The sequence below is a fragment of the Styela clava genome, chromosome 10 (genome assembly GCF_964204865.1).
Source record: "Styela clava chromosome 10, kaStyClav1.hap1.2, whole genome shotgun sequence".
In the NCBI taxonomy this organism is placed as follows: Eukaryota; Metazoa; Chordata; class Ascidiacea; order Stolidobranchia; family Styelidae; genus Styela; species Styela clava.
In genome coordinates, this window is record NC_135259.1 from 14,951,714 (window position 1) to 15,023,802 (window position 72,089).

Consider the following 72,089-nt stretch of genomic DNA (forward strand, 5'->3'; position numbering starts at 1 on the left):
TAGCACCCGCAGGTTGTATTTCGTTTGGGCAGAGTTGAGATTCAAATCATCAAAAAGAAATTTTGTTTAGCTTTTGAGTCCATGAGAGTACCTTGAACGTTTGTATCATTGCTTCAAAATTGTGGCCAAATTCAGTCGCCTAAACTAGGTATTAGGCATTTTTTGAAAATATAATTTGTTTGAATTGTTTCTGTTTGGCCCGCTGCATCACGTTACCTCAAAATTCACTTAGCATTTTCTACATATTTATTTAAAAAAAATAGAAACTACATTATTTTAGACATATTCAGACGAGGTAGTGAATTTCTGAATCGATATTTATTATCAGTATCGTCGGTAAACAAGATAAAATCGCGAGATTTTTAATTTTGGAAAATCAATATTTATAATCTAAAATATTATCATTTCACGTAATTCATATTTTGGGTCATTCTGTTCACAAATTGGCCAAATTGTCTTACAGCTTAAGTCTACTTTGAGTGAACCTTCCGTTAATACCACAGAGGTGCGTTTCACGGTGCAAAAGCCAATATAAAACCAAGGTTAAACACCTAGCAAATTTCAAATCATTTTATTTCGAGATATCGTTTTCTTGTTTTTACGACATTTTAAATCTAATTGCGGAACAATACCTGTTTTCACTAGTTTGCTGACAGTATAATAATATTGATTTTAATGTTTTTGTTTATTTTTTAACCTCCAAACGCAGTTATATTGTAAAAGCTCAATGACATTTGTAATAATAGATATTTAGATCACGCAATGGAATATTATAGCCGAATTAAGCATTCACATACGCATGTATAGAAGTAAACATACATGATGAAGTGTACTGTTAAAGTCAACGTTTCATATTCTAGATGTGTTAATACGCTTCGCTGTCGCTGTGGTAAAAAAATGGAAAGATTTTAACCCAGAACTCTAGAATATATATATAACGTTCGCATTTAACATCAGTAGAAGTAATATGACTTGACCAAAAACTAGTTCATCAAAATAAAAATTAAAAAATGGATTGTCTTGGATACAGCATAAATATTTAATAGTGCCTGGTGAATTGTAAACCATTATACAAAGAAATTGTGTACATCGTCGCACGGATATCCACTCGAAGCATACGAATCCGAAGTAGTGATAACGACTCGTGTTTGGAAACGTCCTGTATTACACAAATGTGTATAAATAGAAATATATCGTATAATTCACCGCTTGACAAAAAGAAGCGAAGAAAACGAGTAATTAATTGGTTTGCACTTGCACATCGTACAGTTCTAATTTTTTCACTATTTGAAGGACTAAAATAAATATTGTGCGCATTTTCTATTGAAACATATATTTAAATTATCAAGTTTTTTCAAATATTTTAACAATATTTCTCAACAATAAGTAGAAAAAAATAATTGACCTGTTTTTTTTTGCGAAAATGCAATATTTTACACAATCAGTATTGACTGGTGGTAAAATAGGAACTAACGGTTCTGAAGCTACTGATTGGCCATGACTGTTTTATATGGTACAGCTGAAGTTATACTATTAGATAACTGAAGTGTTGATACACTAGTATAAAGTATTTATATATGAAATATGGAAAAAAGTATCTTGGCGCGTTTGAACAACAACACAAGAGCTTGTACAAAGTTCTACGATGAATCTCAAGACAGATTAGAAAAGCAGCTTGACGTTGATGTCATTCCACAATTGAAGGAAATCGACTTTTATGGAAAACATATCGCTCCACAGGATGATTATACACCTGAAGCAGTGACAGATAAAGACGACGATGATGACGGTGTCAGTGTTGGATCTCTGGTAGAGTTGATTGATTTGTTAGAACAATTTGAAAAAGGGCATATCACTTTTGTAGGAGGCGCTGGCTATGGTAAAACTACCTTACTCAAAGCTATTTCAAGAGGAGTACTTGATGGAATATATATGAAAAAAGTTAATGTAGTTCACTACATACAATGTGCACATTATCTACCAAACAAGATGATATCCGCACGAGAATTATTATTTGGAAGTACTTTGTCCGATGAAGAATTCACACAAATTATGGAAATTATAAAATTGAATCCAGATCGCTTTCTCTTTGTACTTGATTCATTAGATTCTCTTCAGTATGAGGTTGATGGGGTTTATAAGTATATTGATGACGTCAATGAGGAAGCAAATCCGGAAGCAATTCTTTCGAATTTTCTTGCTGGCAATCTCTTTTCTGGTTCTCGCATTATCACGTCTAGTCGTGAACATTCGATCCGTAATTACAAAGGAGAAGTTCGACCACAAAAAGTGATTGCGCTCACAGGTCTTACAAATGAATCCATTGAAGAAGTTATTAATGGGTATCTGGGAGAGGAGAAGGGGAGACAAACGATGCAATATTTAAAAAATGAGTGCCCGGCTCAGTTAGCACTTTGTAGCACCCCTGTGTTACTAATATACACTCTTATTGCATTAGAAGGAGGCAAATTTCGACCAACTACGACAGCGGGTATTACAGTCGCCGTGTTTCAAATAATTTTAAGGTCCGAGCACACAAGAGAACAAGACATCCTAGAAATTTTGAACAAGCTAAAATCCTTAGCTTATAATGGAACAATGAGAAGCCAAGTTCATTTTTCAGCCGAAGATTTTTACCGCGTGGGATTGGAAAATATTGATGCAGCAACGAGTATCACAATCCTTTCTCTAAAAGACCGAACCAAACAGAGAATATTCCAAGGAAACGATCTATTATTTTTCAGTCATCAAAGTCTTCAAGAAATGCTTTCCGCGTTTTATATTTCCGAGATGAGTCTTGAGAAATTCAAGGAATTTGTGTCTCAGCATCTTCATGATTTAAGATTCCGCGTCGTGAGAAGATTTCTCTGTGGTGTGCTGATGGACAATGAGCTGTTCGAACAAGCCGAGCTATTGCTTATACATGGTATGTGCAGTTTATCACTATATTAAATAAGTAATATTTATAATTTTGGCTGGATGGCAGATTAAAATCTTTAGTTTAACGTTGGGATATTGTGGACGTGGAATATATACATATTCTTCTAATTTTATATGCATAGAAAAAAATTACTAACGGATATATTATTATTTTTATGTTTTTTTGATGCCACATATAAAATCATCGATTGCAATCCAAATCTGGCGTATCATTATTTGCAACTGAATATTTCTTCTTAAACAGGTGTAGCTTCAGTAGAAGACAAAAAACAAATCCTTCGAGAATCTTTCAAAAATGAGTTGATGCGTTCTAACTTAGAAGGAGCCGATTTACTTGAAATAGTCCGGTCGCTGTATGAAACCAAGGACGGTATGGACAGCGTCATCATGGAAAATCTATATCAAGTCAACCTGGAAAATCTACCGCTGTCACCAAGCGATTGCCACGCTTTGGGTTCCGTCATTTCACGATGCAAAGATTTTTATGACTTGGATATACAGAATTGCAACATGAATTCAACATCCATTGAACTTTTAGCTTCGTTGTTGGAAAAATCTGGACTCAAGGTATAACCTGATTAATTTGAAATTATGTTGCAAACTTTGAATACATTTTAAACTAGAAGCCTTCGAGTTGTGAACAAACGATATGAGTGCATACATACTTGCCATCATAAAAATATTAAATGAAATATATTGAGTACAATCCAGTAAAGATGTACACGAACTACGGTTATGACGCTCTTTGTGCAAAGCCATGCAATTAATATATCGTTACTTATATTTCTGTTGTGCCATCGGAATTACATTTAAGTTCTATAGTGGGTCTCAATTTAAAAAAGAATCATCAATTACAGGGCTTCGAATTATGGATTGGTCGCAACACAAGACTCGGTGTAGAAGGATACTCAACACTGGGACGTTGGTGTAAGAATTGTGTCATCGATAAACTTCATCTTTATAAATCCGAATTGAAACCAGATCAATTAGATGCCTTGCTTGACACAATGGATGATAACAAAGTAAGTTGAAACAAATGGGAAACTTGTAATCAGAGTTGAACGTTTAAAACAGTGGTTCACAATATTTTTAAACCGCGCCTTCTTTTTCTAATTTGTCAAGTCTCGCGCCCCACCTCAAAAGTAACTAGATAGAGATAAGCTACAAATAACAGATAGTAATGCGAAAGTATGTTTTATTTAAAAAAAATCACGTTGAAAATACGGGGACGGAACGTAAATATATATCCAAAATAAGGTGGGAAAGATCAAATTTATCAAATATTTGTAATTTTTATTAGTTTCACGCCCCCTAAAAAAATTAAATATATATTAAATAAATTCATATAGAGAAATCTACTTTCTAGTAGAAATCAATATTTTCTCCTAGAAATTCATTATTAATCAGGTGATGTATAACGTGATTCCACTCAAAAAAAATCGATATTTCGTATTTTTGTAACACGCAAATATCAGCACAGTCCGATTAATCAAATATATTTAAATAGCGTACAGCAGTTGGATACAATAAATTATTAAGAGCAAATACATAAAATTCGATGGTGATTATAACACGTGGGCTATCCCTAGATTATACAATTAATAAGGCGTTAGGGTGTGTAGCAAATTGATTATTATACATCAAAGCGATACTAAGAGGTTTGAATAGACATATATTGTTCGATTAAAGCGAAAGTACTTTGTAGAATATTAGTGAATTTTATTAGTCACGGCATTCAATCTCTCACGTTTGTTTCATTTCCGCCCCGAACAGAGCTTCCAACTTGTGCATACGTTCAGAAGGAAAATTCCATGTGACGAATCAAAAAACGTAGTTTGCGTAATGCGTATATTCAAATAAAAAAAATTGATTTTAAATATATGTATTTGTCCAGTCATACAGAAGTCTTAGAAATTTATTAGAAATAAACCTCTCTCTCATACTATATGGTTGATAAAAATTCACGTTTATTCAAATTATGTTGTTGATATATTTCAATATATTGGAAGCAATTAGTATGGGTAGTGACATTACAGTCGCTGTTGGCGACCCGAAAACCACCGTGAGACGAATCAGTTCCCGAGATCAAGATTCGATAGGAAAATTTATATAACGAAGCATTGTACCCCATGACACACCAATGTTAAGCTTACTCATAGTTCAGTTCAATAACTCGTGTCCCATGCATTGAAGCTTAGCAAACGTTACTGATGACCCGAATTCACATTGACCCGAACTAGCAACTTCGACTTGTTCCTGAACCCATGAATCGCGGGTCATTATGTATACACATTTTACACAACAATTCAAAAATCTCAACTAGCTTAATTTGCACACGGTGAGCTTGTCGAAAGTTTATTTTCTTGCCTTGAAACTCAAATGTATAATGAACACATAAATACATTTATGTATTCTCATAGCATGGAGTAATTGATATATACTTTAGATTTCTCTGCTTGTGCTTCATGCAAACACGAACATGGGTCTTCATGGAATGAAAACTATTAGAAAGATGGCAATACAGTGTGGATTAGAAAACCTCGACCTTCAGAAATGTAGACTCTCTACTGCTCAGTTGCAAGAACTATCAAATTTACCCCCGGAGACAAAGGTGAAAATGAAGAAAAGAGATTATAGAGTCTATAGAACAGGGTCGGCCAACCTTTTTGGCTGAAGGGCCACATATAGTCTACTAATAAAGGCGTGGGCCACTTAACAGACTATGGCCCGCGGGCCACGGGTTGGACGACCCTGTTATAGACCAACCATCTCATTTATATTGCATTCTAGATAGATATATATAGATGTATATACGCATATCCAGAGTCGTATTTAGACGATGAGAGGCTCTCGACTATGTAAATTATGAGGTCCCTCTACAGTCTACAACAATGGCGCCAAAAAGATCTCTTATGATCATTTTTTTTTTGAGTAAACTTGTCCCCGATAAATAAAGATTTCAAATAGTGAAACTAGTAAAAGTTATATTAATTATTACATTAGTCCGTGCCTAGATAAACAAATATAGCTATACTTTTTTTTTAAATTACAGCATTATTAGGGCAAAGAAGATATAGTTTTACAGTCATATTCGACCGTATTTCATTATTTTTTCAATCTTTTAAACGTGAATATTCGGGACGAGAATTGTTAATCCTAAACTAATCAATAATCAGTTTTATAATATTTTAAACCGGGTTTATTCTACTAGAACAATTTAAAAAGTACTTGATAATAAATAATACTTTAAAACTGAATGTCGAGGCCTTTAGGCTTCAGCCATCTTGCCTAATGGCGGATACGGGACTGTTTATACTTAAATCATTTCGTTCTACATTAAATATCATACAATACATTTACCACTGGCATTTGAATGATTTCATCATAATTTACATACTATATAACAGTTCCGGGTTCTTCGATTGAATGAGAGACGAACAGTTTCAAATGAAGACGTTGATGCTTTGGTGAAAATACTTCCGCACGTGACCGACATATTATCATTATACGGTTGGAAAATATCCGACGAAGATTTAAAAATGTTGGACACAATTAAACCAGAGGTTTGAAATAAGAATATTTATGATCATGTATACTTCTATAATTTCCAAAATTTTGAGTGCAAATTTTGTTGAAATTTGAAAAAATAGTAAATATTTGAAGTTTAACAATATCGCACACAAATAATTACATATTCAAGTGCAAAAAAGTAAGCACAAAAATTGCAATAACAGAGTGATTTAACAGATTTTATCATATTTGAAAGCGCTTGTGGTATTTTCTACAAAATTGTTGTTAGAATAGAATTATTTATGAAATACATCTAATTTATGCTAATAATATTTATGTATCATTTACTTTTGTAGGGTTTGAAGATCGATATGACTGGACCTCACGCTGATGGAGTTGAAGAAAGCGAAGGTGCCTTTTTTTATTGTTTTGACACGTTGGGATCCATGTTAATTCAGTGACATATTCAGGTGTTTTGTTGTATTCTAATTGTTGGTACCAAGTTACTGATCTAGTGGGTAATTCCTAAATAGTACGCATTCTATGTTTTTCAAAAACAAATGGAAATGAAGCATTGTCTATATACTGTATGAGCAAGATACACTCTCACATAAAAATAGACAAATGTCGTATAGCAATGGCACCGACGCATGTGCTATCAAACTGTGCTATAGTTTTCTTTCGCAAAACAAACAAACGGTTGTTACTTTATCGTTGAGATGGTACTGCAGGGATTACTTTGATATTTGAGATAGAAGGCATTAAAAAATCTCTTTTTCTGCATTTCGACCGCTGCTAACTTGTTCAAAAAAAAAACATCAACCTTTTACAGGCTACATCGACCCAAAAGGCTTCCAAATGAAAATCGGCACATGCAGAGCAAGATTTCCCAGACACATTGTCCACGAACCAACCTATTTTCAAGTCCTCGCCACAAACAATCCTGAAAACCAACCAGAAGGATATTTTGCTATCACACCCCGTATTACCTGCAATCCTCCAATAAATTTCAACGTCCCGATGACGGTCAAGCTACCAACGTGGTGCAGAACTGAATCTGATGATGTCATAGCTTATGTTATGTACAAAGACAAAAGACAGGACGCTACCTGCCAGATTCTGGAACAAAAAAATTTGAAAGAGTGTGGACGGCAAATAACATTTGAATCTGCTTACCACATGTATTTTTGGGTTTCCATCGATAAGAATTCACTCAACAAAGTTACTTACAGTGCGCATATTTCCCTTTACCATGCTCAAAGTGGAAAGTTTAAAGCTGTCTTATATACTGGAGGAAAACCAGATTTAGACGCAGAAATGAGAAGAAAGGGGTTTAACAGATTCGACGCTAATTTTGAAACTAAGAAAATAGCCATAACGAACAAACTCAGCCTCACTTTTGCATGCAATATTCCTGGTCAAGAGATTATGACATTGGGACCCGAATCCAAAGAATATTTTCCGCTCGGAGAAAACTTTGCTCTCACTCGACGAAGCACTGTTGACTTCAAATTACAATCACTTCCTAATCCTGGGCAGCACTTGAAAATAACATCAACTCTCAGTGACGGCGAATCATTGATTACCAATCTGTTGTGGTCGGGAGAAGGTAAGTATGTTTTAGATATCAGTTTCATCAAACTATTGTACCCGCATACACGCGCAATGCAATGATTTTTCGCGCTGGGATGCCGCACGGCATTAGCTATTCACTTTTATCGCGTGCAGGCATATCGTCCAACATGTGTTGAAGCCAATGTTCCCTCTAATTTTTTGTAGTATGTGTGCGCAGAAATTTTGGTGTGTGCGCACTTTTTTGTAAATGACCAATATTTATGCAAAAATCAATGAAGAAATTTTGGCGTTCTAACCGGGTAATAAGTGGGCCAACAACAAACTTTCTCAACCTGCAAACCGAGAACATTGTTACATTACATCTGTGCGCAGTAAATCTATACGTGTGCGCAGCCTGTGAAAGCTTTATTTAACCGACAATGATTCAGCACAATGATTCAAATCTCCATGTGCAAAACAAAACGTCTTTTTTTCCAGAATCTCCAGCTACGAGTCAGTCATCAATGGAAACAGAAGAAGAAGTCCACTTCACGAAATCAACAGGTTTGTTGATATGTACATTGTATAACAATATGATAGACAGCATTAAGTCTAGTCTCATATTTGCAATATAAAACAAGAGAGCAATGCTTAAATATATAGACACGAAAACCAAAACAAAATAGTATTTTTTGCAGTACTAGTAGTCCGATCACCAGATCACTGAGATGTGATCACAGCACGTAAATTTATAATTTTGATGACGTCACCACACAAAACTACAACGTGAAAAACGAATCTCATAGCGCCCATAGATAATTTCCAAATAAATATAAAAGTAATAGCCTTCAAGCGACAACAACATGCATTGAACCCCTGAAAATTTCAAAGAAGTTGGTCCAGTAGTCGGGGAGAAAAGTTTTTTTTTCACAAAAAGAACATAATAACAAAGCGATTAACAGGTCCACTTTGTCTGCAATTATGATTATTGCCTTTTTAAACAAATAGTCATTGTACTAGAAATTGAAAGCCTAATTTAATCCATGCGTTGTAAGAAATGCAGAGATAAATATATCGAGGTAATGAATCTACACCGTCCACATTTTTCATGCAATTTCCATGCATAATATAATCCATATACATGTTTTTTATTTACAGAAAAAGATATTGATAAAGCAGGAGGACTAATATCGCTAAATGGAAACAGAATTGTCGTTCCCAATGGTGCCTTGGATCATAAAACAAACATAAAGTTATCTGTGGATAGCGATCCCTCGCATTGGCCTTCACAGTTTGTGTTCATCTCGACGATTCTTAACTGCGATTTGTCTGGATCAAAATTAAACAAACCTGTTAGAGTAGAAATGGAAACATGGTGTACAACCTATCACGGCGAAGCAGAAATATTGGTTTTAAAGAAAAAGAATAATGATACTACATGGAAAGTCGAGAAAACTGCAAAATTGGGGACTTCCGGAACTGTAGCGTTTGAGACTCAAGGGTTCTCGCTATGTGCACTGGGATATTATGTTGAAACTGCATACATGTTTCTGAGAGAATTATTTGGAATTCCTATTAAATATCATATGGCCAATTTGCTATATTATAACAACGACGCAACTTTTACTTCGATTGTATGCAAACGCGATACTACAATTCTAAATGAAATTCGGGAAAATATGTCACGCGGGAATATTGGTATTGAATTCATGACACCCGCATTGAATTTCATTTCGCCACCAGGAAGTCAAATCCGTATTGCAATAAGCTGTAGCCAGCCACTCCAATGTGAATTTGTAGAGGGCGACTCAGGAGACGAAGTTCGAATAGACATTGAACCTCCTAAGCGCCGAAAGGAATCTTTCACCGAAATATTTGTGGATCAAGTAATGTCAAACATGTGGAAACAAAAGTATTTCAACCTCCAACCAAAACCTGATGATTCTTGCAATAGTTTGGAAATAGGATACTCCGTTATTGTTAACTCTGAGACTCCAGAACTACACAGTATTAGAAATCGGTGGCCAGCAGTTTTACCGACACCACCACCTGCTCCAGGTATCTTATGTTGTTAGTTTATAATATCATTTTAGAAACGCTATGGCGTCTTTTTGCTTCGTTTACTTAACTTATGTTTTTAATCAATGAAATATCAAAAAGCATACTGCTATAGAATTTTAATTGCATGTACTTCTGACAAATTTGTTGATCTTTATAATCACAAACACAAAATTAATTAAATTACACAAATCGGTTATATCTCAGGTAGTAAAACCGACAGAAAGTTACGAGTAAAACCGAGTTACGAAAACTCAGTTTAGGCGTATGTGAGGAAAATAACAATTTGTACCAAATTTCATACTTGACCAGATAATGAACCCAAATTCATGTTTCAGTGATTCAAGGAAATTATGTCAACTACGGATCCGGACAGATGAATATAAATAAGAATGAAGGCCAAAATATTCTGTTTGTTTCTCCACAAGCAAATGTGCAATAACAAATGCAGCGATGGTCGCTATTCAAGCTTACAAGCTAAGCTATCAATGGAGTGTGCCAACTCTAAAGAATTCTCCTCAGTGGAAGACTTTCTAAAACAGACGAATATCGAGTATTGCACAAGGCAATCAAAGGGTCCCGTATTTGAATTCTCAAAACATACATCGATTTCTCTTATACTCCAATGCTAGTAGAGCATGACCCAAAAAACAGAATTCTCACATATTTCTTAATTACTCACTACGAAAATAAAATAAAATTATTTGATACGCCAACCTTTGTTTGTATATTATCATATACAAAAATTTATGTAATCTACTACGCTTTGCACAAAATTTTTGTTCCGTCTAGAATATTTTCCAAATGACCCGTTTTGTTTTTGATTCAACTTCTAATTAATTTTAATTTCTAATTGTATACAAGATATATTATGCATTCTTCCTTAAAAGTATTAGAGAAATTTTCATCACTCAAGACTTTTTTGTAGTGTCTTCGTGATATTTTCTTATGTAATCCAGCTTTGTCAAAATATTAGCAAGTTAATACGCACACTTTATATACCTTGTTAAACTTCTTTTTTTAAGTTCAATTTTTATTACAATATTTTGCAACATATATTATTTATATCTCATGCAAGTAATACCTGTATTTAATTAACTATAAAATAAGGATGAAATAAAAGGTTACAATTAAGTCATATGGTTAATTTGTGTGGCAAGGATGTACATTCCTATCAATATATATAGCTCTATATGAATTTCTTGTTGATGCAAATATATCCAGCTTACTATACTATGTAGATGGTAAACCCGAGAGCATGATAGTTTTTGGAAAAGTTGAGTTGCCCAATTTTAACTGGGAAGCCGACTTACATTCAATCATTAGGCAAAGTGATATTATGATAAAAAAAACTCTCCTTGGTATATGAATTCCAGAACACTCTAAAAGTGTGACTGATCAAATGAATTGGGGACAAACGGTTGGAGAATAAGTAACATGTAAGCAGGTGCTATGCAGCACAAACTTGAAACAAGTTAATATTTGGTTTTACCGATGGTGTATAGCAGGGCTACTCAACTGGCGGACCGCGGTCCTAATCCGGATCTTTCGGGTATTCGATTCGGACCGCGTCTAATACTTTATTTTGGATCAAGTGCATGTTTAAGGATGCCGAAATATAATTTCTGGAAAGACCGGATCCAAATATGTTTGAAGTTTTGTATGCGGATCTTTGGCAAAAATAGTTGAGTAGACCTGGTATATAGTATACCAGAGTCATACTACATATACCACTTCATGGCAGCTCCTGCCACGAACGTACCGCGGCGTCTCTTGCCATGGTTTTATCGCGCTATTACCGGTATATTTACAAAGTCATGTACAATATTTTAGTTTATCATGCGGTATTATACCTACTTAAACCTAAACCTAACCCCAAATACATCAAAACTGTATTCATAAGGAAAGCGTTCCAACTTACCCAATATTTATCACCATCAGGGGCAGTCTTGCTATTACAGCCGACATTCCGTGGTTACGGCAGCAAAATTGGTGGTATTCGATTTCCTGCCGTAACCGCGGCAGCTCGCTATTGGTTTGTGGCAGCTAAAAAGTCAGTCGCCGTGGGTTCGGTCATAGAGGCCATGGTTTGAAAATCCCGCCATGGTTTTGCGGCAGCTCTAGACACCACAAAATACTTGAAACTGCACTTGGAAAAGAACGCACCATTACGTTAACTTCGGCGATGTGAGTTTGACGAAAATATTGCAGTGAGCCCCAAACCCCGATTCGTGACTTCCAATGGAGAGAAACGGGTACTTCCGTAGTATATATAGCAGGTTAGGGTTGAGCCATAATTTTGCTCTTTATTTTAGTTCTATTACGAGTTCGGATACTGTCTGTGTTAGCCAAGTGAATATACCCCCTGCCCATAGGCTTCAGTCCCTTTACACAACTTGATGTAAAGTAGGCGAACAAAATTAGTTACCTACATATTGATTATAGTTGTAGATTATTTCGTCATAAATCAATAGAATTGCTTATATTTCTACCAAATAAACTTAATAATGAATAAACCTGATGGCGCTTAGTCATTTAAGACAAAGAACATTTTGGTAGTACAGAAGTTTACAAAGCAGCATATCGTTGCCCGCATTAATCTATACAAATGCGGCAATATAATATCTCTTATTGGACAATTTAGTGGACATAACGATCGTTTCAATATTATGTTGTTGTTACTGTTCTTCTTCTACGTCACCATCATTACAAAATCGCTTTTCTCTTCGAATACTGGACCAATTGCTTTGGAATTTTCGGTGGTTAAAGTTTGATTCAGAAGGCTATTACTTTCATTTATTCCTAAATTTCCTATGAATCCTATGCGATCTGATATTTCATTCGAAATTTCGCGGTTCTGAAATTTACTCATGGGAACACTGTTTAAAAACTTATTTCAAGCGGTTGCGTGATCAAGCCTGCAGGTGCGGAACTGCTCAGTTACCGTACCTTATTCCTTTCGCGATCTTACTATTGCAGTAATGTCAAATGTAGGTTTACTAGCAAATTTAGCCTACTGTATTTGTTAATTTTGATAAGAGCAAATTGAATTTTGATATGCCAGAGAAGAACCGTTCCACGATTGAATAGCAGGCCTCGAATAATTTCTCGAGTCCACGTGGTGCCTAAACGACAAAAAACCCTGATATTGTTGCACATATCGGAGGCATGATCAGAATACAAGCTCACTGCTGGTAAATATTCAGTCTTTGAAAAATACCACGTAATAATGCCCAGAAAATATATATTTATTATTTAAAAAAACGTAATATATAAGCTATTGTTCATCATTTTGATAATGTTATGAAAATACAATGTACGTTCATCGACCTTTTGTATATAGTGATACTATTTATATATTTATAACATTCTTCAGGTACGATAAGGAGGAGATTAGTACTTCAATTGTTTGTCGATGTCTATCCATATATATATACACTACATAAAATACGCTGTGTGAATTAAACAAGATTTGCCTAAACAGTGTGCCATACCTTTAGGCAACAACGTGGTATTTGGAAAACAAGTTTTATATCTTATATCAACTCATTGTATAAGCACAAATAGGAGTGCATTGTCTTTACCTAATTTTAGTGCCCAAATTTTTCTCAGACTATCGATAAAATATACCAAAACCTAACGTATTACTTATTCTATAATTCAAACCATTCATTCATTGAGATTAATTAGATACCTAATTTAATGCCACTAACAGAGGCATTTTAATAATGCTATACTTGTAATGAATAACAAATGACCAGCTTTTTCTTAAACATGATAGACAGCCTATCAGTAGCTGATGGTTTAAAGCTTTGACGTGATGAAAAACAGTTAATATTTGATCTAGTTTGGACACGACGCTAACATCACTTCGTTTTCTTTTTGGTTCATGATGACTAAAAGCGTAGGCTACTGTTTCAGGATGTATCTGTGCGGTAAATATATGGTCATTCCAAGTTTGTGTTTTGTCTTCTGGAGTAAACTCGAAAGTGTCATGGAAATGAACAAAATCCTTCCGACACCACTCAGGTAGTTCATTATTTAAGTTTGCCATGCTGTTTACTAAGTCTAAAAGTTCCTGAAAATGCAACAATTGTAAGTTTTCTTTTGTTCAATGACTAGCATTGGAGTGTTTATCTCACTGCAATTTGGTTTCTTCTCACATCTACCACCGTCGAGAAACATGTAAAGTCACCAAACTTGAAATGTAATTTAATACCTTATTCTTATACCATTAACACTACAATTGCAATACAATATCTATGCTTGTCTTTGTAAAGCCAGCGCCAAAAAATTGCAGTGCGTGGAAAGGTTTTAATCTTTTTAATACAACCATATCTTCAACACTGAACTCCCCTGTCTATTGTTGAATAAATGAGGACAGACCACACAGGTGCCATACATATACCGCCAACCAAATAAACATATACAACCAATGTCATCTCATATGCATATACAGTACAGCCAACTCTATATACATATACAGTCATCTAAGTGATGTACAAATAATGCCCAACTATTTCATTTTCCTCCATTTCTATACACGTTGTTTGCAAATAACGAAACCTACAAATTGGTCCGCTCGTGGTACTTGAATACAAATGTCAGGTTGCAATCTATAATGTACTAATGCCCCACAACATCTCGATGATTGCCCATAACACCAGGGATGCACTGATAGCAACAACAAATTTAAAATTCTCCTTTGAATGCACTATTAAATGAACATTGACATTGAACTGTCCAAAAATCAATCAATTCAACGTTCCGTGCAATCTATCATATTTCACTTCAAATTTTAAATAATTTAAAAAACATCGCCGTATTTTTTTAGGATGAGTCTATATACTCGTTGACGTAAAAGGTAGTGTTATTGCACATATAGAACCCTTCATAAATGCTATTGATTAAAATAAAGAGAACTGTGATGAAAAAATGTAAATTAGATGTAACAAAATGCCATGACATAGGCATCATTCAGAGATACGGCTCTACATGTTGTTTGCGCATAATGATACATAACAATTGCCGACCCGCGTGGTACAAGAATACGTACAATATTTTGTCCCGGTGGTAACAACGACATTGGAATTCTAGCTCCATTACTTGGCCATTGACAGTGACAGTAAACTATAGACATACTAATTAATTTAAAGTTCAGTGCCAACTATCATTACTCACTTCACATTTTGATAAATATAAAAAGCATCGGCAAATTATTTTCGAAGAGATTTATCTCTGAATGATGCATCGTGGAATATTATCACATGTAATTTACACTTGATACAAGCCATTCTAAGCCGGTTTGAAATTTGAATTCGATAAGCACGAAATGTCGACATATTTTGTCAACGAGCTGAAGATACTTTTTATTAAACATAATATGATGTGCGTAATTACAGTTTGCACCAAACTTTAATCAATAAGACAGCTCACTTCCAATAGCCAAACATTAGTTTATTGAAGTGCGATTTCAATCAGTCAGGTCCAACACAAAAGCTTCCTGGAAGCCCAAATTATATTTCAGTTGTGCCGCGGTTTGCAAATTAAATAATTTGTCGCAAACCATTTGACCATTTTGACTTTTGAGCAGAAAGACTCGCAAAAATAAGTCCTTCTTGGCGTCGCATCATACAATGTCATTTGCCACAGAATAGAATACTTGTCATCAACAACGTAATTTTTGTAGAATCACCCCAGAACGAATATCTCAAATCTTAGTTGCCTGGGTCCGAGTTTCAAGTTGTATGTATTCCACTTCCTCTTTCACCGGAATGTGGAATGAACACACAAATTTTGAATTATTTGTGAACTGCCTGTATAAAATTAAATTGACATTCCTGACATACATTCCTACAGCCTTGAGCTAGCGAAATGCCCCGGCCGCGTGCTAGTGGCGTATTAATAACGTCACAATTGCACGGTACAGAAGGATGATTTTTATCAAGCAAAACTTTATCTGAGCAAAACTCTGGTTTACTCGAAAAAGTTTGCGGGTGTTATTCTATAACAGTTTGTTAGAAACCATCGAAAAATATTTATTCATATGTTGGGCTAACTATATATACATATGACTATGAATGTATGAATTCATGAAGAAATGAATGTATTACTTGAATGGCTGTATATGTGTATTAGGTTGGCTTTATGCATATGACATTGGCTGTTTAGAAGTACCACTCCAATTGCTGAATATGTACGTTCGGTTGCATGTATATGACATTGACTGTGTGTATATATATATATATATAGTTGGGTATTTAAGTTTGCTTGCTTCGCTTTGAACAATTCACTTCGAAGATTTACTCAGCGCAGTTTCGGGCTTTGCATTCGGGCTAGTCATTACAATCTTCACATCACAAGCTATTTTTCCGTTTCATAATTGTTTAGAATTTATATTCGGCCTATATATCTTTTGTATCGTGCATGTTTGTAGGTTCATCATAATATTTCGCATATAATCAATCGTATGATATGCATATGATCTCTAAAATTAATATATACTTTATGAAAAATAATTTCGTTTTTTCAAAATCAATCTTTTATTAAAATATTATGAAACGTTAATTTCCTATTACCGTGATTTCTATATCATGCAAGTGATATAAACAATTTATTTAGTCTACTATAGTATGAAATAACGATGAAATTGAATTAAAAGTTTGAAATTGAAAATTAGTCAAATTGATACGTGAGAATTTATATAAAAAGAGTTATACACTATTACTAACGCACATCTTTATATACATAAATGGGTGCTCCTGAAGTATGCGCACCAAGATGTCACATAACCTGAATCCTAACCTGGTACACAACCTGAGTTCAGGTTGTGCGCTATCTTGGTGCACATACTTCAGGAGGTCCCATAAATGTAATCTTAAAGCAAAAATACCATGCTATACAGATCGTAAACTATTTTAACATCAAAAATCTATAAATATATACTCGAGAGCGGGCAATTTTCGGAAAAGCTGTGTTGGTTAAACTAATTAATTATTCGTATATGAACTTAATTCGCGTTCCTTTTAATTTTTCCTCAACTTGTTTCTCTATTTCAGCAGATTGTTCAGCAGTGAAATAATCTTTCCATTTGCCAATAATTCCTGAAATATAATTAATTCACTGAACAACGAAAATTATTAATAAGAGTGGAAATATAACAATATTCAGCCTTGTGTGAAACTGTAATGGGAAGCCGATTTAAGAATTTAGGGTCAGTTTGTGTTTAAAGTAACGTTCACTCTTGTAAATAGACTATCAACCACTGGCAACATCGCATTATTACATTGATTCGTTTTTTTTTATATGCTCCTAGTAAAATATAATTTTAGTGCATTTGGCATGGCAGCAAGGCGAATGTCGTAAATTTCAAACCGACGAAAACTGAGATGTACCTGTCCCGCAGAGATTAATTGCTTTGCGATTCATGGCTTCTTGTGATGTCGATTCCATGTCTGATTTCTTCATGTTTTCAATTGAGCAATTTTTCACTATTTTATTGATTTCTTCATCCGATAGCTTTACTTCCAAGAATTCCGACAGCTTTTTAGTGTTTTCAAAAGGATTCTGGATAAACAAAAACTCTGATACAAAATTTGAAATGGCGTTTACCATGTAATACTAAAGTTTACTTTTCCGGTTCCTTTTAAGTCGATTAACTAGCCATGCATATTACCTAAACTCAATCTTCTACTTTTTACTCATGGCCAAATTAAGGCACATAATAGAATATACTTCGGCAATACTTTTTGCGTCATATGTTTGTTGTTCTGTTTTACATCGCTTGTTACATATATTCGGGATCGTGCCCAGAAAATTCGCCGCAGGAAATTTCGCCGCATATAAAAAATCGCAAAAGCATTTTGCTGTAAAACAAGTATTTGTGATAAAAACATGTAGGTTTATAGAGTTGGGCTTAAGGTATGCTCTTGAATAACGAAACGGAGGCGATTTTTCATGCGCCGAGCTTTTCTATGGCGATATTTCCTAGAACCATTTGTGATAACTACTGAATTACCTTAATCATCTCTTCATACACAATCATAATTGCGTTTTTGTTGTTTTTAATATGCGGCAGCCAACTCAAGATATGATCCAAATAAGTCTCTCCTTTTCGCATCATGCTGAATGGAGTAGGATCTAATCAAATAAACAAATATTATTTATTCAAAAGTATAAATACGGTTTTCAATTTGCCAATAATGGAAGTACTTGGGCATTGGGTATCAAACTGTGTACTCCCGTGGTATGTGAACCAAGATGGCGGACACCGAGACGTAAGTATGTGTACCAGATTAGGGTTAAGCCATAATTTCCGGTACAAATACTACGGTAGTCACTTGGCTCGTCCCCGAACTCGTAATAGAACTAAATGAGGAAAATTGGAATAAAATTATGGCCCAAACCTAACCTGGTACACATACTAGGTTCCGGTGTCCGCCATCTTGGTTCACATATTACGGGAGTACCTCAAACTGAGGGTGTTTACCCTTTATCTACTTTGCAATTCGGATCCGTATGTGACCGTTGCCACAATAATGCTTCAACACGAAGGCATTAAAGTGAAAAATAAGGAAGACATAAGCTTATTATTGTATTCCTAATTTTTAATGTATTAAAATAATTTTTCTGAACATTTTACCAATCATCTCGCGCTTGAAAAAATCATTCCAGTCGGAGGTTGCAAATTGCACCAATCCGCCCTGGAGAGGAAATCCTTTTACGAAATTAAAAAATGATATCAGTCGATCCTTTGGATTCCGCAGAGTGTACACCATCTGAAAATGAGAATAAATTGATTTTTTTGAACTGATGGCCAGCAAATTACCAACTAATAATAACTAAATATTTTTTTTAACTGTCATTTTGAAATTTGTGAAATGTCACTAAATTTCAATTGCATTTGTGTGTATATGTCGATTGCAAATTCATTATTTTTCCGTCTGAGCTAGGGAATTGACAGAAATATTGAAAACGACGTTTGTAAGTTTAACTACCATGATTATATCATGCTCCTGTTCCTACGACTTTACCATTGTCATCCCAAAACTCCTGTTCAGTTCAAAGCCTATTTTAATGTCGCATTTTCTATGCGACCAGAGAAATATAATGACGTAAAATGGAAAACATTCATAGGATGAAAGCATTATGAAAAACGAGGTCCGACTGATGCTCATTGCCATATAGTTTATTCTTCCCATATCTATATCCCCTTATTGGAAGTCTTGATTCATGTTAAATCATGTGGAACTTACCTTGATGTTTCTGCTTTTGTATTTTTCCAAGTTCACCAGTTCGGCTGGTGCATGCGTAACGAAATATCGTCTGGGTATAGGAATGTTGTGCATGACGTTGAACTTAGATGCTGAGAAAAATAAACGTTATTAATTATTAACAATAGCCTGAGAGTTGACCAAATAGCGGACAATCAGTTTTTGAGCTAAACCTAATACTTATCGATCACTTTATTCAATAGTTATTGTTGTTGTGGAAATCGCTTTCGACGGCAAATAATAGTCCAATTGAATTAAACACTGAAGAAATCTTTAGAAAGCTATCACTTTTATTTTTTCAAGTTATCTATGAGTCATACGAACTGATATTTCAGCCCAATTTTATCTGTATTCGAAAATTCAAGAGAACATTTTTATATGACATTCGGTACAATTATTTTTAACATTTTGCGTATCGTGCTGTAGTGGTTTTCATTTCGTGTCTATATATTTGAGCATTGTTCGATTGTGAAACAACAATTTGGCGTAATAACATTTTAACCCTGATCACAACTTTTTGAAATGGTCTTGTAAAATATTTTTCACAAATTCTATGAATGAATAAATACTCGTCAATACAATATATTGAGAGTTACTAGGATGGCCAATGAGAATATATGTGTTAGTCAGCACTCTGGGCGTCGATAAGATCTTTTTGTAGTAACAGATGTGCTCTGAGTGCGACAATAATGAAACCTTACATATGTTTAGCATTACAATATTTCTAAAAATAACCTACGTGTGCAAGACTCAAGATATAGATTCGGGATTGTAATGTCTCTTGTCATTTTATCAAGTTTTTCGTCTCTTCCATACAGTATCTGTCGAATAATTTCTCTAGTCCACGTGGTGCCTAAACAACAAAATCCTGATATTGATGTACCTAACGAGAGAAGCATCAGATGTCCTATGGAAATAAATAATGAATGGTAAATAACCATTTCTTGGAAATGTATATGATAACATATCATACATAGCATATGATATGAGTAACTGATGAGAAACTCACTAGCTGTTTAACTTTAAGCCTCCACATGGTCGATTTAAGTTTGTTTATTGAATACGACTTGTGTCCAAATAAGAAATCGGATGATTTTCCCTCAAATACACAACACAAAATAAATTCATGGGAAATGAAACGTAAAAAATAACAGAAAACGTTCTGTTGTATTTACAATCTACATATACTGTATTAGTGTATTGTATCGAAACCTGTTTTTGCACACCCTGCTATCATCACTTCGTTTTCTTTCGGTTCATGATTTTCAAAAGCATAGGCTACCGTTTGAGGATGGAACTGTGGAAGGAACAAATGATCGTTCCAAGTTAGTATTTTGTCCTCCGGGGTAAATTTGAAAGTGTCTTGAAAATATACAAAATCCTTTCGGCACCACTCAGGTAGTTCATTGATTAAGTTTGCCATGCTGTTTACTAAGTCTAAAAGTCCCTGGAAATGCAACAATTGTAAGTTTTCTTTTGCTCAATGACTAGCATTTGAGTTTTCAGCTCACTACAACTCTACATATTCCTTTTTAAAAATATAGGGCAGCGCTAATAAATACCTTAACTCCCTTGAATAGTGTTGAATAAACGAGTATGGAAAAAGCTGATTGCTCAAACCAATGAGCATATATGCTCATTGCTCAAACAGAAGACCGTGCAATGCAGTACATAATAACTAAAGCAAACATGAAGAAAATTATATTTATAATCTGACATGCTCCCTTTTAACTACGGTAGTACACTGTCTTGCGTGCAATGGATATGTATACGATGCACATCAGTTGTTCCCATTTCCCATCGGTGTTTCGGCGATGAATTTTATAATCCTTCGTTTTTTAATGTGCAACGGATTTACATCAGTGGTTTCCAATAGCGAGGCCGTCGAGGAATTTTGGTATATGTTTCAATTTTCCACCAACGCTGCCCCTTGTGTGTGCGGGTAACCAAAAAGACAATGTTACGTTACGTAACAATGCGTTTTGTCATCTGTCGTTAAAACAATTGTTTCGATTAGGTATAGGATTACCTGGTCGCGATTGGACCGATGGGCAGTCGCACTTTTCAGATTGCGATAAATCGTGACGGCGTTTAGTTAATACTACCGAGTTTCCAAAAATACAGATACGTGTTTTAGTCCGCTCCACTGATCTTAATAATGATACGTTAGTATCAACATACGAAGACAACGAAATAAGCAATTTATGAAATTGGGAGCTAAGCGTGTTACTTGCTGCGTTCGTTGCTGGCCGTCTCTTTGCACGGTCCTGTCAATTATCGAAGTGCTTCCTAATAAGTAAGACGAGTACCGTTACATTTCTACTATATCACCAAATACTGATTAAAATTTGCATTTCAACTTGACAAATTATTCAAGTTTAAAAGCGTGTGAACCCCAGTCTATATAGTTGAAGTGATGGATGAAAAATAAATTTTGAAAATATAAATGTCAATTCAACTAGACTAGAGGGAACTAAAGAAGGACGTCGTATTATTCAAGAAAGCGTCAATAGCTTCTATGAAACCTAAAGGAGCACTGAAGGGTTCACACTTCGTATGCTTCTGTAGAGCGTAAAATTGAGCAAATGATGGGAATGAGAATTCTATCAACAGGTTCCCAAATTTAGTGAAAACTATGGCGAACTTATAGCTCTATAAAAGTACTTTATATGTATTAAAGTATGTCAGCATGTAAACTACATTACCATAACAAGCTTTACATAAATCTAAACATATCCTTCGAAAATTCAAATATAACTGTGATCGTCAGCCATGGCGCGCGTTGTTTCTCGTCTAACGTCCAAAATCGAAAAACGACAGCGGATTCGCTGATTATCCTGTCATTTCAAGAGCGGGTTAGTGCGAACCCCATAAATCCCACCACTGTGTATATGAACAACGATATATCCCTATATATAACGCTAATCGCAAATACCGACATTTTGAAAACAATATTTCAACATCAATCAAAATGATCGATTTATCGATGAAATAATAGGCCCAGAAGCTACAATAAGCAAACGGAATCATATGACCCTATCCATCCATAATTTGAACATTCTTGTGATAGGTTATCGTCGGACGCGTTCAGATATTTTCATTTCGCCCAAATTACCTTTATCCACTTGATTGGAAAAAAAATTTAGGTGTTTTAGTGTTTTGTTTGTACTACTAGACGCATACTCAAATTCATAGATATTTGCCAAATATGTGTCCTATCGTATAGAAGCCATAGCGCGGAATAGATTGCCTATGTCAGTTCGCAATTTAAATTCTATGCGAATGTATTTCTTGGGACGATGGGAGATAAAATTGTCAGACATGAGTATAGGTGCCGTGATATTCCGAATCGCGGTCTTTCGATTTTTTCTAGACTATTCCAGTGAATCCTCTCTGACATGCGAAAGTTTGATTTTCTTTCACGAGTTAAGTCCGAAGGGAATAAATTGATTGATGTTTCTTTCTATTCAATATGTAGCAGGCTGGGTCTGTTAAGTTGCAATTGTTCTGGAGTTTTTAGTTAAGCCATCGGTGCACCCATAAAATTAACAGAATTGCTTCCCTCATAATTTGGCGCCACACAAACAAAAAGTTTGGGGACCGCTTGATTAGGCTATTTCAGTCCTGTTGTATACCATTCCGAAGTAATAAACGTGAAACTCGTCTTTACGAACGACACGCAACTTGTCCAATGTTTTATATATGATCTAGGACAGAAAATTAATGTTGCCTAAAATAGGCCGAGTTTGGAAAATATTATCCTAACCTAAACAAATTTTACACAAATTGAGATTTTTACAGATTGAGTGATCAAACAGGTGGCATCAGAAGTAGACAAAGAAAATGTATCTATGTCACTAAGTAAGCTACATAAACGTGACACACTTTGAATAAATCTAAAATATAAATTCAAAATGCCAAACATAATGCTAGTCTGTCAGCTACGGTGCACGTTGTCCATTTGCTGCGGTCGTCATAAAATAGGAACGGGTTCGCTGATTATCGCAACATTCACGGGTAGGCGCGAACTCGTTCAAACCTCAAATTCTACCACTGCTCATAACCCTAAAACAAGTATGCAAAATTATAGGTATAAATCAAAAGCAATACTACAAAAACACAACTATGGGACGGCGGTAAGAATACGTTATCACACTTGTTTCGTATAAAACTTTTGCATGAAAATAATCTTATTGAATTGGGCTACGGACCTGTTTCCACGCGTGCGCTGTTAGCACTAAGTTTACTAAAACCTTGATATCAACCGTGACAATAATCTGCACTTGCTAAAGCACCAAAAACGTTATAGCATAGAAGTATTTTTTCGTATCAAATTACATTGAAATTAAAACATCAATATCAAAGTAAAATATGCGTTTGTTGTTCGCCCTGGGCTAAACTTGTTTTGTGTGCCCTTTTTACAAAATAAAATCCAGTTACTCAGGGTGATTTTTAAACCCTTGTTATATGTCAATTCGAATATATGTGGTCCGTGATGACAGAGTTATTTATATATATACCACATCATACAATGGTCATTGACTGACAAGCCGTATAAATTGCCTGCGTTTCTGAACGGTAAAATGGGTAACTTAAAATATTTATATCTTTGGTAATCAAGAAGTTGTCCGTGTTCATTTTTCCCGTCCGTCCCATTTTATATTATTATTTATATATAAATACCAAGGTATTTATAGGAATTAACGTTTTCATGTTTTTGTCAATTTGAATCGATAAACCATTTTGAGATTTACTGTTATGTAGTGATATTAACAACGTTTTTTGTTGCTATGTTTATTGTTAGTTTGTTGGGCGTCATCCGATTTGACACTTTTGCAAATTTGGTGTTCACTCTTGATTAAAGATGAGATTTGTCACTGTCAAAGAGATCAGTGTCATCGGCAAACAATTTGGAAAATAACGAAGAACAATGTATTGCAGGGGTGTCAAACTTGGGCCCCCGGGCCGCATGCGGCCCCAGAGAGCTTACAATGCGGCCCTCGAACGCTTAACAATAATTGTAGTATTTTGTACGTTTTTTATTATCTAAGTGTAATACAGTTTTTTAACTTTTAAAGTGATATTGATTATTCACACAGAAAACGACAATTTTCTGAAAGTAGATTTGGAAAATTAAAATTTTTTTGTTTTCAATTTGACCCAATTATGGATACACCTCAAGCTAGCAAAAGAATACTTGAAAAAAAAACTTCAGGATTTAAATGAAACGCAAAGTACATGCATTTTTGAAGAAAAATGGGAGTTGCAATATTTCTGCATTTCTCAAAATTCTAAAGCACATTGTTCAATTTGTCACATTTCCATCAGTACAATGAAAGAATCAATATAAGTAGACATTATCAAAATAAGCTCAGAAGTCGATATGACAAATTTAAAGAAAATTCGAACTGAAAATTTTTATTTGTTTGTAACATATTATTATAATTATTCAACTACCTAGTTACTTAAAATCAACATTAATCATAACTCAAACGGTTCTATACCACGTAAAGGTAGGATATATCTGTCCAAAATGTCTGGTCTGGTCTGGAAGTCAGTCATTTGTTTGATTTACTGATCTCTACATGAAATGATAAACGTAGTATTTTTGCGTTACTTAAATTAAATAAAACATTCTCAACGATCCAGATTAACCGATGACCATGTGACCTCATTAATTAGAGTTGGTACTGTAAAATCATTTCAGCCTGATATTAGTAAGCTGGAGGCACAAGAGAGAAGCCAAACGTCATTACATATGAAGTAAAACAAACATTGAGTTTATCTGTAGAATTCTTGTAAATCTTAGGTCTATATATTTACCGTAGAGTCATTTTCCGTATATGTATTATTGTTTCCTCATGCCTATCGAAACTTCGTTCAAAAATTTTTAGGATAGTTGTACATAAAAATTTATGATTTCATCAAATACTGTAAATTAAAATAATAGTAAAATGCGAAAATTTATATGTAAATGGCATTTGAAATTTAGGAAAATGATAAAACTTCATTCAACTGTTTAATTGCATCACAATATATGTCACGAACTACACCTATTTGAAAATATGCTTCAAGTATACATCATCAAAATAAATCAAAAACTGTTTGCGGCCCTTTGCACAATTCTCAAAATGCAATGCGGCCCTCGGAAACGATTTTGACACCTCTGATGTATTGTGTAATTAATAAATACTTAAAGAGCATAGGGCCCAAACAACAGCCTTGAGGAACTCCGTGAGTTACTGGTACGGGATAGAACAATTAGTTGCAACTTTACCGTATTGTGATCTATCGCTTGAATAACTAGAATTGAGTTTATTTGCTTTTCCGTGATGAATGTCATGATTTACGGTCTCAGAAGCTTTTAATTAAATCCAAAAATGTTGCGCTAACGAACTTTTTTTTCTCATCATAGATATAAGATAATATTGTGTCTACAACGGCATGTGACGAAGTATGATTGTTCTGGAAACCAAATCCTATTTAGTAACAAAACTGGTAGGCTAAGTCTTTTATGAATCTAGCGCTTAAATATCTTATCAATCGATGAAAGGATTGATATGGGTCTATAATTTGGAACGAAACAAATTTTTATTGACAGATTTGAAGAGAGGGATAATTTTGAGACACGAAGGAAAGATTTCGAACTAGAGTGAATAATTGAAAAGATCAGCCAAACAGGGCGCAATGAGATCAGCAAGAAATTTAAGACGGCGTGCTGTGATGTTGTCTGGACCTACTGCCTTCCTACTTTTCAATTTTTGTATTTCTCTTATCACTTTGTTTGCATCACTCAAGATCATAAAGAATGTTTGAAGCTGGTAATATCATTAGAAAACTTGTCTGAGAGGTTGGACGCAATTGTTAAAAAGTACTTTCGGTAGAATTCGGTAAAGAACGAAATAACATCTCTAGGGATACAATCATTTGGATTTAATATTTTTATGTGTAGTTTGAAAAACAATTTGCCTTGATAATTTGGGATTACCTTTGTTTGGAGCAATAAGGTTTTGGTTATAAATTTGTTTTGTTTTATCCACTGTTTTTGACAAAACATCTATATACTTTTCAGGGTAGAAGTGTTAAGAACACTTACCCTTCAGAAAATGGGATTTGAACATACTATTTTTTGTCGAATGTAAGTATTCAACCCTTTACTTATCCAAGGCTTTAGTTGTATCTTTGTCTGTTATAGCTGTTATACTATTTAGAAAACACATGATCGGAAATGATCTGTTATATGTTATAGAACAACATAGAAATTGATTTGAAAATTTGTCAAATTGGTGTACACGTGGTCTATCAATGCTGCTGAAGTTTCACGTACTCTAGTGGGTTTGGTTATCACGGAGAAGGCATTATGGGATATAAGCATATTTTAACATAATTTTTATTTTTTGGAATGTTACTAGATGTTGAAAACAGACTTATAATTAGAGTCACCCACTATCAAAAAGTGTTTTTTTGCCAATTTGGCTTGAGATGTTTCAAATATATTCGTGAAATCAGTTATATCATAACGAAGATGTTTATATTTGATGCCGATAACTTATCTGCTGACAGTAACGAAATCTTTGATAAAAAGCAACAACACCACCCGCAGTAGGCACAGATGAGGTATGTAGGGAACTATAGCCATCGATGGTATTGAAAACAAGATTTTGGGGTAATTTGGATTCGCTTATTGCAAATATATGAGAAGGTAAGGACAAATTTGATAAAAGTGTGGTCAATTGATCCAAATTTTTCTGAAGGGAGCTAATGTTTATATGATAAAAGACTAAATCAGAGAATTTTGAATAGAATTCAAATTTATTACTTACGCACCTAACATTATCACAACTAGAAACTGGCAGTGAATAACTACAATGACTTGTCACTCAAGACTAGAAATATTCATACATAATTGGTGTCAAAATAATTGACTATTCGCAAACAACATGGAGAGGCTTACCGCCGAATACTGCCCGTGGCATGCCATTTTATTACATCTAATTTACACTTATTACGAGTCATTTATCTTATTTTAATTAATAGCATTTTTGGAGGTTCCATAAGCGCAATACCACTACCTTTCACGTCAACGAGCATAGCCTCATCCTAAAAAAATCTGGGATGATTTTCGAAGTTAGTAATGATACTTTTGCGCATAACGTAAACCTGTGGACAGTTCACGGACAATGGCCAAACAATAGTTCATTCAAAACAGAATTTTTACCAGTGCATTCCCGGTGATAGGAGCGATCAGTCGTGGGGCATTTTGACATTATAGATTGCAACCTGATGTACGTATTCAAATACCACGAGCGACTTTGTGTGCATTGTTATGCGAACGTGTATTGAAATGGATGAAAATGAAATAGATTGGATGTATTTGTACACCACTAAATTACCTGTATGTATATTAGGGCTGTATATGCATATTTGTGGCTGTATATCACATGTATGGCAGTTCTGTGTGCTGTCCTCATTTATTCAATAAAAGACAGGGGAGTGTAGGGCTAGAAATATGGTTGTATTAACAAGATTAAGGCCTTTCCACGCAACGTAATTTGGAGCTGCCGGTTGTAAGCCAAGAAAAATATTGAATTTTAATTGTCGTGTTAGTTCATGGTATAGGAAAAGAATATTAAATTACTCTTTACCAGCACTGTGGCTTTACATGTGGGTGATGGCTAGTCACTGAACAAAGAAAAACTTACAATTAGTGCATTTTCAGAGAATTTTAAATTTACTAAAGAGCATGGGAAACTTAACAATGAACTACCTGAGTGGTGTCGGGAGGATTTTATATATTTTCAAGACATTTAAATTTACCCTGAAAGACAAAACACAAACTTGGGGAACACAAACTTCGAGTTTTTGGTAAATTTTATCGATATTCTGAGGTAAAATTACCCCAATTCCTATTTGGGCGCGGAACTTATGTTAAGACAATACACTCCAATACGTGTTTACAAAAAAATGATATCAGATCTAATAAAACTTGTTTTCTAAATACCATGTTGTTGCCTCAAGTTATGACACATTGTTTAGGCAAATCCTGTTTAATTTAAAACGGTCCTTTTATGTATTGTGTATATATATATATATATATATATATATATAAACATATGGATAGACATCGACAAAACAAATGAAGTACTAATCTCCTTCTTATCGTACCAGAAGAATGTTATAAATACATAAATAGTATCTCTATAAAAGGTCGATAAACGTACATTGTATTTTTATGAAAATTTTCAAAATGCTAAACAATAGCTCATATATTACGTTTTTCATTCAATAAATAATTACTCTTCTGGGCATTATTACGTAGTATCTTTCAAGACCTGAATACTTACCATTAAGCCTGTATTTATAAGGCACATCTAATTAAGCTTTCGATATGTGCAACAACATCAGGATTTTTGTTATTTAGGCAACACGTGGACTCGAGAAATTATTCGATAGTTACTGTATGGAAAAGAGAAGGGAAACTTGATAAAATGACAAGAGATATTACAGTGCCGCATTTGTATCTCGACTCTTGCTCACGTAGGTTATTTTTATAACTAATATTGTACATATACATAGTATTTCAACTAAATCGCGCTGTATATTCTCTCATATTACAAAAAGAATTTGTCGTGGCGGAAAATTATTATTGCATGAACGGATGCAGCTCATACGTTAGGTTAGACTCAAAAGTTGTATGAGGAGGCAACGATATTATGTTTTTTGTAAACCAATGTATTACCAAATTGTTCTTTGCCTAAAATGGCTAACCGCTATTAGGTTTCCTCCCAAAGAATGTAAATAGAGATTTGAGACACGTCTATAATATTCTATTTCTCAGCTTCCAAGTTCAACGTTATGCACAGCATTCCTATACCCAGACGATATTTTGTCACGCATCTACCAGCCGAACTGGTGAATCTCGAAAAATACAAAAGCAGAAACATCAAGGTCGGTGTCATATGATTATCAAGTAAAAATTACGCATATATATTATTTTATAATTAACGCCCGCGACAAGGTACTGAAATTTCGTAGAGTATTTTTTGGAGGATATAAACTATTGTCATCATATGCGTTAAGCTTATGTTGCAGAAATTTGGGCGTACCTATTTTGTCGTGCACGATTTATGACGCAATAATCTACAACACCGTTGTTTCTTGTCGAAAATTCCTTTGTTAAAATAGCTGACTTTTTCATCCGGTATTAATTTTTTGTCGCAAAAAACATACGATTCGCGGCCAGTAATCGACCCACTAAAATTGCATAGTAGTTACATTCAACGCGACTACGTTAATTAATAAATCACTTTTAGTCCTAAAAGTAACTAACTTAGTAACTAGTAACTAAAACCCCGAGGAATGTCATTTATTTGAGTAGAATAAAATATTGGTGAACTCGTAACATCGTTTCTGAATTAAAATATTTGTCCATTGGCAATCAGAAATTAGGGTTGTGGGCTCACTCCAATATTTTCGCGAAATCAGCCTTGAGAAAACAAGGTAATAGCAACTTTTTCGCCCTTCCGTTAGCACCAATGCTACGTCACTGATCGGACTAGCGACGTAGATTAAATTTCCGTATTCATTCAGTCCTTCGTTGTTGGGGTCTTCTGGCCTAGTCGAACACATTAATAAATTTGCAAGCGAGATATACATGCAAATGCATTTGGAAATCAGTAAAATTTCTCACATTTCAACATTCCGAATAAATGCAAGGAAACTCGTGTTAATTTTTCAAATCTTCTGCTGCAAAATCCGAATACCCGGCTGGTATCATTAATTAAATTTACGATTACGAAAGCATTGCCTCCTCAGTGCAAATATGAAAAATTTGCAACTATGAACTGAAATGAGTTTTTCAAACATGAGATGATGGGTAAATATATTCAGAAAAACGACACTAAGAAATTGGAAACTGTATTCATAATTCTATTTTGTTACTTATCGATCTTGATCGGTAAGTATGTTGATAAGTATTTGTTTGTTTGTCTGTCTGTTTGTTAGACACTTTCGTATGTTACGCGATATCTCACGAAAGCAAGGTTGAATCTGCAAATTTTGCATGTGCATTCATTATATCTCGGACCAGAAGCCTATTAATTTTGGATGAATTATGTCGTACAATTAGCGAGTTATCAATTAATTGGTGATGGGACACGCGGTGAGTCAGAGCGAAGGAATCGAAACCGCAGGATCGATATGTCGGCGGTCTCCGAACGCTATCTAGTATATACCGTTGATAAAACTAACTATTTACTTGTTTCAAGATTGTGGTGCATAGCACCTGCTCACAGGTTACTTATCCTCCAATAGTTCGTCTCCAATACATTTGATCACTGATCAGTCACACCTTTAGAGTGTTTCGGAATTTATATTCCAATGAGAGGTCTTCTAATAGGATAGCACGCTGCCTAATGATAGAACAAAGGTACTTAGGTTTCCCAGTTAAAATTTAAGCAACTCAACTTTTTCAAAAATTATCACGCTCTCGCGTTTACAAGCTGGGTATATTTGCCTCAACAATAAATTTATATAAAGCTTTATAATGATAGAAATGTATACCCTTGTCACATAAATGCTTGGATAACCATATGACTTAATTGTTAATTCTTTTATTCCTATTTTATCATTTTGTTGTAGCATGCTAATTAAATCGCTTCTATAAATACAGGTATTACTTGCATGATATATAAATAATATACGTTGCATAATAATGCAATAAAAATTGAACTTGAAGAAAGAAGTTTAAGGTATATAAAGTATGCGTATTAACTAATATTTTGACAAAGATGGGTTTCGTAAGAAAATATCACGAAGACGCTACAAAATATATATATTTACAGTTGAAAATTGAAGTATTGTTAATTACAAGGTGACCCCAAAACAGAACCCAGGTCCAAGATTACGGAAACTTTTGGGTATGATAATATACAAACAAAAGTTGACGTACTAAATAATTTGTTTTTTCTTTTTGTTTCCAGTTTTGTAGTAAGTAATTAAGAAATGTATGGAATCTGTTTTGGACCATCCTCTAGTCTAGTACGACTATTAGAAAAACGATATATGTTTTGAGAATTCAAATACGAGACCATTCAATTGCCTTGTGCAATACTCGATATTTGTCTGTTTTAGAAAGTCTTCCACTGAGGAGAAATCTTTAGAGGTGGCACACTCCATTGATAGCGTAGCTTGTTAGATTAAATACCGACCATCCATGCATTTGCTAGTGGACATTCGCTTGTGGAGAAACAAGCAGAACATTCTGGCTTTCATTCTGATTTATATTCATTGTTCCGTCTCCGATGAGTACATTATTTCCTTGAATCACTGAAACATGAATTTGGGTTTAATATTTGGTCAAGTATGAAATTTGGTACAAATTGTTATATTTTTACATACTCCTGGAGTGAGTTTTCGTAACTCGGTTTTATTATCTGGGACATAATCAATTTTAAGTAATTTTTGTATTTTGTAATTATACCGATACACAAATTGTTCAGAAAAGTACATACAATTAAAAATATATAGCCTTCTAGTTTTTGATATTTCATTGATGAAATGAAGAAGTAAAAATACGCCTTAACGTTTCTAATATGATACAAGCTAACATAAGATACCTGGAGCAGGTGGTGGAGATGTGGGTAAAACTGCTGCTGGCCACCGATTTCTAAACCTGTGTGGCTCCGGGGTCTCTGAGTTAACAGTAATAGAATATTCGACTTCCAAACTCTTGCAAGAATCATCAGGTTTTGGTTGAAGGTTGAAATACTTTTGTTTCCACATGTTTGACATTACTTGATCCGCAAATATTTCGGTGAAAGATTCTTTTCGGCGTTTAGGAGGTTCAATGTCTATTCGAACAGCCTCTTCCGAATCGCCCAATACGAATTCACTGTTGAGCGGCTCTATACAGCTTATTGCAATACGGATTTGACTTCCAGGTAGAGAATGGAAATTTGATACGGGTGTCATAAACTCAATGCAATTATTCCCGCGTGACATATTTTCCCGAACTTCATTTAGAATTGTAGTATCGCGCTTGCATACAATTGAAGTAAAGGTAGCGTCTTTGTTATAATATAGCAAATTGGTCATATGATATTTGATAGGAATTCCAAGTAATTCTCTCAGAAACATGTATGCAGTTTTAACATAATATCCCAGTGAACATAGCGAAAATCCCTTAGTCTCAAATCCCACAGTTCCGGAAGTCCCCAATTTTGCAGTTTTCTCGACTTTCCATGTAGTATCATTATCCTTTTTCTTTAAAACCAATATTTCTGCTTCGCCGTGATAGGTTGTACACCATGTTTCCATTTCTACTCTAACAGGTTTGTTTAATTTTGATCCAGACAAGTCGCAGTTAAGAATCGTCGAGATTAACACAAACTGTGAAGGCCAATGCGAAGGATCGCTATCTACAGATAACTTTATGTTTGTTTTTTGATCCAAGGCACCATCGGGGAAGATAATTCTGTTTCCATTTAGCGATATTATTCCTCCTTCTTTATCAATATGTTTTTCTGTGAATAAAAAACATGTGTTTGGATTATATTATGCATGGAAATTGCGTTATATATTTTGGACGGTGTAGACTCATCAGAAATAAATAAATCTGCATTTCACAACGCATCGACCTAATTAGGCTTTCAACGTTTAGTACAATAACTACTTGTTTAAATGGCAATAATCATAATTTTATATTGCATATACAAGACTGAACCTCATGATGTCTATCAAGATGTTATGCAATATATATCAATAAACCTGTTGATTTAGTGAGGTGGACTTCCTCTTCTGTTTCCATTGATGACTGGCTCGTAGATGAAGATTCTGGAAAATAAGATCTTTTGTAAGTATTTGAGAAATTCATTGTTGGGCATGCGGATTTGAATCGTTGTGCTGAGGTGTTGTGTATAGACTTCGACGTACTTTCTTTGAAAATTAATAAACCAGACTCATCGCTTCCAAATTGTCAGTTAAGTAAGGTGGAAGTGTCTCTTAATAATTTCCTATTTTATCATACTCCCTCCGATCTTTCTGAGGCCCTTTGTTTCACCCCAAATTAGCTGAATTGGAACAAACTCGATAACATGTATTCTTCCGTTTGGTTTTCTGTTTGTTCGGATTTCGCGAGCGAGTGCCACAGTCATCGGCGATGTCTGATGGGTACACGCGTTTCGTGCGTGTGATATTCGACCGCTCATTTCTCTTTATACCGATGGACAAAACAGTAAACGGTAATCAGAAACAAGGCTCACATGCCGGTGAAGATGATCAGTCAAATGCATTACATATTTTTACAAGTTACAAATAGTTATTACTAATAGCAGAATACCTACCACCCCCTAAATACCTAAATTTGACCCCCCCCCCCCTCCTAAAATAAAAATAAAAATTGGGAAACATGGGATACTGAAAATAGCTAATGCCAACGCGAAAAATCATTGCATTGTGCGTGTAATCAGCAGGAAAGTTCGATGAAACTTGTATCTAAAATATACTTACCTTCTCCCGACCACAACAAATCGGTAACCAATGATTCGCCGTCACTGAGAGTTGATGTTATTTTCAGGTACTGTCCAGGATTAGGAAGTGATCGTAATTTGAAGTCAACAGTGCTTCGTCGTATGAGAGCAAAGTTTTCTCCTAGCAAGAAATATTTTTTGGATTCGGGTCCAAATGTCATTACCTCTTGACCAGGAAAATTGCATGCAAATGTAAGGCTAAGTTTGTTCGTTATGGCTATTTTCTTAGTTTCAAAATCGGCGTCGACTTTATTGAAACCTTTTTTCTTCATTTCTGCGTCTACATCTGGTTTTCCTCCAGTATATAGGACAGCTTTGAACCTTCCACTTTGGGCATAGTATACAGAAATATGCGCACTGTAAGTAACTTTGTTCAGTGAATTCTTATCGATGGAAACCCAAAAATACATGTGGTAAGCAGATTCGAATGTTATTTGTCGTCCACAGTCTTTCAAATTTTTTCGTTCCAGAATCTGGCAGGTAGCGTCTTGTCTATTGTCTTTGTACATAACATATGCAATGACATCATCAGATTCAGTTCTGCACCACGTTGGTAGCTTGACCGTCATCGGGACGTTAAAATTTATTGGAGGAGTGCAGGTAATACGGGGTGTGATAGCAAAATACCCTTCCGGCTCGTTCCCTGGGTTATTTGTGGCAAGAACTTGAAAAAACGTCGGGTTTTTGACAGTATTTCTCTGGAATCGAACTCTACATGTTCCAATCTTCATTTGAAAACCTCTTGGGTCGATGTAACCTGGGGGAACAAAGCAGAATGATAGATTACAGCATAATGAATCATATGTACACTTCGTGTCCATGCAGTAAGATGACGTCCAAATAGCATACTTATAAATTACAAAAAATTTTAATATTGTAGAATACAAAAAAGCTATGCGACTTGAATTGAGGTGCGGCCATACATACCACTGAGAAAATAGCCACTTGTCAACCACAACATCACCAAAAACTTTCAGCATAAACACGTCGTGACGCATTTGAAATTTTTAGCAGGAAGATCCCGTTTTTTAAAAGAAAAAAAAATGGCGAATTACAAAATATATGAACTGTCTAAAGATGTTGATATCTTTGGTTTTTGAGACTTTTAAAGCACTTAGTCTGGTAGTTAATGAAATAAGGGTACTCCCGAAGTATGTGAACCAAGTTGGCGAACACCTGTATGTAGTAGTATGTGTACCAGGTTAAGGTTAGGCCGTAATTTTATTCCAATTTTACTTATTTTAGTTCGTTCTATTACGAGTTCGGGGACTAGCCAAGTGACTCCCGTAGTAATTGTACCTGACAATATGGCCTAACCCAGGGCTTCCCAAACTTTTGAGCTCGCGGCCCGTTTTAATATATTAAAATTTTTCGCGGCCCTTGTTTGCGCTAATAATGCTAAACAGCTCGAAATATGCATTTTTGATGTTTTATTGACACAGCTAGTTCTCAACTTTAGAAGGCCTACTCAATTACAAAAACAAGCACATGTTTATTCAGATTAACGTTACTCAATTATTCAGTGTGATGGGTGCGAATACTTTTTGCTGCATAGCAAGTCCAGCCTTGGCTCAATGTTTGTTTATGCAGGCCTAAATGATGAATTACGATGTCTGCCCACCGACGGCATGATCCTTTTCCGGAATTGTTCAATCTTATTGATCAAACTTAGCATAAGACAGCGGTTCGTGTGGCGCCAAATTATCAAGAAAAAAACTCATGGCGCACCTACACGAAAAATATGCTGCCTGATAATAAAACACAATTTTGTCATCGTTAATATGTACTTATCTTATCTCTGCCTGGTTTTTCTTCAAAATGCTAAAAAAATCACTCATGTTCAGCAAATGAATAAACTGCATTCTACGAAATTGCAGCATGTAGGATACCCGACGTAACAGAGCGTACACAACATAGAGCAGTAAAATGAAATTGATTCGTAGACACATCATTTGCAACAATGAGAAACAATAAAACATTTAGAATAAATAAAATATGTAACATATTTCGAGGCGCACTTATCAAATCGGCTTCGGGAACCGCTAGCTTAACGATTATTAAAGCCGGCATTGTTATGCAAGCACACGCAAATCGGGTCTTACGATCAGAATATGCATTGTTATGCAAGCGCGATGATTCTACTGTGTTTCCTCGAAAATAAAACCAAGCCTGAATTTTAGAAATTATTTTAATATAAGCGCTCCCCTTTAAAAAAGACTTAGTCGATAGCGCAAATTTTTTTGACTTAATCCTGTGGAAGTGCGTCGTTTCAATTTTGCTAGGACGTCGCAAAATTTCGTGATTCGTGAACCTTTCAAACAACCCATATATATCTTCTACTTTTAAAGAAAAAAAGGGAAGATTATATCGATCTTACCTGTGATGGTGTTACAATAAAAAAGTTTAACTCTGAAAATTCGGTTTTTTGTATAGATAAAGATTATTTTCCTTGGTTCAAAAAGCGTTGCGGACTCCTATTCCCTTTGCGATTCCGTTTTTATATAAAGCAGACTTTTCTACCAAGGTCCATTAAACATGATTTCACTGACTGTCGATATGTTTTGTTTGTTCCTTTATATGAAACTCATTGCAAAAAAAGTCTTTTATTGAAAGGTATCCATACGTATTTTCACGGGTAGTCGCAACTTGAGCATATTATTGGAGGGCGTCACAATACAATGAATTTCGAGAACCACTGAGTCCTAGTCGATAACGAGAAATTTCTACTCTTTCTACTTTTTAAAAGGTTGATAATCTATATTTAGCACTTATTTTAAATGAAGACGTGCTATTTATAAGTAATGGAGATCGGTATTCATATTTGGCATAATAAAAAATCTCGTTATTCTCTACATCCCCCCAAAATAAGCCCTAGTGTTATTTTCGAAATAAAATTGAAGACACTGTCTTATTTACACAATATGATGTTGTGTTCATTAGGAATCGTGAAATTTTGTTTCACATTATTTTCAATAATTGTATTTCGAATCAAGAGTCTGGAAAAGTACAATAGATATAGTACTCTCTGTAAAACTGGTGCTCTCTTTGCGGCCCCTAATATTCGTTTCGCGGTCCCTTCCAGGGCCGCGGACCCTAGTTTGGGAAGCGCTGGCTAACCCTAACCTGGTACACATACTAGATTCCGATGCACGCCATCTTGGGGCACATACTTCGGGGGTAACGAAAAAAGCTTTTTTCACTCCAACAACAATAACAACAAACCTTCACTTTCCTCTACTCCATCAGCATGAGATCCTTTCATATCAATCTTCAAACCCTGAAAAATTATTGAGTGAAATATGATAGTTAATACAAGCAAGTATATATATATTACGGTGACCGTACATTTGAACCCATGTACATTAGAACCCATGCGTATATCCACGGGTTCAATCTATATGCGGGTGCTAAAACCCATGGGTTAGGGTTAGTATGGGTTTAACTATCCGTGAAACAAAAAAAATTCCATAGGTGCAATAGCATACAGGTGCAATTGTCATGGGTTCAAATGTACGTGGGTTCAAATGTAATGGAACCATATATTACATATAGATTATTGCAATTTTAGTATTGAATTCAATCTTCAACAAAACAACACTTAGTAAGGTCTTGTGTATTGAAGTGTGTCTTTTTTTTAAATAAAAGCATCCAATAAATATATACACATAATAGTAATTGAGCGGTGAAGATATATATATATATATATATAGAATAAGATGTTTAGGCCATTATGGGATAGAGCAGGTGTGGGTAAGATTTTTGGACTAGACATGTAAGTGTGACGTAAAAAGTTACATTTTATGAACAATATTTAGTGCTACAAAAACAAATGCGGAAAACAATAATCCTAGTGTCAAATCTAAATTCAATCTCAACAAATTCTTTGAGCAATTTTTCAGCTAAAACATCAAAATTTAGCTTCAGGATCAGGCGGACCCGATTGAATTGCTCAACGGGTCGGATTTGGCCATGTCAGGGATAGAGGTTAAAATACTTGGCATGTAATTCAGAGTCATAACTATTTTTAAGTTTTTATCGCGTGCATGGTTGATTTTTATAAACCACGCGTATTCAACCACGCTCCAAACAAGCAACATCGATATCTGATGATACACAAGTTTTCGACAAGCCCAGCTTTTAATCAATAAAAATTCTTCGTTTGTGTCTGGTTTATCAGGCTAGAATTAGATACTAAATCGCCTGAACTGCAGTTGATTACATTTATGTGGGAAATTGTCACGTGCGAGCTGGGATGGTGTCTGAAGTCCTCACTGTCAAAAGTTGTTCGATTGACCTCTCATTGCATATGGGTTACGGCTTTTCCTTCTATTGAAGTCCACACATCTAGTACAATGAATCAGTAGCGGGCTGATAATCGTACGAGGAACCGTACTTCACCGCCTGATTGAGACGTTCTACTGAGACTACCTGTGAAAAATATGTGAAAAAATATCATACGTTTACCTCTTGTTTCTTTGTCTCTAGCATTAAGAAATCATCGTTCGAAATTTTCCATCCGAACAACGATAACGTATCTGTTACTCGAGGGAGAAGATCCACCAATGCCTGTACATCTTCCTTTGAAACGGTTCTTTTCTCATTAAGACGAAGTGTGTTAAACTGTGGAGAAAAACGAAAGTTAGCATTGGGCTTGTCAATATGAAATATTAAAGTTTATCACCTTTGTATTTGGTGGCATATTTGACAATTCCTGTAACTGCGCTGTTGTTAATCGACAATTTTGCATGTCGAGTTTTTCAAGTCCACACTGAGCTGCCATCTTGTTTATCGTTTTCATACCTCGAATTCCCATGTTTGTGTTTCCATGAAGAACAAGTAGGGAAATCTAAAAAAGGAATTGGGTAAAAAGTGCACGTGAGTACATGGTCGACTAAGCCATTTTTACTTCATTACAAAAACAATACGAGGTGCCAACGGGAATTTGAAAGACACTTATTCTAATTGATCTTCTCGGTATATTCTTACTTAGGCGTGGTCGCATCATATATGATACGTCGCCGCCAAATGTTTATTTTTTCATTAGCTCGAGTTCACCTTTGAGACAAAACTAAAATTCAAATTGGTCCCATTGTGTAAATCTTGAAATACCGATGTTGCGTCTACTGCTCATTGTATCCCCAACGATCGGATATCGATTAAAGAAACGCTATTGTACAACGAACAGCTGCAAATACAATATTCGCCAATAGCAACCAGGAGATCGCGTTTGTTGCTAAGGAACATATCGCATTCGTAATTATGTTTATTGAGATATGGGGTAATCAGAAAACGCTGGATATCAAACGTAGACAGTAATTAGGCACGACAAAGTGTCATTTCAACTCTAACAAAAAAGCATGTCATTGGACGCCACTATTATGCCCGCCCTGAGTAATTCGAGATAAAGCAATTGAATAATGTAATCTTGTGAAATCACCGACTCAAATACAGCGATAAACAATAAAGCAAAATCCTAGAAAGTTTTTGTTCTTCGCCCTTGCGGTGTGTCAGAGACGCTAAACAACAATGGTACGGCAATTGTGTTATTTATCATAGTTTTAAGGCAACAAGCCAACAACACCCGAATATGATATAGCGCTGATCAACATAATGGACCTACGGACAACTTAATTTTACATTCCATCGATGGCGCTGATAGTTGCACCAACAGACTAAAATTCATTTTGCAATTAATTATTGTACCCCACAAAATATTATCTCATCATACTAGATTTTTAACTGAAATTGATCCATTTTCATTTCATAAAAACAGCTTCACCACGATGGATGTCAAAAGTAAATGTAAAAAATTTGTCTTCCCTGAGCACAAGAATACCAGACCGAATAAACCAACCAACAAGAATAAAATACCTGATTGATACGAATATAATGTATTTAAATTAGTAATTTCGAACCTTTTTGGTGGGGCGGAACCCCAATAAAACATTTCAGAGGCTCAAGGACCCCCTCGAGTTACAATATAGTTTAATTGTCTGAATTGTATAAATACGGTATGGATAATTTATATTAAATTATCTTCAAAGTGTCGCAAGTTTAACAATAGTGTCAAATCTAACAAATATAAATATATTAATATAATATCTTGAAATAGAATGAAAACTAGGTGAATCCCCTCAACTGCACTTGTGGGAGCCCGGGGTGCCGCAGAACCAGGGTTGAAAAACCACTGGTAAAATCGCGTTTCAAGCTAATCCATCTTCCCACACTCACTAGTAAATACAAAAGGGCCATTTTCCGCTTTCAACACACACCCGCTTCACTTACTTTGTTATTTTCCATTGTGTCGAGCAATGCATCCAACTGATCCGGCTTCATATCTGATCTATAGAGATGAAGTTTATCGATGACACAATTTTTGCACCATCTTCCCATCGTTGAATATCCCTCTACGCCAAGATCTGTGTTGAGGCCAATCCATAACTCATAATTCTATGACAAAGTGTAAAAAAACATTTCAACATTTAAGTCTATAGGACAACAACGAGAAACAATATTGAAAACGTAACAATCTATGTTTCTGATATAATGGTGACCGAACAACGCTCTATTTAGCAAGGAAAAACCTGTATATATATATATATATATAGCCGTAAGCGCGTTAGGGGTCACTTGGAATTCTCCTTTCCGTTCTCTTTTAACTTTTATTTGAGACTAGAGACTTCGCTTTGAGTGAACGGCCGAAATTACGAGAACAATCTTTTCAATTGTAGCAAGGCTAAAGTTCATCGCACGTACACATAAACTTGAATAAACCCAACCGAGGCTATGAAAATTTGGGCGCTGCAGAAGTATGTGCACCAAGATGGCGCACAACCTGATAACCCTAACCTGGTACACATACTATGTTCAGGTTGTGCGCCATCTTGGTGCACATACTTCAGGAGCACCGAAATTTGATCCGTAAATTGGCCACTGTGAGTATTCAAAATGCAAGACATAAATCGCCCGTTTTATGGAAATTTGCTCAAGCTGATGTGACGCGCATTCACTCAGAAAATGAAGTGGTGCGTCTCTGATCAAAGTTACGTGCAACCACTATGATCTACTAGGGCGACATTTCCCCAGCGGTGTTTAGTTGTCGCTTTGCTTTGTATATTTGCTGTAGTATTACCAATATTTTTTATTTTTACTATAATATTCAAAATATTATATTATAAACTATTCAAATAGAACATAATCGGGAGTGCGACACTGGCTAAGAATCCGTTAAAAATTGAATAACTGAAGTATTTTTTATGCATAATGAGGGTCGAATTAAGAGTTCCGAAATAGGCGAAAGGGGCAATTTCGTGAAAAAGATTGGGAACCAATCGTATAAGAAATTATAGTGTAAAATTGCGCGTTAGTAAATTTACCTTCAATCTTGATTTTTCCAACACAGATGCAAGAATATTGATTGATTCATCGTTAATGCCACACTTTTGTATATCCAGATCATCAAAAACATTGCAGCGTGAAATAACAGAACCCAAAGCATGACAATCGCCAGGAGACAACGGAGAATTCTCCAAGTTTATTTGGTATAAATTCTCCTTGATGACGGCATCTATACCTTCTCTGCATTCGTGCAACGATAAAATAATTTCGAGTAAGTCTGCTCCTTCCAAGTTGGGTCGCCGAAGCTCTTTTGTGAAAAAATCCCGAAGAATCTCTCTTTTTTCTTCGACATTTGTCATTTCTGTTATTAGTAGGATAAAAATAAATATAATTTTCTCGTTAGAACTATCACGCAATATTTATAAATTCTTTAAATCGACGTTTAGATTGCCAAATTTAAAAAAATGTCTTTATAAGAAAAATGTCCAGCGTTAAAAATTAAATGGTAAATGTTGTGTACTTGTGTCACTTATATATTCGCATGAAACACGAAATTAACTTGAAGAAAACACAAAGTATAATGCTGTACCATGAATTAACATCGGCTCCGCCTGTTGAAAAAGATCATCGTCCATCAGCACGCCACACAGGGATTTTCTTACGACTAGGAATCTTGGCTTGCCAAGATTTTCCGCAACAAATTTAGTGAAGTTGACAAGATTCATTTCGCAAATAAATAATGCAGAAAGCATTTCTTGGAGACTTTGATGACTAAAAAAAAGTAAATCATTTCCTTGGAGTATGCTTCCTCTTCCGCCTCTTGGAGTTATGATGGAAATACTGACTGCGTCACTACGATCCAAACCAACTCGTTGAAAATCTCTTTCCGCAAAATGGACTTTGCCCTCTGTACAGCCGTTATGAGCCAGAACTTTTAACTTATTAAAGATTTCCAAAATCTCCTCAGAACTCTTTTCCTTTGCTACATGGCCAGATCTCATAATGCTCTGTAATACAGCTACTGTAATACCAGATATTGTGGACGGCTTAGCGCTACCATCTTGCAATGCAACTAGAGTGTAGACTAGTAACACAGGGGTGCTACAATATGCAAGTTGATCCGGACACTCACTTTTCAAATATTGCATTGTTTCATTTCCTTCCTTTTCTCCCAAGTAACCAACGATTATTTCTTTGATAGAATCCTTTGTAAGACCTGTGAGCGCAATCACTTTTTGTGGTCGAACTTCTCCTTTGTAATTACGGATCGAATGTTCACGACTAGACGTGATGATGCGAGTACCAGGAAAGAGATTGCCAGCGAAAAAATTCCAAAGAATTGCTTCCGGATTAGCTTTCACATCGAGGTCATTTATGTACTCATAAACTCCATCAAGGTCATATTGAAGGGAATCCAATGAATCCAGCACAAATACAAAACCATCTGGGTTTGATTTTATATCTTCGATAATTTGCGTGACTTCTTCATCAGATAAATCTTTCAAAGTACTTCCAAATAATAGTTCACGTGCGGTTATTAGTCTGTTTGGTAGATAATGTGCACATTGTATGTAGTGAATGGCATTAACATTTTTCATATATCGTCCATCAAGGGCTCCTCTTGATATAGCTTTGAGCAAAGTAGTTTTACCATATCCGGCGCCTCCCACAAATGTGATATGTCCTTTCTCAAATAGTTCTAACAAATCCCTCAAGTCTACCAAAGATCCGACACTAACACCACCATCATCGTCATCTCTTTCTGTCACTGCTTCAGGTGTATAATCGTACTGTGGAGCGATATGTTTTCCGTAAAAGTCGATTTTCTTCAATTGTGGATTGACATCAACATCGAGTTGCTTTTCAAACGTGTCACGTGCTTCATCGTAAAATACCGTATGTTTCTTTGTAATGTCGTTCAGCTTTTCTATTGGTTTTAGCATGTTAAATGTTTATGCGTTCATCAATCGTAAAAATCTCGTAACTAAAAACTCTGAGACTAAAAATTTTTACCATTTGAAAATATATAACACTGAAATATTCGAGATATTTTAATGTGTATATATGTATGGGAAGTACAATTTCATACATCCATTTTATGTACAGCAGCGATCTAACTTGCGCTCGCCTATAATCGTCGTGAATAATACGCCAGTAAAATTGTTTGTCGCAAAAATTGAAGTACTTCATTTCATTAAGTTATTCAACATTGCCTCAACATTGAGTTGCTTTTCAAACGTGCCACGTGCTTCATCGTAAAATTATGTATGTTTCTTTGTAATGTCGTTCAGCTTTTCGATAGCTTTTGGCATGTTGTGCGTTCATCAATCGTAAAATAAAAAAATCTCGTAAATAAAATCTCTGAAACTGAAAATATACGACACTGAAGTATACCCGATAAATATTTCAATAGTGTATTGGCAAGTGCAATTTGACACCGTGGTAAACATTTGAAAAAACGATCGCCACAGCACCTCTGATTACTCTGCGTTGGTTCGCAGATGCGAATACCATGAGGGATAATTATGCGCGAGAAGATTGCTGGAATCCTCGCCGCCGTAGGGTGGTTCAAGTGACCGCTGGTCGGATAAGGCTCCCTCCCCCATAAAGTCCATGCATCTCAAATAATTAACTGGCTATAACTAATACCATACCCGACATGTACTGGTAACCAAACGAGAGACCGTATTTCATTATATGATTAAGCATTCTTATCTAGTAACCGAACGAGAGACCGTGGTTCTATATCAGGGGTTCCCAAACCGCGGCCCGCGGGCCAAATCCGGCCCGCGTAACGATTTAAAATGGCCCGCCGAGCTTACGTTAAATAGTGTTCAACAGATTTTTTTTCTACACTTTTGCGATCTAGATAGCGCTAAGTTATGTTATTTTCAGAGTTCAAGCACGTGTTTATCGTAACAATTCAATTATACAAGTATATCAATTATATTTACCGGTGTTAGGATTACATAGGACAGTAATTTAGTTATCAGCCATATAGGAAAGCTTAAAGATGTCAGAAATCAAACGAAAACTAGATTCAGAAAACTAACGTTTCTTGGATAAATGTCAGTTTTCGTATTTCTCCATTGAAAAGTATCAAACTTTAGAGATTTGTCTTCTTTGCCAACGAACTATTCCAGTTCTGAAGGAATACAACGATAAGCGCCGTTTTGTTCAAAAAAATGTCAAATAAAAGTGAATCCACTTTTGGGCGCTACATTCTTCCGGCCCGCGAACATCTTTCCAATTCTAATTTTGGCCCGCGGCCAATAAAGTTTGGGAACCCCTGTTTTATAGGATTAAGCTTTCTTATCTGATAATCGAACGAGAGGTGTGGTTCGTCATATGATTAGACTTACTTAACAGATTACCTCTCCCCGGAATAAATATGTAAATCCTACTCCCCCATCATTTGTACTGCAGCGATGTAACTGACAGTCGCCCACAATTGAGGAAATTATCGAAGCACCGTTATGGATCATTGTCGCGAATGAATGGTGTATTGTCGTGTTTTATGCGGGAATTGAAGCACTACAACTCTGACAACTCAAGTAAATCGTTACAAATACATTGGTCATCGTCGTGGTGAAGAAAGGCGTAACCGACCAGTGATTTTTATGATCATATGTTGAGGGCGAGGAGCCCAGCGATAGTTTCACATGCGATACACGGCGTAATTCAGATCAGCGAAGAAATGTTTGCTAACCAAAATTCAGATTCAGGGAAATGGCCCAATTATTTTTCAATTTGGGACAGGAAACCAGGGATATTTGGAGAACTCTGTTTGCAGTTGGAGATTGCGATTTTGAATAAAGCGTCTGCTTCTTGTATAGGAATGCATGGGACATCTCAATTTGATGATGACTCATTTCGCGTTTTGTCATCAACACAAAAGACTGAATTTAATACCAGAAAAGCCGTCCAAAATCACACATGGAAATTGACTTACAATTCACGAATCTAAAATGACGATATATTACATGAACTAATGTTTTATCATTCGTACAAGATATTGAAGGTCGGTAACTATTTCACAAGAAAATTTGTACGAAGTGTTTCCGTGTGTATTTTATGTCTGGAATTGCTGTATCTATTCGAGTATAACGCGCCGATTGTTGTCGTCGGCGTGACGTGTTATTTAAGCCGTGAACACCTTTACGTCGGGGTTTATAATCCCTAAATCACAAATTTAACTCGACATATGTATGTCTTGAGCCACGAAGACGATAATAATTACTTCGGCGGGATAAATAAAGGAATGAATCCGCAACCCAAATTTATCTGATTGAATAGCGCCATTCTAAAATACGAAAAATAAAACGAAAAATACCGTTTTGATTTAGAAGGCCCGCGACAGATGAAACACGCCATGTAGACATTGTAAAATGCAAAATTTCGTGTAACACATTATTATTGATGACTAAAAAGACCATACCGTCACTGAAATCGAAACAGAGTCAATTTTGCGCGAGATGTAATTTTTTTATCTATTGTAAAACTACCGCAGGGACTGACGCGACTCTTTCCCGGATTATGATGATGTATACAGTGGTGGGATTCAAATTTTTTGTCAGCCGGTTCCATCACACAAATATCATATTTTTCAGCCGGTCCTGTTAAAAATGTCATGTTTTTTTCAGTAATGCCAACCGGTTCGCTGATCTCATAAAATTCCGTGAGACGGTTCTATAGAACCGGTGCGAACCGGCTGAATCCCACTACTGGATTTATACTGTATAGCAGGGGACGGCAACCTACGGCCTGTTTGAAAATTTGAACAAGTATGAGTTTCATAAAAGTTTGAACCGGTTTTATTTTGAAATAAGGCTTTCTATTTTAAATTACAACTTAAAAACGATTTGAATATGAATAACAGTTCAAAATTGAATGTCGAGGGCCCTAGACATTCAGCCTACATTGCTCAATTGTCGGCATTGCAAATTACAGAGCCTTGCCATCCTCAACCTTTCCTAGCGTACACCTGCCTATGCACCATTGCGATTGTCAAACTCATAACTCGACAATTTAAACGCTCTGTTCTACTTCGCGTGACACCATGGTGCAATGGCCCGCCCAATTTTTTTAAAATCCTACTCTGCAAAACAAAGTTACAACAAATGCGTTTGAATAGGCTCTCGGTCTGGGGTGTATACAAAGTCAATTCACTGAAAAGCTACGGACCTATATTTATAGTTACATTTTGGGACACCATTGAAAATTGTAACAAAAGAATGAATTTGTAATAACACTCTCGTTGTCTCCCTTTTTTGCAACGTCGCCGTCGATTACGTGGGTGGCCAACTTTTTTATCCGCGGTCTCCGACATAATAATAATACACAAAACACACGGACATTTCAGATCAAGTCAATCGTGGATATGTTAATGTTTTTTAAATTCTTATCCAAGCGTGAGACACACGAAGAGCATAATACCTGACGAAGAGGGGTCGGCTCCCATAATATTGTAGAAACCTTTTTCCGGGATACACAGCCATGCAAACAGATATCAAGGCCATATATTTATATATAGGCTTATCATATATATGAAACAAAAAACCGGGGCAGGCAGATTGGACAACATATGGTTCGATTCCGAGGCATAGTAGCATTCAACACATATGAATAATAGTAATATTTATTGGAAACGTGCACTTTTTATGGCAATTCGAATAATTTTCCTGCAGTAGGCTACAGCTAATGTTATATACTAAATTGACCTATACAACAACATATATATATATATATATATAATATTTATGACATAACGATATAGTAGTTTCCTCTCTCTCGCCGAACTATTGAAGTGAGTCGCAAATCAGTTTTAAATGAAATGACTCAATTAACAAAATTTGTATTGATATTAATTATATAAATTATTTATCACCGCCAAACTGCATGGCCGTGATATTTGCGGGACAGCTTGCCAAAACCGGGAATAAAGTAAGCCTAAATATATATATTCACGTTACATAGCCTACTATGGACGGGCATGTTTCTGATACCTTTTACGGAGCAATATGGTAGAGTTACAAGATTCAACTTTTCAGTCGGGAGTATCTCTGTTTTTGCATTTATTTTTAATGATTTCCGGGGTCATTCTCCTGTCCGATGGACACTAACATTTGCTGTACTGGCTGCGGCGCCTAGTTGACCATTTTTCATCTATATAACCATGACCCTTTAGTTATGTATTGGATATGTGTTTTTCATTTTTTTAACACCTTGTGTACATGTAAGATGATATATAAATAAGATTTCCCAGATTTGCCCAGAAGCGAGAAAAATCTCGATAAGGTGATTCAACATAAAGGCATCTTGTACTTTTACACATTTCTGGCTCAGCCATTAAGTTGTTCCAAGTACAAGAATTGCAATGACAGCCAAACCTTAGCGGTCCAGCGGCACGTGAATCATTATGCCTCGGCGAACAAATGAAATCTAACGCTACGCGAGAATTTAAAACGTGTTTGGCGTACCTGTCGAATATTTGGTACTCCCGAAGTATGTGAACCAAGATGGACGACACTGGCCATAGTTTCATTATTTTAGTTCTATTACGAGTTCGGGGACTAGCCAAGTGACTCCCGTAGTATTTGTACCGGAAATTATGGCCTAACCCTAACCTGGTAACCTGAGTACCGAATATTCTAGTTAATTTTACGGGTTTCAAGTATTTATATATTATGTACTTTAAAATCCAATTCGATCTAAACATTCCGTCATCCGCAAGCACATTATAGCTAGTTATATTTCTTTGTGTTCTCACAGCGATCTTCAAAAAGTATATACAGAAGAATTCTTGGCATGAAAAGTTATAATTTTTTGTACTACAATATTTAATCTGCATTTCTAAATAAAATCATTTTCTGGATAAAGAAATAAATATCTTTGAAAGAATAAAACTGATACACAGATTAGTAAAATTACCAAAAAAATTTAACATATGGACAGATTTCGATGATGCAAATAAGACAGAAAATACGAATGAAATTATTCAAATTACCGCTCGATGACCAGGAATAAATGAAAGTGTATTTGTATTGTCATTTCTCTGACTACTGAAAAGGAATGTGATTAAAAATTAACCAGTACCAGGAAACTGAGTGCAGTGCCTTCATAGCGCTTCAAAAAGAGTAACAAGTTAAAACTTCTCAGCTGTGAAGCAAATGACTGCTGTTGGACTTTTCAAAGAAATCTCACCAGTTTCATAAAAAATCATAAAATTTTATCACCAATCAATGTTTAAATAAAGACCAGTTTATGTGCATATCATGCTTGGTTTCAACCAAACAGTCAGGTTATTGTTGATTAGGATTCACAATGAAATTTTTTATCTATAATCTATACATTTATGACAATGAAATTGGTTTATAGAGAAACAACATTCAGATGAGCAGAATTCAGATCCCGCCATTTGGCAAAATTTAGATTTGCATACATGCATTATAGTCAAAATACAAAGGCTTAATTTTACACATAAAATTGCATTATAGCAAGAGCAAGTCAAATACTACTGCTACTATATCTAAGATATACGATAAAGTGAAACACATCTTTTTAATAGAGATACCAAAAGAAGAAAAATAGAAGTAGAAGTATTGAAAGATTTGCATTCAAGCATTGTCTAATATTTAAGACAGAATTGATTTGATTATTGCCATATGATGACATGACCATCTCACAAACAATGAGGAATAGATGACACCTGAACAGATAACTAAGGTTAAATTAGGACATTATTATGTGATAATTGCACACCCAACACATACTGGTAATGTATATTTACCACTTCATACCTCGCAAATATTGCACAAGTCAATACATCATTGGGTGATATATTTAGGCATCTTGACACTTCAAATTATCTAAAAGTGCCCTGAATACTGGAGCAAGCTTATTTAAATATTAAGAATATATTTTTCAAACTATAGCATTACAAAAGAAAGATAGTATTCGATATTAACAATTCTTTTGTCAAACAAATACTTGACAATCATTACACACCAGCACATGACTTTTCGCAATGATTAATTGATCAGCAATAATTACTATTACCTTAGGGCAGTCAAATGGTTATGACCGAAAAGTGTGTTTGTAATGACATAGTACAATCGGTTTGTAAAGCTCTATTAGTCAGAATGTTCAGAACACCTAAAACAATTCGGAATATAGATGAGAAAGCACATAATGAAGCACAAAGAGAACAAACCGGAATAAAATTCCCAAAAACATTTGAAAAATACCAAATATCCTGTCGTGTCGAGTATCAGTTTTAGGCATACGGCATATGATAAGATATATGGTTTAATATATTTTTACGATATTTGAAATTACAAATATATTCGAAGCTGACAGTTATTAATATTGTTAGAGATATTGAGTAAAAGAAAAAGTTGCCTAACATTAAATTAATCTTGAAGTATGATAAAATCATTTAACAATAATGGCTTAACTGATTATTGTCCTGTGCACACATTAATTAAATTTTTATGTCGTTCAAATACAAATATAGAAAAGATCGAATTATTAGAACAAGCTGACATTGTGGACACACAACTTAATCATTAGCTTCACAAATATAATAAAACCCCAGGACAGTTCAAAATAAGTTCAATTTACCAATTCAAGTCAGATTTGAAGAAAATTATTTTAAAAAATCAAACAAAAACAACATAACACAAATATTTGCAAATACAGTAGATTAGTTTATTGTTCAAATGACAAAATAAAGAAAAATTCCATAATTGATATGAAGTTTAACATCTAGGGTGTCAGAGTAAAAAGTTCCCAAAGTTAAAATTACAAGATGTTGTTTCATAAATACATTAAATGCAGGAGGCTGTATATCCCAGGAACAACTTTTCGTACTCCCGAAGTATGTGAACCGAGATAGCGGACACCGAACGTAGTATGTGTACCAGGTTGGGTTAGGCCATAATTTCATCCCAATTTTCCTTATTTTAGTTCTATTACGAATTTTTCCAGGGGATCCAGCTCAATCTGAATAAGTGCTTTTGCCACCCTTGGAATGAATTACCACATAAATATATATCTCCACAAAAATCGATGAAGAAAATTTACTAAAAAACATAACTTTGCTACCTACAATTATTTAAAAAATATCATGAGAGTAGCTTGGGAATAAAAGTGCTTTTATTGAAATCTCAAAACAATCACCTAGATTAAATTTACAAATAACTTATAAAAATTTGAGGCGGATGACACTTAAAAACAGAAAATGCTACAAAACCATTAAAAACTGTTTTGCCAATAATTGATAAAAGAGTAATAAAAATATGAATCTACCCGCAGATGAAAAAATATTCAGGTATTACTTGATTCTTAGTTTTCTAAATTTTGCTTAAAAGTCGAGGCTATCAAAATAAAAAGGTAGCCACATCTATTATAAATGGCAAACATAATGAATTTCTTGAAAAGCAAATTATTTCAGAATATGGTATATATTGTAGACTAATTTGCATTTAAGAATAAACCCAAACAAAATTAAAACAACCAGATCTTTATGAAGTGATTGGTCGATTGCTATCAAAATTTTAAAAAGAAAATTCCAAACATTGGATTCTAATATTAAATTGAATGTTTTTAAACTATGTATGCAAATATTGACAATTTATTCAACTTTCCTTTAATTCTAGGGAAACACAAAATCAAAATATTTCGATGAATATATTAACTGTCATTCCTCACTAAATATATTCAAATCAAAACGATAAAATTCAAGCAATAACATTAAAGATGTTTTTTCAGCCATTGTTTTTTTTTTAAATAATAACAATTTGTAATTTATAAGATATTTTTAGTAGTTGCGAAAGTAAGTTTGACATAGATTGATTGACATAGATTGAACTATCGATCCTCAATCCACGCATCACATTGAAGTGTTTTTTCCACCTGGTTCCTCATCAGAATCTGAATCAGAAGAGTCGAGATATTTATTCATTCCTGGAGGTGTTTGCGAATCAACAATGTCATTTTCTCTTGTAGCACCATTACTTGAGGATGATCCACCATCCACTATTGGCCTTTGGTATGGTCTCGCAAACAGGGAACCTTTTTTGAGTGATGGTCTTTCAACAGCATTAGGATTTTGGCTGATCTCTTGAAAACAAACACCGCAAACGCGAATTGGTTTTGTTGACTGATATGGGATGATGGCTCTATGTGACGAACATGCGTTACACACAACAAAACCACATTTCCGACAATGATGTCGTCGATTTATAGCTGAAAATTTAGTTTTTTTGCATCTCATGCACTGATTTGCATCGTTGTCTGGCACCCATTGTGGAGCAACATCTGTGGTGTCGTCAGTAATTCCTGTAAACCAAATGATTTCTAATTGAATATAGAAACTCGTGTTATGTAAAATCTCTACCTCTTTTATAGATTGAGAGATTTGTATTATTATGCAATCTAATATACGCATTCACTGAATTAAATTAAGCCCCTTTTGTTCACCTTTATGAAGCAGATATAAGTCTGAATGGTACAAACAGTATGCCATGATCCCTCTTTACAAGAAAATCTCAACAATTGTGTTGTAGCCCTCGCTATGTGTCAATATTTCAGAATATTGTCTCATTGAAAGTCAGAACTCAGAACCATAATGAACGTCTACTATGACATAATAATAAAATCTACATTTATTCAAATCAACCAACGAATATTTAATTGATATTATAACAATTGATTGAGTTTTGCAATACTAGTTATGCATAGATATTCAACAAAGGCCTTCGCTTCTGGCCCACAGATAACCAATCTATGCCACCCAGGTGGACCGGCGGCCGAGTTTGAAAAGCCCTGGGTTACACCATTACACACAACACAAGTTAAGGCATTTCAGTAAACAATACATGAAAGCCCAACAAATTCACATTACATAACTCTTCTAACAAATACCTGCTTTCACTTTTTGCTCCTCGATTCCTCGCCTCATATGTGACATCCATTCTTGTTTTTCCATTGAAGTCTGAGCATAAACTGCAAAAGACTTAGTTGGTGAAATAATTAACCAGCCATTTCTAAGGCTTCCATTCTCATTGTCATCAGAAACTGGGATGATAACATCATTATCCGGTATTTCCTCAACTTTAATAAGCTTCAGGGGTATGATTGTCTGTTTATTGTATCTAGAATAAAAAAACGACAATAAAATCATCATTAATAACAGATTAATTAAAAAGTGAGCAATATAGTTCTAATTAACTTAGACCCCGAAGATCCGAACACAAACTTAATTGGTTATATAATTGTCAGAATTCAGCGTGTCCAAACTAAAATTTCTCTGTTAATTTGGTACTCCTGTAGTATGCGAACCGAGATGGCGGACATGAACGTAGTATGTGTACGTTAGGCCATAATTTTATTCCAATTTTCCTTATTTTAGTTTTATTACGAGTTCAGGGACTAGCCAAGTGACTCCCGTAGTATTTGTACCTGAAATTATGGCTTAACCCTAACCTGGTACACATACTACGCTCCGGTGTCCGCCATCATGGTTTACATACTACGGGAGTACCGTTAATTTTATATGACAGGTAATGTCATGCAATTATCTCTTTAATGTTTTATTCAACTAATAAATGAAAAAGCATTCATTCAGACTGATTGATACATTTTTGATATTTATATTAATTAATTTTAACATCGTAGGAAGAGATATTGATGCTAATCTTTAATCCAAAAATAAACTAGATAATTATTGCTGTAAACTTGTTTGATTTTGTCAGACCTCTTAAACAAGTTTTGCTTGCCTTAATTAATTAATGACTACACAAAACATTGATAATACAAGTTTGAACTGGTTGCAAATTTTCAAGCAAACATACATCTGATGTCAAATATAAAGTACGGTACATATTAATAATGTGTTTAGCAAGATGTTAATAATAAATCAACTAACAGAGATCAGCATCCTGAGATGATAGTTACTGTTTACTGAGTCTGAAACTGTGGTCAGCTCTGTGAATATTCGACTAAGTATGACACCTATACAAGTTGATTAAAATAATTCTTTTTAGCGTAAAAGATGCTTTGAATTCGTATATCATAATGGTTGAATAAAACTAATATTTTGTTTTCAGCAGAGATAAGGCTCTGTTTTTGCTGTCACAGATAATCTATTCAATTTTTGTGTCCTATACATAAGAAGTGCCAACCAAACATTTGGGAAACATGCTCGAACCAACAATTTTAAAATGTAATATCATCTGATCAACAGTCATATGTTACATAGATCAGTGTTTCCCAAACTCTTTAGGCCGCGCCCCCCTGTTTGTGAATCCTATTTTTTCGGACCCCCATCCAATGCGGATCAATTTATGTGCCTAACCAACGAGGATGAATAATGTTTCATCTGAATTTAGAACACAACAACACAAATGGCGTTAATGTGAAGAATCAATTTGTGACAAGAAAATTAATAGGGTCGACTCTATGGCAACGACTCCATACAGTTTTACATATGTTTGGCCGAAATAGAACTCATGAAAGTTTTGAATCCATACAGACTAATGTTAAATATTAATAGGCTAAGGGCAATGCGATAAAATTATGATCTTTTTGCACCTCGATGTCCAGACTGTCCGTACTAATTGAACACGTGAAACTAATTTAATTGTGTATTCTTGGATAGTCTCACACAATTAACTTGGTTTCACGCTTCTTGCCGCAACGGGGCTCAAATGACCTTGGCAAAGTCGCATAAGTTCTCGACTGATGATAACTCAATAACGCATACAGTCAATTATTACTGACCATGTAGCTCTGTGACGGAGGTCTTCCTCACAGGCGCAAGGAAGGATCGTCTTTATATCGTTTACGAATGTCCATGTGACAGAGAAATATATATATTTCAGACTCTTAAATATCGCTGCGGACCCCCTGTGTTGGCGTCCTCTGGGGGTCCGCGGACCCCAGTTTGGGAAACCCTGACATAGATAATATTCCAAAGACATAATTATATGTGTGTAACCTATTGGAGGCATTATATTGGATATATTTGTATCACAGCTTGAGAATTATAGTTCCAACCACATGCCCACCACTTCATCCATGATGTAATAAATTGGATTGACAACGCCAAATCTAGAGATTTAAGCTCCTTATCTAGCAGTAGCTGCTTGTTCACTGCCTTATTCAGTGTGAAATGAATATAAAACAATGTATAAAAAAAAAATTAACTTCACTAGGTAGGAAAATGTTCATAGATAAGTCTCCAATACAGATTTTAGTCATTTGTGTTAAAAAATATTGGTCTGCATGGAAACAAAAGATATCAAACTTACTTTTTCTTGCTGATCACAATATTTCCATATACAAGGATATCATTAAACAAGAAGAATTGTCTCAGTTTCGGCTTTTTTCTGCAAAGTTTCGTGAGGACTCCTTCTCCAACCAGCACTCTGCCTACTTCTTGCAACGATTGACCAGAATTTCCAAAGCATGCTTCAACATGTGCTATTCTTTGATTATTTATTTCCGAATTTGCAAGGCGATCTACCATCTTGTACTTTTGAGGAAACAGTCATCAGGTCATAATAATACAACACTTTATAATATTACCATAAAATTCTGATTTGAATGTTGAATCATATCGGTTATACCTAGTCAAAACATGACTAAATACCTGAATCACTAGATGTAGAGGTAGCCTATGTGTAATGGTAATATGTGACCATAATATTTTAATACAAAAATACACCTCGGTTCCTATTACCGGTAAATGAATTTTCTTAACACAAAAAAAGGATTGAATTTATGGAAGACAAAAAAAAATTTATACGTCATTTCATTCGAATTGTATTGTGTGTGTGTGTGTTGACTTGGATTCAATATCACTGACAAAAATATTTGTGAAAAATGATAAACCGAATATGAATTCATATACATTACATATACGGTAACTTATAGGCCTATAACATATACGGCATATGCTATTCTGACTATTCCACAAATAGACTCCAATGTACATTCAATTGAATTTTTTGACACATTTTTCCTACGTTTCCTCATTTAACCACGTTTTAAAGAAGAAACATAACGAATAATCAATTAGCAAGGTCATGTAATTTCACTTCAATGTAAATCTTGAATATTACAGAAAACTTTGACATGCATACACAGTGTGATTAGGCTGTCAAAAGCGAGAGATAATCATGGATGTCTAAACATATCAAATATTACAAAACATATTTGACAAGTGCAGTTTTAAGTATTTTGTGGCGTCTGCAGCTGCCGCAAAACCATGGCCTCTACGGCCAAACCTATCGCGACTGACTTTTCAGCTGCCACAAACTAATGACGAGCTGCCGTTACCTCGGCAGCAAATTGAAAAGCAATGGCAGGTAAAATTTTGCTGCCGTAACCACGACAGGTGGGCCGTAAAGACAGGGCTGTCCCTTATGGTGACAAAAATTTGGTAAGTTAGAACGTTTTTCTTATGGATACAGTCTTGATGGTTTTGTGGTTAGGGTTTAAGTAGATATATTTCCGCATGATCAATTAAAATGTTACATTAATTTGTGAATATACCGTTAACACTGATTATTGAATAGCGCTATAATACTATGGCGAGAGCTGCCGCGCTTCGTTCGTGGCAGGAGCTGCCATGAAGGGGTAAGAACTGCGCCTCATATTTGATGGTTTCAAGAATAATGCTGAATATTTTCATATGATAAATGTGATTCTATGCACACCACACCTGACATTTAGATTCGGATCAAGTTGGCAGCCTATAACTGTGTAAACACAATCAAATCGATTTATGCAATATTCAATATTTCATATTAAAATAATAAGTAATTCATTTTGGTTATTTCAGAGTTCAAATTAAATTTAATGCAAATTCAGTGTTTCACATTGAAATGACATTCAATCTTATTTCTGATAATAATAGAGGCAGATAGAAAAATTCAAACTAGGCTAAGTCATTACCAAGGTTACTCGGGTCTCATGTAGTTTCTTACCTAACATACTTCTAGTGGGCGTAGCATGACAATATTTTCACGTATCAATCCTAACCCCAACCTGACTACACCATCCAAAAATTACGTCATTACGACGTCACAGTGACGTAATAAAGCCCTTCAAGCTATACGAACTGCCATCCAAGACGCGCAAACGAGCACCCGAAATCGAACAGTTAGTTCTCTCGTTTTCTCGTCGCAACGATTCCAATAGGAGAGAGACCGATAACGTCAGTCAGTTCTTTATCGTCGGCGCCAATGCCATTTCGGTCAATCGTGCGTATATTTGGCAAGCTCTATGACATGATTGTGATGTCGTAGTGATTTAATTTTTGGATGGCGTAATCAGATGGGGGTTAGGATTGACATATCAATAAATTGTTATGCTACGCCCACTAGAAGTGTGTTAGGTACGAAACTACACGAGACCCGATTACTCTAGCCCAGTGGTTCCCAAACTTTTTTGACCATCTAAAGTAGGCCCCCCTAAAGTAGTTTATACAACTTCATCGCCCCCCTCCACTACAAAAAATATATAAAGTCAGAAACGAATATATTACAGACCAACTAAGAAGACAAATCATAGTTTATAGTGTTTTTTAATGAGATAGATGAGCTTGGTGTTCTTCAGCGAGTTTTTTATTATATCTAAAATTACCCCTTTTACTGATGGAAAGGTGATTTCGTTGTTTTAATAGCAATAGTAGCACGGCTGAAAACTCCTTTTTCACCGTGTAATAGGTCGGAAATGAAAAAATACAGGGTTCTACCTCCTCAAAAACCGCCGTGTACTCTTGCCTTATAGCATTTCACTTCCTAAATTCACACCATTTCACATTGAAAAAATAAAAAAAGTTAATATTTTCCCAAAGTTATAATAATTCGTACATCTTATTCATTCGTACAGCCTGATGACCTGCACCAAAATACTTCAGAAAAATTCATCCCCGATTCCTCATCCTATCACGGCCTCCAGTCCGATCACCAGTCCATAATTAACCAGCCATTTGCTTTTGGATTCATGGACTCGGATGGGGAAGAGGCCGTGAATGACTATCGGCTAGGGCCAAGGGGTCGGCAAATTTTATGTCACTCACAGGACAAAATTTAGGGTTGCTAGTCTTTTGCGGGTCGCATATATTTTTTGAAAGTTAAAAACGGAACAGCGCGCGAAAACTGCGACAATTCTTGAACTTAACTTAGTCGTCTTATTGAAAAAATATCACAATGACATTTAATGTGACACTGTCTTGTTGCTGCATCACACTGGATAGCTTTACGACGCCAAGATTGAAACATTTTCTAAATGGGCATCACCAAACCCACTTCTTTGCTTGTTCTTTGTAATGTTCATTTTCGAAAATAATGGTTTGCACAAATATGTACTTCCAAACATCAAAGTGAATATTTTCTTTAAGACGATACATTCTTACAAAAATTAAGCAGTGATGAATCTCCCGAATAGAATATGAATTTTATTTCCTTAGTGCTCTGGGCTATATTTGAATATTTACTGCACTATTGAACCCCTGCACTCAGCATCAACTTTTCTGCGTGTTTCCATTTGTCTAATTATAATTAAATTGTAGGCTCGTTAAACGAGTCGCTGTTTACTAAATTGTTGGGATATAGTATAATTAAGGCTAAACGTGTCTCACGATAAATTCTGTTAGGTAAAAAAATGTAATTTACTCCTCGAGCGTAGATTATAAATAAAAAATTTTCATAGTCAAAACCGTTGTTTGAATATTTACCCGGGCATAGACTTCCTTGTTTAATTCGTGACATTGGCCAATCAGCAAGATGCAAAAAACGTAACAATGCCCCCTTTCGCATCCGCTCAGGCGCTCAGACACTCTCACTCAGACAGATTTTCAGACGTGATCGTGAACACTACCTCATTTTTGCGTTTTGAATTATATTCGTTAGTTTTTAGTTGTTTTTCAGAAATTTAAATATAAATCAAATAAGTCAATGATTACTTTGTCTTTCTATGAGTTTCAGTTTAAATACAGCAATCAAAAATTAGTGTAAAAATAGCTGTGATACCCTAGGCTAAAAATCTTTATCGGTACTTTTAAAAAACAAATTGTTAAATGGTGTGTATTAGAATGATAGTTTGAAACAAATACCCCATTTTACAGGCAACAACTCGCGAAACCACTCTTAAAATAAGCACCGAAAATTTTAAAATGGTAAAGTATGGGAAGAATTTTCCGCGGTCAAAGGTCGGGGAAAGGTCCATTCAGTGAATCGTCCCGGGCCAGATTATTTTACTCCGGCCGTATTTTGCCGACCCCTGGGATACGTAAACTACCTTACCTTACTGCGAAGACGAGACCAGAAATCCTTTCGCGTGTGAATATCACTCACATGATTCAAGCCTGCGAATGCACACAGAGTACAGAATTAAATGCGCCGAACATAAAACAGGTTTTGCGAAATCGCCCACTATCGTCCCCTTAGACTTTTTCGCCCCCTCTGTATCGTTTTCGCCCACTGGGGGGGCGATATCGCCCACTTTGGGAATCACTGCTCTAGCCCACCATTTCGCAGTGGTCAGAGGGTTAATCTTGCATATATTTACAGCGATTAGGGGGTTTTCAGCAGGGCATACCCAATGAAATTAGACATGCGACTAATACCATTAATCAAATCTGCAGCACGCTAAACTAAAATGTGGGACCAGAATTGTGGGCCAGGGGTCTAAGATAGTTTAGTACCACAAGTACTTCCGGTGGGCGTAGCATAACGAATTTTGCATATGCTATTCCTAACCCCTACCTGACTATGCCATCCAAAAATTACGTCACTACGACGTCACCATCACGTCATAGGGATTGCCAAAGTCTAATTACGATCGCCCGAAATGTCATCTGCGCCGCCGATAATGCTGTAATGAACTTGCTAAAGCCGTCGATCTCTCTACTATCGTGATCGTTGTGACGAGAAAACGAGAGAAATTGCTTGCTCGATTTCGGGTGATCGTCTGCGCGTTTTCGACGACCATCCGCATACTTCGGTGGGCCTTATGACGTCACTGTGACGACGAACAGGTGGGGGTTAGGATTGACATATTCCAGTATTCAAAAATTGTTGAGCCAGGTCAACTAGAAGTACATGTGGTGCTAAACTATACCAGACCCGGGCAGGTCTAGTACCGGTATAGTTTTAGTACCACAAGTACTTCCAGTGGGCGTAGCATAACGAATTTTGCATATGTTATTCCTAACCCTCACCTGACTATGTCATCCAAAAATTACGTCACTACGACGTCACCATCACGTCATAGGGATTGCCAAAGTATAATTACGATCGCCCGAAATGGCATCTGTGCCGCCGATAAGAACTTGCTAAAGCCGGCGATCTCTCTCCTATCGTGATTGCACGTGACGAGAAAACGAGAGAAATAGCTTGCTCGATTTCTGGTTATCGTCTGTGCGTTTTGGACGACCATCCGCATACTTCGGTAGGGCTTATTACGCCACTGTGTCGTCGAATGACGTAATTTTTCGGTGACGTAGTCAGGTGGGGGTTAGGCTTAACATATGCAAAAATTGTTGAGCCAGGCCAACTAGAAGTGGATGTGGTACTAAACTATACCAGACCCTCTCAGCTTTATTTGGAATAACTTCTTATCACTTTTTAGATATCCTAAAGCACCGCACTGCACAAACCTACGCGATACAAAAACGCCTGAACTGAACAAAACGTCCGAAACTGGAAAATAAAATTGTGGAATGGAGTTACTTTTTGCTACAACAGATCATCTGCGGTATAAATTTGCCCAACAACACTAGATGTCGTGAAAACAGAGAAAGAAGTTCGATTTTAAGCGAAGGTTTGCAATAATAACCACTTTTAATTGTGTATTTTATTTTCGAGTTCATGAAAAAAGTAGATTATTCGATTGATATGCGAACTAACTATGAAATAATACATTGAATCGTCTGAAATGATTTCTTAGGCAACGACGCTTTCTTACGCTTAGAAATATTCTTATGATTTGTCCATAATAATTGTTACCAGACAATATTACTTAACCTAAATTTCTATTTTATAAAAATTTGCCACGCATTAGTTTATTACAGATGGAAAGAACATAAAAATAACTTTCAGAAAATATTAAAATGAATTTGACCTGCATGTGTGAATGATATGCAAATTAACTTTAAAATATTCCTATATTTCGTCGAAAATGATTTTCTACGAGACGACATTACCTAACATAAATTTCTATTTTATAGAAATATGCCACGCATTAATTTATTACAGTTGGGAATAACAGAAAATAGTAAAATGAACTTGACCTGCATGGGGGAATGATATGCAAATTAGCTTAAAATCATTTCGTCGAAAAGGGTTTTCTACGAGACGACATTACCTGACATAAATTTCTATTTTATAGAAATGTGCCACGCATTAATATGTTACAGATGGAAATAACATAAAAATACCTTTCAGAAAATAATAAAATGAACTTGACCTGAATGGGGGATTGATATGCAAATTAGCTTTAAATATTGTTATGTTTAGTCCAAATCCATTTTTTACGAGACGACATTACCTAACATAAATTAATATTTTATAGAAACTTGCCACGCATTAATTTATCACAGATGGAAAGAACATAAAAATACCTTTCAGAAAATAGTAAAATGAACTTTACTTTTATGGGGGAATGATATGCAAATTAGCTTTGAAATACTCTTATATTTCGTCGGAAATCATTTTTCACGGGACAATATTACCTGACATGAATTTCTTTTTTATAGAAACTTGCCACGCATTAGTTTGTTACAGATAGGAAGAACACCGAAACACTTTTCAGATGATTGTAAAATAAACGTGACTTCTGTAGGGGATAGATGTGCAAATTAGTTCTGAATTAATCCTATGCTTCGCTGAAGTATATATTTTGTGCTAAAATTTTCCAGGCATTAGTTTATGGCAGATGTAAAGAACATCAAAATTTCTTTCATAAAATCGTAAAAGTAGTTTCTTCCAAAGTTAGATATTTTGGGCCAAAATTTATTAATAAAAATTCCTTTTTTTGATAAACTTGCCACGCATTAGTTTATTACAGATAGGAAAGACATCGAATCGCCTTTCAGAGGATAGTAAAATGACCTTGAATTTTATGGGGGAATAATTGGCAAATTAGCTTTGTATTATGTCTTCTTTCGTCCAATGTTTATTTTCCAGGTTTATTTTATTAATTGCTAATTCGCATATTATCTCCCCATAAGGTTCAAATTTATTTTAATATATTCTGAAATGTATTTCGATGTTCTTTCTATCTGTGATAAACCAATACGTGGCAAGTTTATCGAAAAAAGTAATTTTTATTATTAAATTTATGCGCAAAATATATACCTTGGACGAAATAAGACAAAATTTAAAGCTAATTTGCCAATTATTCTCCCATAAAATTCAAGTTCATTTTATTATTCTATTAAAACAGGTTTTGCGAAATCGCCCACTGGGGGGCGATATCGCCCACTTTGGGAATCACTGCTCTAGCCCACCATTTCGCAGTGGTCAGAGGGTTAATCTTGCATATATTTACAGCGATTAGGGGATTTTTAGCAGGGCATACCCAATGAAATTAGACATGGGACTAATACCATTAATCAAATCTGCAGCACGCTAAACTAAAATGTGGGACCAGAATTGTGGGCCAGCGGTCTAAGATAGTTTAGTACCACAAGTACTTCCTGTGACGTCGAATGACGTATTTTTTCGGTGACGTAGTCAGGTGGGTGTTAGGCTTAACATATGCAAAAATTGTTGAGCCAGGCCAACTAGAAGTGGATGTGGTACTGAACTATACCAGACCCTCTCAGCTTTATCTGGAATAACTTCTTATCACTTTTTAGATATCCTAAAGCACCGCACTGCACAAACCTACGCGATACAAAAACGCCTGAACTGAACAAAACGTCCGAAACTGGAAAATAAAATTGTGGAATGGAGTTACTTTTTGCTACAACAGATCATCTGCGGTATAAATTTGCCCAACAACACTAGATGTCGTGAAAACAGAGAAAGAAGTTCGATTTTAAGCAAAGGTTTGCAATAATAACCACTTTTAATTGTGTATTTTATCTTCGAGTTCATGAAAAAAGTAGATTAATCGATTGATATGCGAACTAACTATGAAATAATACATTGAATCGTCTGAAATGATTTCTTAGGCAACGACGCTTTCTTACGCTTAGAAATATTCTTATGATTTGTCCATAATAATTGTTACCAGACAATATTACTTAACCTAAATTTCTATTTTATAAAAACTTGCCACGCATTAGTTTATTAAGATGGAAAGAACATAAAAATAACTTTCAGAAAATAATAAAATGAATTTGACCTGCATGGGTGAATGATATGCAAATTAACTTTAAAATATTCCTATATTTCGTCGAAAATGATTTTCTACGAGACGACATTACCTAACATAAATTTCTATTTTATAGAAATATGCCACGCATTAATTTATTACAGTTGAGAAGAACATAAAAATACCTTTCAGAAAATAGTAAAAAGAACTTGACCTGCATGGGGGTTTGATATGCAAATTAGCTTTAAATATTGTTATGTTTCGTCCAAACTTCATTTTTTACACATTCCCCCATAAAATTAAAGTTCATTTTAAAATTTTCTGAAGTATATGTTGATGTTCTTTCCATTTGTAACAAACTAATGCGTGGCAATTTTCAATAAAATAAAAATTAATGTTAGGTAAGTCGTCCGGTAACAATTATTATAGACGAAGAATAGGAATATTTCAAAGCTAATTTGCATATCATTCCCCCATGCAGGTCAAGTTCATTTTACTGTTTTCTGAAAGGTATTTTTATGTTCTTTCCAGCTGTAGTAAACTAATGCGTGGCAAGTTTCTATAAAATAGAAATTTAGGTTACATAATATTGTCTGGTAACAATTATTTTGGACAAATCATAAGAATATTTCTAAGCGTAAGAAAGCGTCGTTGCCTAAGAAATCCTTTCAGACGATTCCATGTATTTTATAGTTAGTTTGCATATCAATCAATCAATCTACTTTTTTCATGAACTCGAAGATAAAATACACAATTAAAAGTGGGTATTATTGTAAACCTTCGCCAAAAATCGAACCTCTTTCTCTCTTTTCACGACATCTAGTGTTGTTGGGCAAGTTTGTATTGCAGGTGATCTGTTGTAGCAAAAAGTTACGCCATCCCACAATTTCATTTTCCAGTTTCGGACGTTTTGTTCAGTTCAGGCGTTTTTGTATCGCGTAGGTTTGTGCAGTGCGGTGCTTTAGGATATCTAAAAAGAGATAAGAAGTTATTTCATATATAGCTGGGACATATAGACACATCGGAATTATGTTGTAGTGCTTGGTTACGCTATCCCACAATTTCGGTTATCCTGGCCCACAATTCTGGTTCCACATTTTAGTTTAGCGTGCTGCAGATTTGATTAATGGGATTGGTTTTGATGTAAAAGATCATGGTATTAGTCCCATGTCTAAATTCGTTAGGTATGCCCTGCTAAAAATCCCCTAATCGCTGTAAATATATGCACGATTAACCCTCTGACCACTGCGAAATTGTGGGATGGCAAATTGTGGGCTAGAGCAGTGGTCGGCAACCACCGGGCAGCGGCCCAGCGCCGGTCCGCGGAAAGGTTACTGCCGGTTTGCAAAGAGGTGACACAAAAGCGGACAATGCCGTAATGAAACGTCTACAATCTAACCACAAACGCTACGACTAAAAACAGCACCCAACAGTAAACCAGACAAACACAACACCAGGGGTCGGAAAAAATGCGGCTCGTCAGCTAATTTGTTGCGGCCCTTGAACGACCCGACATTTAATAAATAAAACAAAAATTGATCCCAAATTTATTATTGTCTCTACACGGATTTATGTGGTGACAAGTGCTGATGTACGGCGCTTCTTATGTAACAGGTGCGTCGGTTGTATGTCGTTCGAGTTAATTTTGATTTTTAAAATTAGAAAATGTCTGGAAAACGGAGCGACGCGGGTCGAGCATTTCAAAGTGCTTGAACGGAAAAATATTATTCTTTCTTGCGCATTCCAAAACCGATTTGCTCGATATGCCCAGTCAGCATCGCAGTTGTTAAGGGTTTCAATGTTAAACTCGTTACGAAACGATTCGTCGAAAATTCGACCCCCGGAACTGCGCCACAGCTCATCTTGGCGACAGTGCAAAACGTGTAATGTGCACGTTCGGAAGAACATATGGCCTTGATCAGCTTTATCTAAAATGCATTACACTTAGATTAAATTTCGTACTCGCTTGTCACATCATCATTTGGACGACAAGTTGCCATAAAACATCATCTTTCACATTGATAATAAGTACATAAAAACAATGTATTGTTGGATTATAAAGCGCCACCTATACATCTCATTAGGACAGACTTGCAATACAACAATAGAAGAGTAGCAATGCAAATGCGCCATAATTTGAAGTTTGATTATGGTAGCGATTGTTCGAAGGCGGAAATATTGCGGTCCGCGCGCTACCAGAAATGCTTATATTTGGCCCGCAAGTACATGAAGTTTGCCGACCATTGCATGACACTATTGAGCAACATGTCTGAATTCATAAACAATTGCCATGTCAGTATGTCGCGATAATGCTGTGTCAATTGTTTTCTCTACGCCCGTATAAGACTGTCTCTCATCAGTCCAACTAAGATCTCCCCAACAAAACGATACAGGCATTGTTAACCTTCCCGAAATCTTAATGTGAGGCCTGATTTTCAACATTGATAACTACAAAAACGAAATAGGCTGGAAGTAAGAAACACGCTACGTGTGTCAATGTCGACCATATCTCAAATATGGGACCAGTTAATGGCCATCAAACAAATACAGACATCACATTAAATAGCATCACCATCGTTTTTAGTATATTGTCAACATAAATTTCCTAATGCGTATAATTTATTGCATAGGCCTAGTTCGTTCGTATAAAGGTGGTCCGCCAAAAGTTTGGTCAAGCTTTACCGGTCCGTCACTTGAAAAAGGTTGCCGACCACTGGGCTAGAGTACCGTAACCTTGGTCGGTACCGGTATTCGGTTTTAGCCATCCCGCTGAAATACAAAATTTCACTTCCAAATTTCACTACATTGAAGAAGCATCGCCATTTAACTGGATCAATTCAAAGGCAATTTATTTAAAACCAGGTTCAGCTGAAAGCTTTAGCTAACAACTTCTTATGACAGCTTACCAGCTTCTGGCGCGGCGGTGTGGCTCAACGGGCTAAGCGTTAGGAATACGCTCGCCACCGCACCTCTAACTACTCTGCATGGGTTCGCAGGTTCGAATCCCATGCAGGGATGGTTATGTGCGAGAGAATTGCTGGACTCCTCGCCGTCGTTGGGTGGTTCACGTGACCGCTGGTCGGTTACGGCTTCCTCCACCACCAAGTCCATGCTTCCGAAAACAAACAATACAGTAAAACTAATCCCATACCCGACTTGGAATGGTAACCGGACGAGAGGCCGTGATTCGCCATGTGGATAAGCTGTCTTATCGGCTTTCCTCTCCCCCGAGATAAATATGTAAATCCCAGTGGCGGCGCGTCAATAGCGCCAACCGGGGCAATGCCCCGGTTGTTTTTTCGGTATAATAAAAAATATTCAAAAAAAAACATCAATATCGGTTGCACAGACTGTCTACACTAGCCATATTCTCCCGACATGGTTCATTTTTCGCTCGCAAAGCCTTCGCCGAACGTTGACGGGGCAACGCCGATTTTGCCCCGGTTGCTCATTGTATATCGTATTCTCTCTTTTATCTTCCACTCGCCGCGTTTGTCTCGTTTGTTTTCTGTTTCTTTTACTAAATCATCGGGGCTAGCCCCGAAATTATGACGACACAATGCCGACGTTTCTTACAACAACGTGTTGACATATTCACGCATTCCTTCTCGTTCGTTGGTTGCTTGAAGAGTTGATAGTTTCCTCGCCTTCGTTTTTGTCGCTTGTTTCGCTATTTGAATCAGTAAGAGACCTTTAGTCCATTTGCTTTCGATATTCCACATTCCTTTTGAGCTCCTCACTTCTTTCCGGCTTCGCATTTCTTAGCCTCAGACCTCATAATGAATAAGGTTGATGCACTACTTCGCACTCCGTTTTCGCAGCTGCCGCTGGAACAAAAATTAGAGGTACAACGTCTTGGGCCTTATCAACCAAAAAATTGTTCACTGGAACAATCCCATGACGGAGGAAAGCGTCGGCGTACATTCTGCGCAGAAACTTGGTATAAAAAACGGTTCCATTACATTTGAACCCACGTACATTTGAACCCATACCTGTATGCTATTGCATCTATGGAATTTTTTTTGTTTCACGGATAGTCAACCCATACTAACCCTAACCCATGGGTTTTAGCACCCGCATATAGATTGAACCCGTGGATATACGCATGGGTTCAAATGAACGGTCACCGTAAAAAACACGAATGGTTGTGTTACAGCGAGGACAAAAATGCACTTTTTTGTTTTTATTTCTAACTTTTGCTACCGCCCGTGACTCACGTTGGTGTAAATTTGGTTTTAGAGATCTTAAACATCTTTCCGAGCGTGCCAGGGATCATCAATCTTCTATGGAGCATCTGGACAATGCAGTAAAATACCGAACATTCGGAAATGTTAATATTGCAGCACAGTTGGATGAAGGACGCGCGGTTTCTATTCGTCGGCACAACCAAAACGTCTCGGTCGATTGATAGATGTTTTGAAGTTCATTGGTTGTCACGAGCTGTCCCTCCGTGGGCACGATGAACGGGCTGGCTCTTCTAATAGAGGGGTATTTTTGGATATGGTGGAATACACCGCATCCCTAGATACAGTATTGAGAGATCATCTTGATGCCGCAACTGTTTCGAAAGGGACATCTAAGGATATCCAAAATGATTTGCTCGACTCAATGTATAAAATTTATTTACAACATTTGGCTCTGGAAATTGAGAATTGCCAGTTCCTTTCGATTCAGTCTGACGAGACAACTGACATCACGTGCGTTTCCCAACTGGCTGTGATTTTTCGGTTTGTGAAGATGGTAAACCTACCGAGAGATTTCACAGCTTTGTACCAATCGTTGATCGCACGGCTTGCGGGATATCGGCTGTACTGAAAGAAGTGTTACAGCCTTACAACGCGAAGTCAAAATTGATAGCTCAAACTTATGACGGCGCGGCAGTCATGAGTGGGTCGAAACATGGTGTTCAAGTTTATAAAGAAGATTTTCCTCATGCGCATTTTTTACATTGTTATGCACACCAATTTAACCTCGTTATTATAAATATGTGTCTTGATACCCCTCTCGTCCGTATATTTTTTGCAAATGTTTCGGAGTTTTCTTCATTTTTTTTTCCGTTTCGCCGAAGCGCTCTGACCTCCTTCGCCAGATATGTAGCCGGCGTCTCCCAGCTTGTGCACCAACTACCAACACGTTGGAACTTCCAATCACGCGTGGTGCAGGGCGTGTCCGAAATTAGGTCTGAGCTCATTGAGTGTTTCAATGGCATTCAGAGCTCTCCGGTTTGGGACGAACGCTCTGTGAGGGAGGAGGCAGGTCTAAAGCGTCTGCTAGAACATAGGTTCTCAAAGTGCTCCGTACGGAGCCCCAGGGCTCCGCGAGAGAAACCCAGGGGCTCCGCGAACTATTCGATTACTTTTCAGAATACTGACTTGGCTAATTTTGTAACTGTTCAAAGAATCAATGTCAGCTTTGATAAAATTTGACAACAATATAGCCTCGAAATATGGCAAAGTGGCGGAATTAAAATGACATTATTTATAAGCAGGAGCGCAGCCAGGATTTTTAAGAGGGAGGAGATTCACAAATGGAATTGGAAATTTCCGCGCAACATTCTTTGCGATTAAAAAAAACGGATAACGAGATTTCTGTTGCGTAAAAGATTCAATTCATGACCGATGCGACCATTTAAAGTGTCTTGTCGCAATAATTTAATTGTGCTCATCGTTACTCACGTTCGAGACTACTATTAGGATTACTGAAATGAAAAAATACTATTGTAAAATAACATAAACTGCGTGATAAACTGCCAACTATAAATAAATTGGAGTCTTATTTTTGCGATCTTGGGATTTGTTAAATTTGATTTGTTCTTTTGCACTCGAGATTCTTTTTAAGCAAGATATCGCCGTTTGAAAAATCACAAGGTCTTGGCAAAATTTATTTTGGTGCATGCGGCTCCGTCGGTAGTTTCAGAATGGAAAAATGGTACATCGTGCGCATAATTAATTGACTGTGTTTCAATTTCGCAGTCACTACGATGAATAACCGAAGAAAACCTAACATAACACCAAATTTTGTGATTTACAATGTCTCTTAAAGCGTTTTTATTCTGATGTGAGTCTGCTGAAACAAAACTTATAGTGTTATCTTCCATTTTAATTTTAGTTCTAATATTTTAGAACGCCGCTTTTCAATCAAGAAATTTGAAATGCGGATTCACCTCTTTATTAACTATTATTTTGTAGTATTTCGTCGCCGATGATTATATTATGGTAACATGTTTTTCACATTGAACTCATAATTCCCCACGAGAACGAAAAAGCATTTATCGTCGTCATTGTGGAACAATACATGTATATGCCGAGGGAAATTTTTGATTTAGGGAGAATAAACACCGGCGTAAAGATGTTTGAGGTTTAAAAACACGCCATGCTGACAAAAACAATCGGCGATTGTAACAAAATGCAATCGCGCACGTTATTAGAGGCCTTTTAAGTCTTCCAAAAATGTCAAGAGGAGAAAAGATTCGACCCCTAATTTACAGCCTTAATATATACAATTTATCTTTGAAATTTAGATTTATTCATGACTTGTATTAACCCTATTGAAAGGGTTTAGTATTTCAATTGAGTAAAGTATGTTTAACTTTAACTCAGGAATATTAATCGGAAAGTAACAATTTTAACGTTTATTTTGGGGCTCCGTGAATGATAGTCAACCTTTCCAAAGGCTCCTCAACACCAAAAGTTTGAGAACCCCTGTGCTAGAAGATGGTGAGTTTTCATATTTTCTCGCTTTTTTCTCTACAATATTCTATCACGTGGATGTATTATACGGCGCATTGCAGTCAAGGCCAATGGATGGAACGTCTGTGCAGTCGTGAATTTCAGACTTCTGCGATGCTGTATCTCGTATCCGGGAAACGATAAAATACGACGACACATGGAGACGGAGTGCTTCTTTACGCCGCGGGCAAACAACGCAGCGTTTGATTTTGTCTGCAAAGGAATGCTGTGACATTCTGGTGAATCAAATAGGCGATCGTCTGCGCACTGAACACCTTGCCGCGTTCTCTTTGATGAACCCCAAAAATTTTTCAAAATTTGCACGTCAATTTCCCATCCATTTGTTGGCTACTGTCTCCAAATTTACCCCATGATAAACGTGGGTAAATTGGAAAATGAATTGCGATGTATATACACCAATCAAACTTTTTTGAACATCACATCAACTTCGCGCTATGGCTTCCTCATAGATAACACTCTAGTCTAGTAACTACCTTTGCGGCGTCTGCAAAATTTCTGGACATCATTTTGACGACGCCTATTTCTTCCGCCGACGCAGAGCGAACATTCAGCACGCTGAAGCGTATTAAAACGTATCTCAGAAACACAATGAAGCAAGATAGATTAAATTCCTTGGCTGTTTTATCCATTCACGGAGACGTTATTTCTGGGATGCATGACTTTAATCAGCGCGTTATTGAGCATTTTGCTTCCAAGAAACCGCGGCGTGTTGCATATATCGTCAAGCAGTAGAAGTCTAGCAGCATATATATCTATGAGTGAGCGACGCATGTCCTTATCTTTGCATTAGCTTTCCTTTCTTCATAGTAACTTTTTAAAACTTATTACTTATCGATCTTAAGATCGGTAAGTATATTGATAGGTATTTGTCTGTATGTATGTATGTCTGTGTGTCTGTTAGATGAACGCGATATCTCACGAACGCGTGGTTGAATCTGCTCCAAATTTTGCATGTGCATGCATCTTACCTCGGACCAGAAGCCTATAGATTTTGGGTTAATTAGGTCGTATAATTAGCAAGTTATTAACTAATTACCGATCTAAGATCGATAAGTCTTCGGTCTCCGACCGATATTCTCGTTTTAGGTTTTGTCTGCTTTCTCGAAGTTTCTGTTAATATGTCATTGTATTTATCTGGGTAAATATTGACTTTTCTTTTGAAAGGGGTTTCAAAATAAACTATGTCTATATTTATTAATCCCTTGACTTGGACCGGTTTTAAAGACACTTTCTTATCGTTAAAAATTGTCGCTTTTGCCGATTGGTTGTTACCGATGGAATGGTTTTTATACTCATAAAATGATGGGAGAACTTACAGCGCTCATCCTGTCCTCCTAGATGGGGGTGACTTGGTCCCGCAGTAGCTTGCCCCGGTTGTCAAAATGACCACGCGCCGCCACTGGTAAATCCTATCCTATCCTTCCTATCTTATGACGGGTGTGATAGAGCTAGATTGAAGGGGTCTTACTACGGTACTTACTGTATAGAGCGCGGAAGAGAAGGAAACATTTTTCTTTCATTATTTATTACAGTATTAGCGTCCGTGAAATTTTAAACAATTTGATGGGAAACAGTGGTAGGGAATAATCACAAGTTTATATCAGTAATCTTCAACATCTTCAAATAATCCAACATGACACAATATGAGCACACCAATAAGCAAAATCAATGGGTTCACGATGGTTAAATATATCCAATCTTGCACATCTCATACGGTACTGACATAAGTTAGCAAGATTACGATACAGATAATTATCTACTGTGATACCATTTGTAAAAAAGCAATTTGGTATGAATGAAACTCAATAGAACCCACTGATACCGCTTCTATTTTCAATACTGTATATAGCCTATATATCAATGATTTACCAGCAGCAACTACAATGCAAAACGAGAGAGAAGATGGTTCCATCGACGAGAAAAATAGCTGTTCAATTCCGGGTTCTCGTCTGCGCGTACTGAATGACAATTCGTGTGGTTTGAAGGGCTATATCAAGTCACTGTGCTGTCTTTCGGCTTTTGCATGCTTAAAATAGCTAGACTAATTGGGTTTAGTACCACAGGTACTTCCAGTGGGTGTAGCATAACGAATTTTGCATATGTTATTCCTAACCCCCACCTGACTATGCCATCCAAAAATTACGTCACTACGACGTCGCCATCGCGTCATAGGTCTTGCCAAAGTATAATTACGATCGCCCAAAATGACATCTGCGCCGCTGATAACGAACTCGCTAAAGCCGGCGTTCTCTCTCCTATCGTGATCGTTGTGACGAGAAAACGAGAGAGATAGCTTGCTCGATTTCGGGTGCTCGTCTGCGCGTTTTGGACGACCATTCGCATACTTTGGTGAGCATTATTACGCCACTGTGACATCGAAATGATGTAATTTTTGGGTGACGTAGTCAGGTGAGGGTTAGGATTGACATATGCAAAAATTGTTGAGCCAGGCAAACTAGAAGTGCATGTGGTACTAAACTATACCAGACCCGACTAATTATTTTCATTTATTGTCATACTCAAACAGAATTTAGGAATTACTGGATAACAGTATGCTGTGATAATGAACAATGTTTAAATGAATACGCTAATAACACACTAATCTACATGATGTCGGATTATACAAACCCATTTACAGAGGAGTTTATCGAGGATGCCTCACATATTGAACAGGAGGATATCAATCTCGAAGAATCGAGTAATCACTTTGAGTCTCCTGAGAGATCATCAAAAGTCAATGTGGACTCTATTGCAGAATATTTGCTTCGTAAACAATATGTACTTACGGCTTTGGAGCTTCACATGGA

The 72,089-nt window shown here is 35.9% G+C and overlaps 5 protein-coding genes across 5 annotated transcripts in view; 2 read left to right on the forward strand and 3 right to left on the reverse strand.

Annotated features, from left to right (window-relative positions):
- The first annotated feature begins 702 nt into the window (after positions 1-702).
- LOC120338477 (uncharacterized) lies at positions 703-11,190 on the forward strand. The gene is made up of 10 exons (XM_039406493.2): positions 703-2,926; positions 3,185-3,507; positions 3,798-3,962; positions 5,387-5,551; positions 6,348-6,503; positions 6,807-6,861; positions 7,283-8,059; positions 8,503-8,568; positions 9,163-10,062; positions 10,401-11,190. Exons 1-10 carry the CDS (start codon positions 1,585-1,587, stop codon positions 10,502-10,504), a joined length of 4,053 nt encoding a protein of 1,350 aa, XP_039262427.2. The 5' UTR covers positions 703-1,584; the 3' UTR covers positions 10,505-11,190.
- A 5,480-nt stretch (positions 11,191-16,670) lies between these two features.
- Positions 16,671-20,776, reverse strand: LOC120338239 (amine sulfotransferase-like). The gene is made up of 7 exons (XM_039406196.2): positions 20,547-20,776; positions 20,074-20,187; positions 19,317-19,426; positions 18,704-18,839; positions 18,080-18,201; positions 17,457-17,628; positions 16,671-17,165 (listed from the first exon to the last, which is right to left on the reverse strand). The coding sequence occupies exons 1-7, from the start codon at positions 20,755-20,757 to the stop codon at positions 17,056-17,058; spliced, it is 975 nt and encodes a 324-aa protein (XP_039262130.2). The 5' UTR covers positions 20,758-20,776; the 3' UTR covers positions 16,671-17,055.
- Positions 20,777-30,568: 9,792 nt separating this feature from the next.
- Positions 30,569-43,553, reverse strand: LOC120338482 (uncharacterized). The gene is made up of 10 exons (XM_078117421.1): positions 41,790-43,553; positions 41,239-41,561; positions 40,148-40,312; positions 38,544-38,708; positions 38,327-38,482; positions 37,085-37,139; positions 33,843-34,619; positions 33,102-33,167; positions 31,952-32,857; positions 30,569-31,661 (listed from the first exon to the last, which is right to left on the reverse strand). The coding sequence occupies exons 1-10, from the start codon at positions 43,141-43,143 to the stop codon at positions 31,558-31,560; spliced, it is 4,071 nt and encodes a 1,356-aa protein (XP_077973547.1). The 5' UTR covers positions 43,144-43,553; the 3' UTR covers positions 30,569-31,557.
- A 4,446-nt stretch (positions 43,554-47,999) lies between these two features.
- On the reverse strand, positions 48,000-54,873 carry LOC120337457 (pleckstrin homology domain-containing family F member 2-like). The gene is made up of 3 exons (XM_039405220.2): positions 54,514-54,873; positions 52,127-52,356; positions 48,000-51,541 (listed from the first exon to the last, which is right to left on the reverse strand). The coding sequence occupies exons 1-3, from the start codon at positions 54,729-54,731 to the stop codon at positions 51,093-51,095; spliced, it is 897 nt and encodes a 298-aa protein (XP_039261154.2). The 5' UTR covers positions 54,732-54,873; the 3' UTR covers positions 48,000-51,092.
- A 16,960-nt stretch (positions 54,874-71,833) lies between these two features.
- Positions 71,834-72,089, forward strand: part of LOC120337414 (RAB11-binding protein RELCH homolog) — a 6,306-nt gene continuing 6,050 nt past the window's right edge. The window contains exon 1 of the mRNA XM_039405178.2: positions 71,834-72,089. This exon is cut by the window's right edge and continues 6,050 nt beyond it. Within this exon, the coding sequence (XP_039261112.2) occupies positions 71,890-72,089 (200 nt within the window). The 5' untranslated portion in view covers positions 71,834-71,889.

Coding starts and splice junctions, on each gene's coding strand:
- LOC120338477 (XM_039406493.2), top strand. CDS start 1,585: ATGGAAAAAAGTATCTTGGCGCGTTTGAACAACAACACAAGAGCTTGT. Junction 6,862..7,282: donor TGGAGTTGAAGAAAGCGAAG/GTGCCTTTTTTT, acceptor AACCTTTTACAG/GCTACATCGACCCAAAAGGC. Junction 8,569..9,162: donor CCACTTCACGAAATCAACAG/GTTTGTTGATAT, acceptor TTTTATTTACAG/AAAAAGATATTGATAAAGCA.
- LOC120338239 (XM_039406196.2), bottom strand. CDS start 20,757: ATGGCAAACTTAATCAATGAACTACCTGAGTGGTGCCGAAAGGATTTT. Junction 20,188..20,546: donor AGCAGGGTGTGCAAAAACAG/GTTTCGATACAA, acceptor TTTGTTGTTTAG/GCACCACGTGGACTAGAGAA. Junction 19,427..20,073: donor ATATCTTGAGTCTTGCACAC/GTAGGTTATTTT, acceptor TATTTTTCTCAG/CATCTAAGTTCAACGTCATG.
- LOC120338482 (XM_078117421.1), bottom strand. CDS start 43,143: ATGCTAAAACCAATAGAAAAGCTGAACGACATTACAAAGAAACATACG. Junction 38,709..40,147: donor ACACAATGGAAAATAACAAA/GTAAGTGAAGCG, acceptor TTCCTTTTTTAG/ATTTCCCTACTTGTTCTTCA. Junction 32,858..33,101: donor CCACCTCACTAAATCAACAG/GTTTATTGATAT, acceptor TTTTATTCACAG/AAAAACATATTGATAAAGAA.
- LOC120337457 (XM_039405220.2), bottom strand. CDS start 54,731: ATGGTAGATCGCCTTGCAAATTCGGAAATAAATAATCAAAGAATAGCA. Junction 52,357..54,513: donor ATTGTGATCAGCAAGAAAAA/GTAAGTTTGATA, acceptor TTTTTATTCTAG/ATACAATAAACAGACAATCA. Junction 51,542..52,126: donor GGAGCAAAAAGTGAAAGCAG/GTATTTGTTAGA, acceptor TTTGGTTTACAG/GAATTACTGACGACACCACA.